Source organism: Oenanthe melanoleuca, chromosome 2, assembly GCF_029582105.1.
Source record: "Oenanthe melanoleuca isolate GR-GAL-2019-014 chromosome 2, OMel1.0, whole genome shotgun sequence".
Lineage (NCBI taxonomy): Eukaryota > Metazoa > Chordata > Aves > Passeriformes > Muscicapidae > Oenanthe > Oenanthe melanoleuca.
The window spans coordinates 118,538,369-118,610,457 of NC_079335.1; the positions used below are offsets into that span (position 1 = coordinate 118,538,369).

At 38.3% G+C, this 72,089-nt stretch overlaps 1 protein-coding gene across 1 annotated transcript; it reads right to left on the reverse strand.

The window, feature by feature from the left end:
* Nucleotides 1–10,942: 10,942 nt before the first annotated feature.
* ITGB8 (integrin subunit beta 8) lies at nt 10,943–57,494 on the reverse strand. The gene is made up of 14 exons (XM_056485063.1): nt 57,299–57,494; nt 42,257–42,342; nt 39,451–39,625; nt 36,686–36,932; nt 34,768–34,933; nt 31,880–32,038; nt 27,095–27,190; nt 26,904–26,993; nt 24,201–24,335; nt 20,936–21,341; nt 19,591–19,816; nt 17,966–18,069; nt 16,679–16,842; nt 10,943–16,585 (listed from the first exon to the last, which is right to left on the reverse strand). The coding sequence occupies exons 1-14, from the start codon at nt 57,426–57,428 to the stop codon at nt 16,463–16,465; spliced, it is 2,307 nt and encodes a 768-aa protein (XP_056341038.1). The 5' UTR covers nt 57,429–57,494; the 3' UTR covers nt 10,943–16,462.
* Nucleotides 57,495–72,089: the final 14,595 nt, after the last annotated feature.

A 72,089-nucleotide genomic window follows, 5' to 3' on the forward strand; every position in this document is an offset into this window, starting at 1 on the left:
CAAATCATGAGCTGGAGTGGGATTTGGCCCCAGGGCTCCTCCTGAGCTGGCCCCTGCTGGCTCCAGCCCCACAGCTCTGTTGTACTGCTCCCATCCTTCTCCTGGTTTATAAATCAGCTGCTAATAAAAGTGTTGAGGAAAGCATGACAGGTCACTGAGGTCCAGCTGTGGGGCTTTGGGCTGGGTGGGCCTGAGTGGCTTCTTTCAGGTGATACTTTTTGGGTCATTTGGATGATCTGGAGAACACAGCTTCAGAGCAAAATCTGACACGTAGAGATACAAACATGCCAGTACTCATGGACCTTATATAGATGCCATATTTGCATCCCACAAAGATACCACGTGTTCAGGCCTTCACATGACAGATTTACACACCATGAAAAATACTAACTGTCCCAAATATGTTGCCCAAAACTTCTGTTCTATAACATATTCAATTCTCAGTCCATAGTCACAATCTTTTCCTTAGGCAGCAGTAAGAGACCTGTGGGCACTTCTTTTCATGGACCCATGCCTGTGAAAATTACATTCAGCTGTTATTTTTTCAACACATAAATTACTTTTTCAGCAAATAACTCTGACAGTTAAAGAACAATAAACTATTAAAATATTAAAAAGACAGATTCATCTTAGCATCAGTCTAACGTTACTCTAAATGTCATTTATAAAACTGGAGTTCTTTCTTAATGAATCAGATCTCAAAGCTGTGTGCTGTAAAATGATGGTTGTAACCAAATATAAGTTTTATTTCACACAAAGGGATCTCTTGCTGTTTGTGGGTTGCAACATCAGTAAAATTCTACATGCTCTGTTCTCTTGATGATTGCTTTAATTTCTTTTATAAGAAATAAGCACTAAATGTACAGAATGAAAGATTTTTATCCACAAAACTTGTATTTCAGTGATAACAAAAAAATGCTGATTTTGCCTGAGGATTCAATAGGACCAAATAACTCCATGTATTAAGTCTGTTCAAGATTAAGGCAATATCATCCCACCTCCATGTGGGATTTTATCTTCTGGGATTTTAAACTTTCCCATATTCATTAAAAGAAGGAAGTGTCATGGACTGCAACCATGTGGTTTGTCATCACCATGACCTGCTAACAAAACATCTTTGTCACTGTCATTGGTCACCTCTTAGTATGGCCTTGCAGACTATGCCCAAGGAACCAAATATTGACCATTGCCAGGAGTATTTGCAAAGAGTTTTAGGTTGAGCTTGATGAATGCATTGTTTTTATCAGCCCTTGGAAACAGTCACATCTGGACAAGCTGACACCAGCTTTGCTGTCACAATACCACTGAAGATAGAAATGGTTGGACAGTAAGTTACTAAGAGTAAATTTTAAATTTGTAAATGCACTTCAGGATCTTCTGTGCCAAAAATGCTGAAGTTTGGAACAAGATGCTGTTCTGCTCCAGCCCAACTTCTGTGCTGCCAAGCAGATGCACTAGCCTGTTGGGCACAAGGGAATGCTGAGATGCCAGAGAGAGGGAATGCTGAGATGCCAGACAGTGGGATACAGCATCTCTCCCCACTCCCCATACTTGCCTTGTGAGGCACCACCTGAGTGTGCATGTGTAATCTCATGCCCTCTTCTCCTGGGTCTCTGCCCCTGCCCCTAAAGGCAAATCAGAGTTGATTTCACACCCACTGCAAACACTGTTGCAGAGGGACAAGCCCAGGACTAGTTCAAAACAGCTATAGGGTTCAATTTTCAAGTTTTTGTAATCAGATGTGAATAATTCTGTATAATCACTTATGCATTTCTAGAAAAAGGGCATAGATGGCAGCTTTGTGTATTATATAATATTTCATCTTGCTAGCTCTGTGGATGCAGTCTGTACCTGATCTTGGATGCTGCTGTCAGGACAGATGTTGTGGACATGTGAGGCTTTCCTTGAACTTTTGTGGACGTGGATGATGTTACCCTGGTGTAATGGACAAACTTCAGCTTAATGTGGGAAAGGGAAGACTGTGAGAAGGAGCATTTTCCATAGGAAATATGAGAATGGACTATATAAGGAACATTTGGCACTTCTCTGATATGTCATATATATTCCACAAGCTTTTCAAACCCAACTGATGAGTGGGAAGAGAGCATGAATTACAGGACAATTGCATAATATTTGGTCTAATATTGTTGCATGACACTTTTGGCCTGGAGCAGTCATGTGAATTTGTATTTCAGATTACCCATGGTCTTTCTCAAGAAATCTAATTAAACTTCAAAGATGTTCCCACTAAATTGAGCCCTATAACTTCAGCAACAGGAATGACATCAGAACCTTTGGAAAGGAAAAAGATGAATATTGTAAGGAAAAAAATGTAGGAAAAAGTGCTTTGAGAAAGCTATTGACCATGGGCCAAGCCATGCCCTCAGCTATGTGCATGCTATTCCCACTGAAGCTAAAGGGATTTGTATATGCCTTGGAGCAGAGTATGGTTCTTTGCTTCAGATGGCAAAAATCTTCCATGGCCAGATAAGGAATACACTTTCAAAGTCAATGTATGCTATAAATGTCACTGAATTGAGTTCCTTTATATAGCTATTTCTTCAATGAAGAGTGTCTGTCTGGTTTGTAGAGGAGTGTGATGATTGCAGCTTTTCCCTCCTAGCAGATCCTTAGCAAACTCTTGTGAGCTGTACCACTGAGCACCTGCATACAGCAAGCCTCTTGAAGAAAATGCAGGTAGCACAGAGGGGAACAATGATGTGTGCTGAGGAGTTAACCAGGCTCCACACATCTCACAGACCCACAGACCTACTCAGATTGGAGCAGACCTGGAGAGGTCTCTAGTCCAACCTCCTGCTCAAAGGAGAGCAATGCTGAATTGGAAAGTTTGCTCAAGACATTGTCCAGCTGGATTTGAGAAACGCTGAATAACAGAGACCCCACAGCTTCTCTGAGCAATCTCTTAGAAAGCTTAATTACCCTTAGAATGAACATTTTTCTGAATATTCAGTCTCAAACTCCTGTTTCAGCCTATGTCTACTATCTTACCATTAACCTTGGTGAAGAAGCTGATTCCATTTTCATGACCAACATTTCATCCCCCCAACAGGCAAATCCTGCTCTAGATTGGTGCAATGGGTTAGTCTGTCCCAGGTGCAGGACTTGCATTTGCCCTTCTGAGTGTCCCAAGGCTCCTGTCAAGATATCTGCCTTTATCTAAATACCCACTCCATGTGGAAAAGCAGTAGAGATTCATATTGTGGAAAATACCTTAACAGATTTCAGACATGATGACTCTTACTTTCAGATTTATCCCAGTGGTCTTTTCTTGTTTTTAATTTTCCACTTCTTGTGATTCAACAAATGTAGGAGTGCATTTGGGACTGTGCTGTGCCAAAAATTGGAGGAATCTCTGCCAAAATTTTGAAGCTCAAAACTTTAGTCTTTGAATAAAACCTAGAAATGAAATAGTGATTTACCATCCTCCCCAAGAGACTATTTTTAAGATGGTAATCACCACAGTAGAGGACATGATAATCTTTGTTGTAACTTTTCTCAGATGCACTCTTGTTTCTACCTCATTTTAACTGGTGTCTAAGAAGCCATAATTGTATCTAATGAAAAATTCAGCTTATAATTCATAGTTATATCTAATTAAAAATTCAGCTTATAATTCAGGGAGACTTGCTTACCAAATGATCTAGTTATTAGATGCTGTCATTTATAACAGGATTGTTTAGGGCCCATATATAACATTTTCATCTTCTATGTGTCTTGCACAGGACACCAAGAATCACATGATGAGCCTGACAGCATTTTTCAAGCTCTTATTTGACTCAGACAGGCATGGTGCTGTGACCACCTCCCTGGGGAGCTGTTCCAGTGCCCAAACACTCTCTGGATGAAGAACCTTTTCCTGATATCCAGCCTAAAGCTCCCTGACACAGCTTTGGGCCATTTCCTCGAGTCCTGTCACTGGTCACCACAGAGAGGAGACCAGTGCCTGCTCCTGCATTTCCCCTTGTGAAGCTGTAACTGCAAAGAGGTTTTCCCTCAGTCTCCTCCAGGCCAAAAAGACCAAATGACCTCAAGTGCTCCTCATATGGCTTTTCCTCCAGAACCTTCACCATCCTTGTGACCCTTTTTTGGCCATTCTCTGACAGCTTAATGAGTTTTTCATATTGTGGCACCCAGAGCTGCCCCCAGCACTGGAGGTGAGGCTGCCCCAGCTCAGGGCAGAGCAGGACCATCCCCTCCCCTCCCCTGCCCAGCTGTGATGCTGTGCCTGATGAACCCCAGGCTCTCCTGGCTGCCAGGGCACTATGGGAGGTAAAAGAAAAAGGAGTAGCTGGCAATGGAGACTTCTGCTGGAACTGATGTTGCAGCTGTCCAAAAAGACAAAAAGAAGGAAGAACACTAGAAGCACCTCTCCTGCAGGGAGAGAGGGAGACTCATGTAAGTATTGCCTCTGTGAAAAAGCCACCATATATGTGTCTATGGATATCAGAGGCAGACAGCTGGCCCAGAGGGAAGTGGGCTGATGGAGACATTCATTTAGGACACATTGCAGTTGCTGAATATTTTGTGTTTAAAAAAGCTGTTAATTCTGCTGAGACCTAGGCTGGCAGACGAGATAACCAGGAATACCACACTGGTAAGTGAAAGGAAACATGACTCCAGTAGTAAGTTTCTCTTAACTGGATTGTATGAGCCCTCTCTTAATGCAAATGCCCTTCTGGAATTAGGATGTTCAGCAGGAAGAGAGGAGGAGCAAAATGCTCTGATACAGCACAAGGTTCAGACATATAGACAAACATACAATTTACCTACTAAGTGCAAAGCTGGTTAACCTCACTGGCAGTGGGTTGCAGTGGGTAGTATTTAGGTAACCATCAATTACATATAGAAGTGACAAGGTAGGAAAGTCTGGAGGAAAAGATTTTCATGCTGGAAAAAAAAGTTTGAGACCAGGACTTTGCTGGGAACTTTCTGTGAAGCCTTTAGTATACCCTGTGAAGAACTGAAGAGAGAAGTAGAAAAGCAGAGCTGTAATACTGAAGAGGGGTATCTGGCAGAGATTTCTGCTTCACCAGGAGTGATATTATGTGCAGAAAAAGCAGAAACTGTAAAGGAGAGAGAAAAAGAGAGAGAGAGGGAGAGAGACAGAGATTCTTCTTGAGCTGAAAGGGAACTGAACTTCTAGGACTTGTGTACAAGAGAGCTGTGAGGAATCATCTTCGTTCAATGGTTTCAGAGCTAAGCAGGAAAGTATGCTAAAATTCAGTATAAGACCTCTGTTAAGGAGAAAGACATGGAAATTCTGTATCAAATGAAGAAATAAAAATGTTAGGAAGCAAATTCAATAAAATGAAAAGGAAGAAACATCAGTATGTCCCTAGTAAACAGGGGACTTGTGTACATTCTGAATTTTGAACTCATCCTTAAAGAAGGAAAGGAGAATGTCAGTGATATGAGAGGATCTGAAAAGTGCTGCAAATATGATCAAGGATAAGGATAGGCTTTGATATAAAGGATTCTGTATGCTTGGACTTCACAGTCTGGGAAAGGGGACATGTGACAAGTTTTTCAGAAAAGAGTGCCTGGGGTTCAGTGTCCACTCTTCCTTGGTTGCCCATAGCTGCTGCATTCCTAGTGCTGCATTCAAAACCAGAGGAAGCTCTTCTTCATGTAGCAGTTCCAGACTTGGTGGCTGACTTTTTTCTTTTTAATTTTTTTTTTTTGAAGCAAGCTCAATGGCATATACTTGAAAGTAAGGGTTACTGATTTACCAAAATAATTAGATATAGGAAATTCTCCAGGCTGAAAAATGACTTGAGGCTACTGGGGACCTCATGGAAGTAATATTCAGTTGGAGTGTGCTTATGCTTCCCATGCCATCTTGTCTCCACTGCTGGAGACAGATACACCATGCTAGATGGACTCCAGGTTTGAAAAAAACCTGGCTGCTCTCATGGGATACTGATATAAAAAGGACTCTTGTTGGAACATGGTTCTGGTGCTGTGAGGGCACTTGTCACTTCCATATCACTAAGGCAAGGAGGGCACAGCATCATTCTTCTTCCTTGTGAATACTGTAAATTAAATCCTATTTTAATGACCTCTAGGGAGGCCCCAGGGGGAAATAAAGTCTCTGAAAATATCATTCCAAGGGGGATCTCAAAAATACTTGAATAAAAAAAAGTTCTTCAAGAGAGTACCTCACATCATAACCCTTAGAATTAGTGAAAATTCAGCTATGTTTTACTGCTGACTTCAGGGCAGCTGTGTATAAATTGACTACACATTTTATATGCAATAAAACTTCAATAGTCCAGGTGTTGTAATCATATAAATACTTAAAATACTGTCCTTTTTGCCCAAGCTTGTTGAAGAATATAAATTCTGTTATTTCATTAGTTCAAAGGGCAATTGCAGACTTTGCTGGCAAGCACTTCCATTGACCTAAGCAAGAAGCAGGAACCAAGCACTGACCAAGTAAGGGAGTAAAATTTGGCAAGGTAAAAACACTTGAATTCCATAGGAATTAGGGCACCAAATGCATGAAATCACTTAAATAATAGCAAGTAGACTAGGTAATACACTTTTCTTTGGGACATTTCAAGTGATGCTGACAGACATTTATTAAATTTTCCTTCCTTGCATTAAAAAAAAAAAAAATAAAAAGGGAGTAAAAGTAACTGAGTACAATAACACACTTGACAAAAAGCCAGCTAATCAAACAAGCAAAGTTCTTGGTTAGTACAGGAAATTACAGTAAATTATGCATTGCATTTTTTTTTGGTGTTATAAAAGGGAGAAATATAAAATGTAAGAATACTTCACATTATTTTTTAGCAGAAATTCTTTGTGACCCAAGATAGAACATCAGCTAAGAAAATAAATGAAACTTCTTATGTTTTGGATTACCAAACAAGTTCAGTAGAAGGTTGTGTTTTTTTTAAAAGAAGGAATATAATGTATTACATTAACATTCCTGGGTTGCTACATATCTGATATCAAAAGAGATCTTATGGATTTGATATTTAAAGATGCTCAGTATGTTCACTTCTAACACAGTCTTCAGCTGAACCACAAGGGCCCAGCAATTTCAGAGAAGTGAACCTTGGAAAAAATTGTTGAAATCAGAGTTTGTTTGGTATTGGGTTTGGAAACTAATCTACTTGGTTTTCATTTTAGACAGCATGAAACACTTTCAGTCTGTCACACAATGATAAATCTTCCTCTCAGAATGACACTTTTTTGATTTGCAAAATGATCTGACACATTATCTTTTTTTTTTCTTTGGGCCAAATGATTCTTTCTTTTTAAGAAAATCAAAGGCATGAGGAAAAAAAAACTTCTGCTTTCAAAGACATGAGATAAAAACTGGCTAAGAAAACATTCATTTATTATTTTTGACATTGTGATTAGGACCTATTTGTGAACAAAAATCCCTGGGTAAGGTGCTGTTTCTGACTTCTGTGTTTTAGGTTTAATGTGCTAGGCAGCAGCCAAAAAGGATAAAAAGCACAAAGAATTAATAAGGACAATAGAGAACATTTCAAGTCACAGTTTCAACATGACAGCAGCCTAACTATTAACAGAGGCAGGAATTTTAAAAGGAAGATACTCCTATGCATAAGAAATTAGGGGAGGAGTCCCACTATAAGCATATACAAAAAAAGGTTTGTGAGACTATGACAGGCTGCCTAACAATCAGAGATGGACTTCTTGATGCTGAGAAGTAAATTTGGATGGAATATGCAGACACACATACATACACACACACAAAATTAAACAGAAAAAAATATTTACAAATGAAAACCAATTGTCATCGGGATGGGGAAATTGGAGGAGAAATATGTCTCTGAGGTTTGTATGTGTCATACACCTTGCAGAAGCTGTGATTTAAAGCTTACAGCAGGAGAATTCCTGTGGCTATCTGAGGGCTGGCTACTATACCAAGAAACAGCCCTGACTTCTTAACTCTGGAAAGGAGCAGGGGAATGGGACTGCACCTGACCAAATTCAGAGATGCTCTTTGCACTACAGACTTTAACTTGCTCTTTTCTGCCCAAAAGTATAAAACATTTCCTCATCAGCTGTTTCCTGATGAAGCCCTCTGATCCTGTGTCTGCAGTTTTCAAAGAAGACACGGATAGAGCTCAATTTAGATATAAAGTGATGAACAAGAAGAGGAGGAAAGAAGCTGAGAGAGACAGGAAGTGTTTATTTTAGCTGTTGTGTCTCTCTTTGTTTTCTCCACAGGATCCTGGGTGCAGCTTCTCAAGGAAAGAAGCCAACCATAAACACTCCTGAAGACAAGGACAATCTAGAGAACAGTGATTAAGTTATATAAATCTTTGAAATTCCTACTTTGTCTGGAGCAGAGTAAAGCAAAAGTGTGTCTAAAAATTTTGGGGAAAACCCATTCACTGTCATGTCCCCAGTCTCCTCAGCAGGTCACACCTCTTACAGCCTCAGTGATGCTTTCAGAATGCCCAAAATCTTGGAAGGGAGTCTGTGAGAAAGGCTTCTCCTGTGAGCAGTTTTGAAAGCAGAGGAACACCACTCAGAAACAGGTCCTGGGCTCTCCAGATTGCTCAGGCATAAACAAGAGGCTTAGGATGAGGCTTAGAGCCCCAAAAGGGGGACTTGGCAAGCTGCAGAGCTGAAGAAATATATCACATGTACTGATTTCAATAAGCATATGTGACATAACTTGGCATTATTATGCTTTTGTGGTTAATAATTTAGTTTTATCTGCTTGCATACACATCATCTTTATTAAACAGTAACTGTCCTTCATGAATAATGCAGTTCAAGGCCAAGAAAATAATCAGAGACCATGCTATGCTCTGTGCTGAGGAGAAAGAATGGTTTGCAAAAAATAAGGAGAATTCTACTTTCTGCCACCCACTACAGTTTCCCTGAAATGAGGAACCAGATGATAATGTTGGGGTCCCTTGGGTACTAATAAATCAGACTGGCAGCCTACATCTACTTTATATGAATTCTGTGCAGTCCAGCCCAACTTGGACAACTCCTAAACTCCCAAGCAGAAGTTGAGCAGCCAGAAGAACTGACATCACCTGTGTTCTAAACACAGCTTCAGATGATTTGAGTTTCTGTAAAAATAGTTTTTATTAAGTTTATACAATACATGAAAGTGATTGGTTTTAAACACAGAGTAGCAGATGAAAATCTTTTGGTTGTCATCAGGCATATCCAGATACTCAAACCAACTCTCCCTAATGCCATTCTCTCTGAATATTGGATCAAGTTCTGCAGCCATTACAAAAGGAATCATGCAGGCAGAGAAATTCTGTAATAGCATACACCTACATGACTGGTGTCAAAAAAGTGGCTGAAATTTCTCTTTCCCCCTCTGGCTTTAGAGGCTGTAATTTAGGTCTATTTTCCCTTTGGAGAGTCTGGGCAGCAAGCCTTTTCCTTGGCAATGGCATCTGCAACAAAATAGCAGTTGCATTACCTTTAGAGACACGTTTTGGTCCTATTTACCCTTGCTGACAACTGTGTATATATGGGTAAAAATTGGCTAAGCACAATGCCAGCATCAAAATCCCTGTCATTACCAGGATATTTAAAGATATATAGGCATGAATTAGTTACTGGATTACAGAACATAGGAATGAAGAGAGAAAGAAAGATTTTACACAGAGCACTTACCATTGTTTCACAACATACAGGATGTGCAACCCTGCTTGGTGCCAGGATCACTGGCTATGGGAGACTTGAGTGTTAAGAAAACCTCAGTTTCATGAGTACTGCCAAATGGCAAAGTGGAGCCCTTACTCTGGCTCGAGTTATGTGCTTGAATTCTATGTCTGAAACTCATATCTAGGCTTATGTTTACCCTAGTAATGATAACATTAATGTTTTTTCAATAAAGAGGTTTCAAGAAAAATGTGTATTTCTGTTTGTAGGACATGTTGCTTCTGCTTGCTCTGGTGTCAGTGGAGGTTGATTACAGCATCTGTGAAAGGAAATTATTCAGACATAGTCTCACCACACATATGTTAAGATGATGTTCCTTGCTTTGATAAAAAAAGCAAAAAATATTTACAGGTTTTCCCTGTGATATTTACTTGTTTTTCTTCATCCAGTTTTGACCTCTTCTTAGTGTTTCTCTTTTATTGTTAAGTCCTGGACACTAAGCAACATGATGATTAAGAACACATCAGTTGTCACTCGATTCCAGCTCTCACTCCTAAAGCAAAAACTGGATCACCTTAGCAGCACGGACAGGTAGTTTTATCAGTGATGTCTGGCAGGTATCTTAGTGCCACATATCTCTTACTGAGGCATCACAGAAAATTTTAAATGTCCTTTATAGGGCATATCTAAAGTCCTTTTTAAGAGCCATTTCGTGCCATTGTGCAAAGCAAATGCTATGACTGGTCCTGCACGAGGACAGAGTGTGTCACCCTCCCCACCAGTGACATGTTCTCAGTGAAGTGACCCAAATGTGCAGGGAGTGGCACAGATGAGGCATCTGCAGAGCTTCACCCATTCCCAGAAATCCAGCTCCTCTACCACCCAACAGAGCAAGGGGGAAGAGAGGCTATCACAACCCCTTATCCATCTAGAGACTGTATTTACAGAAGTATCTTGTCTTTTACAAAGTACTAGCACCTCCTGGTGCATTCAGGTTTCAGATGGGTTGGGCAAGGTAAACCAGCTGCACCTCCAAACTCATAAATGGGGTTTTGCTCCTTCCCATCTTCTCAAAGTTCATCCCAAATGTACATCTACCCATTTGCCTACATCTGATAAACAAGGTATTCTTTATATTTTATCTCTCTAGACACAGTACTGTACAATTTTAAAATAACCACAATCATATTCTTCCCTTTGCAGATATTGGTGCACCTCAATAAATGTGTTTTACTGAGGTGAACACCTCTTCCTTGTCATAGACATATTTAATATTAAAAATATGAAAAATCCATATGGATTAAATATTGATTTTATTTTTTAGAGAGCAAGTACAATGATGTTGCATTAAAATAATGCTATGTCATAGTTGTTACAGCTCTGATAGAAAAATAAACATCTCAATATGCTACAGTGTAACTCATTAATAAATATCACAATAGAAGTTAGTAGTCAACTGAAATTAAAATAGCTATAAAAGTATACTATTTTAAATAATAAAATATTCATTTTATTTCCAGAAGAACAAAAGTAGTGATTTAAAAAGTATCATTTAAAATGAAAAATGAGCAGTAAGAAGTTATCAAATTTAAAACCTCTCCCCTTACTAACATTCTCTATGCATAAAATCTAGAGACACATTATTTATTTCTCTATATTTCTTTTTTACAAAAGGTAGTATATGTTAAATAGAAAGTTTTAAACGGTAGTATTATTAATAGCTGTCACACAATTGCTAAGTAAGACACTTTAAAGTAGCATTATTTTTAAAGCAGTAGTAGGTAAGAGTGAAGATTCAGCATAGTGAATTCATCCAACACTAATGCCTCTGCAAAAGACTCTTTCATTTTTTCAACATCTCCCTTCAAAATATATAGCTGAAACAGCCCAAATGCAATATAGGTATCAGGATGAAATGTTAGAATTTGTACAGAAGTCATTATTTTAACAAATGCCAGATATTTAAATTTTTTTTTATAGGTACCTTTTTTTTTAAGCATGTTCAGAAAAGGAAACAAAGAGAACATGCAATTCAGAACAGCATTTCTAAAGCTTAACAATATAGAAATTTTAGGTTTTTTCTTTCCCCCCCCCGGCTCCCTCCCTAGACAGGCCAACCATTCTGAGCTGGCTTGCTCTCAGTGAAACCCCCCTGATTTGGCTTGCTATAAAGATGCTTTCCCTCTAGTTAACTTTAACCTTTTTCCCCCCTCTCCATGAATTTCAATTCTCTCTAAGAGCCAACAGATACCTGTGCATCAGATCAGCCTCTGTATCAGAATTAAAAATTAGTGTTTTTCTTAAGTATTGCTTCATTTCTGCTTTCCCCTCTGTTGCAAAATGGCAGCCAGGACATTGTCACCATGTGTCACTGGCAGTCAGGGCAGAGCAGGAGCCACCCAGCACTGACTCAGCACAAATGCCCCTGTGAGAAGTGCCCTTTACAGACAATGCTTGCACTCCTTAAGGCTGGCTGCTGGAGAGCCAGGGGCTGGTGGAAGTCAATGGGCAGGTGCCCAAACGCTCCCCAGGAGCTGAAATGGAGGTCTGCAGCATGCAGGTTTACAGGCTGCCCCTTGCTGGGTTGTGTGCAGGCATTTTTGATGAGTAAAGATGTGAAAAGCCCGCAGCAATAGGGGTGAGACTGCACACAAAGCAGTCCCAGTGTGGGGCCAAGTGCTGCAATGCAAACCTAGGACACCACTGCTGCCAAGCCAACCTACTCTGAAGAGCTTTCCTGCCCTGGTAAAAGGCAAAGCAAGATCTCAGAGCACCATTTCTGCAGGGATGCTGTGGGGAGCCCCAGCACTGTCCCTCTTGAAGTGTCCACACATGCAGCTGTGCCCTTGCATCCCTCTGCCCTGGGCATCACCAGACCCTATGTCTGTTTAGGATGGAGGGTTGCTTGAAGCTGTTTCAAATGTTTACTCCCATGATTTGCAAAACATTCACACTAAGCAGGAAATAAATATTATATATGATCAGACTGGGAAAATAATATTTTTCCATTGCAGTCTGAAGAATGCTTTACATAGCAGGTTTTCATGACATCATAGAGAGGAAAAAATAAATCCAGTTGTAAATAATAGCTAAAATGTAAACTATGCCCATACGAACATCCTTCCTTTTTAAGGTTCATTTTCAACGTCCTTGCAAATGTAAGGGAATTTCAGCTGGGCACAATGAAAATTCCTTGCATACCATGTGCACATTTTCGGGGTGAAACAGCTATTTTCCCACACACTTCTGCAGCAATCTTATTAGTGTAGTCATGATGCTTGAAAATAACTATTTCATAGCATTTCTTCATTTTATAGTACTCAAAAAAAATCTGAAGCAAAATACATACTTTTAAATTACCTAAACATGCAATTTCTGAACTGTCAGGCAAATAACAAGTCAAAGGTTAAAAAATGGGACTAGAATTTGAAAACTATACATATGGATTTTAACAGTAACAAATATGCTGTGAAAAGTCATGCAGAGGCTCCAATTGTGGGACCAAACCTAAAAACAATTCCCCAAACAATGATGAGCTGCAGCAGTATCTGCTCGTATATTTTTGGATATAAGCATAAGTAGAATGATCTAGCTTCTTTTTATATATATTTTTTAAAAAAGCCTAGTGTAAGAAGTGTTATTTGAGAACTTTGGAACATTCTATTCTGAGGTTAGTTATTTTTTCCTCTATTTTTATGAGCATCTTTGATGCACAATACATTGAAAACTAATATGAACTAATTTGTCTTTAATATCTCCCATATTAAGCACTATAGGAAGCACAGTCCTTCTGCAATCACTGAAGAAATTCCTTGTGAATTAAAGGCTGCTTTCTCATTTAAGGTCATGTGCTGAGGGAACACAGCTCCCTAAATAGTGAGGCTTTTGTTGAGCTATTCATCTCCTGCAGCAGCTCTTCTGAAAAACATGGTCAAAGGCAGAGGGAAACAAGTACCAAGCAAAGCCAGAGTTTCTCATGGATAGATTCCATCCCTAGAAACAAAGCCTCTTCCCAAGAATCCTGCTCTGTATAAGCTCCCCACGGGCCTTCTAAAAGCCTTGACCTGTCACATTAACAGCAGCTTATTCTCTTTCACTAGCCTCTTCCACAATACAGCAAAGCCATGAGGGAGATGCAAAAAAGCTTTTTTTTTTTTTTTTTCCTTTTTTCTTTTTTTTTTTTTTTAATTTTAAATTAAAAAAAAATTATATGTATTTTTTAATCTCAGGACAGCAAGCAGCTTACAGTGCAATTTGTCCTGTAAGCCTGCTCTATTTGACCAGAGCATTTTAAACATTCAGGCAGGTGTCTGATAAGGAAATACTGGCCGTGCCCCTTCACAGGCAGCACTCCAATGCCAAGTGCTACAGAAGAAAAGCAGTAGCAGCGTGATGTGATGTGTCTGGAAGATGGGTATTACAGCTCAAGTCTTTCTTCCACCAAGAATCCAGTTCCATTATCCCATACCCACAAAACTGAACTCCCTCTAACAGTGAAAAGTAATTTCTAATGAAAAAAATATAGTTATCAGTTCAATAAATGCTTTAGTACATGCTTTAGTACAGGCCATTATGGGGTGAAAATACATTCTGAGGAATCTTTTTTTTTAAAGGGTTTATCACACTGTTTAAAGAACATAATTAACCTCTTTTTTATATACTTATATATACTCTACTAAGCTTTTTTTTTTAGTTAAATAGACAACCAGAGATTGTTTCCCACTCACAAATAGCCATGACTTGTGACAAGGGTAACAGCAGGTCAACCTTTATCAATTTTTTATCTTTATCCCACCAAAACAAATTCTTTGGAATCTTTTATTTATAGGAGGAAAACAGTTCTATAGACTTTAAAAGAAAATGAGAGTTTAAGGTGTACTTGATAGACTACAGAATGAATTTATAACTAAGGTTCTACAATTATGCTATCATTAAAGTCAGGGTCAGTACTCTCCTTTTGTTAAATGAGACAATTTTACCTGTGTGGTAGAAAGCTCAGGACCTACTTTGGAGACTGCTTTAAAAATATTTAACAGTTCAATTTACATTTTATTTTTTTAAAACAATCCCTAAGCTTTTACGATTAATGAAAGGCCCATTGTCTGTATATTATTTTTCTCATTCCCACTTGATCCATTACTCAAAAAACTTAGCACTCATAAAACACTCATCATTTTTCTACATCCTGCCTTCCTTTCAACCCTCACAGTCCCAGGTTTCAGTGGGAATTTACAGAAGAAATACAGAATAGGAAATACTGGTCATTTCTAAAGACTGCACATAAGTCCTGCTTTGTTTCTGAAACTCTTATCTATGACAAATAGTGACAATATTTAGTATTAGTAATAAATGTTGTTAAAATGAGACACTGGGCTCTGAGATGATTTTTGTTTTTGTCATCAAGGTTTTAGTGCATTAGAGTTTGATCAGATTTTCATACGGTTTCAGCAGCATGGAGTTAGTAAATCAGACTGACACTCCCAACGAACATATAACAATAACATGTCTTCTACCACTCTAGCTGGTTTCAGGGATAAAAAAATAAGATGCTTCTGCTTGAATTTGTAGTTCACATTCTGCTTTCAAATAAGCTTATATTGGTCCCACCATGTTTGGAAGAATTCTGCACATTTCTGAAGGCAGAATCTGATCCATATTTATAAAGTCAATTAATGTGTTCTCTTGAGAAAAAGACTCCAATTTTACTCACTTGCTTCTAAATTGCAGGTTCTTTCTTCCATCACACACTGGACAGATTTCTCAATGCACAGTGACAAAAAATTGTAGTGGTTACAAAAAAACTTAGAAAACCTAATTTTATCAACTAATTTACATAGAGGAAAAGAGCACATGTAAAATCAGACTTATGTCTGACATCCTACAAAAAGATCCAAGTCCTTATTTGGCAAAACACTGACATGTAGCTAGAAAACCAAACACAGCTCTGGTGTAATTTATTTATTTGCAATGGAATTGATGCTGCTGACTCTAAAGATGTAGTCTGCTGGCAGTGATCATCATGTAGACTATGCTGTTGGATAGAGGAACTCTCTTTTCCTGTAGCCACTCAGTTTCCAAACACCTTAAATTTTGTATAAAATTGGGGGGGTTATATTTAAACGAGTAAAAAAGCTAAAAATATTCTTTATCAGATATAAATTATCCTTAAGTGACATCATCCTTACAAAAAACCCTATATATATATATGTATAAAATTTACCTGTGTGTGTGCAAGCAGATATGTGTGTATACACACACTACACCCATACCAGGAACTAAACACTCATTTAATCCCATCATTTTTATAAGGAAAAGATAACAGGCATAAGCAGACAAATCAGTGGATTCTGTCAACTGAGAGATCTGTAAAAGTACCATTTACTCTATTTAAGAGCATTTTAATAATTTCATCTATTGCTATAATATACAGCAATGTTAATACTTCAGTCACAGCTTTGTCCATTCCCACAGAGCACATCAGTACTAGCTACATGTAGAGTGAGATCAGTGCTTTGTCAGACCGGTTTGTATCTACATTCTAGACCATAACTAAATAAATTAGAATATGCTAAAGTGCTACATCAACACTAATGTTTCTGAACAGTAGTAATGCACATTTCTCTTTCAAAAAAAATTTAAAAAAATACAGCAGCTATAGTTTCAAACATAATCACGTAATGTGAACATGTTTACATGTCACTTTGTTACAGTATTCAACAAAATGCACAACACAAAACCATATGGCAACAGTCAAGACTCCCACAGAGTACAAAAGGTAATTTTTTTAGAAGTCGAGCATGATGGAAATAGACATTTGCAGTCTTCACAATTCACACTTGAAAGTTTCGTTTAATCGCAACTTGCTGATGTCGATATTTATTTCCTCTGGTTTGTCACGTCTGTATGTTACTGTTCTTGTACAAACTGTAGGCAAAAACATCTTATCCTTGAAGGAGAAGATACAATTTTTATCAGCAATTAGCTAACTTTTATATGCAAGAAAAAGATTACTGAAGATGATGGCTCTGAAATCAATTACCTTCTTTGTTGTAGATACTCTGTAATCAGATGAAGATTTAATTTTATTGCTACTCCCCTGCAGAATTATCTGCCTGATGATAAGGACAACAAGCAACCCGATCAGAAAGGTAACTATGAAGATTATGGAAAAGACTCTAAAGTAGTTTCGTCCAGGGAAACAATCTGCAATGAAAGGAAAACACAAGGGTAAATGTATTCCTAATGTATGGAACAGGCACATCCTTCTAACACAGGCATATCCACCACTGCTTAGCAATGCTGCATAAATATAACACAAACCTGATAAAAATTACGGGAAAATAAACTGAGGCAACGTTGTCACATGCAAGCTTTTAAAGCTGGGCATATCAAGAAAGGCAATTCAGATCAGATCCATTGTAGAAAAATAGTGAAACTATTATTCCTTTAATCTACAGAACTAAGAATCAGGCTTCATTGTATTGCCCACCATAAATTCTCTGTAGACAAGTGAGTTTATAGCTGAAGTAGAGAGGATGAAATATTAGAGATGTTTGGGGCAGAGAGAATTTAATCTTCACACGACGACATGAAGACCACTGGCAAAATTTAAAAGAAAATGTATCTTATTGAATCCTTGTCTCACCTCTCCTCACTGGACCAGTGAGTTCTCCTCACTGGTAGACTAACACAGCAATCTTCTCTTAATATTAAAGTTATGAAAAAAGTATTCGCAATTAGTTTCCTCATTTATGAACTGTAGTATAAAAAATATAAAAAGACTTATATAAATATTAAGTGACAAAAAGTAACCATTTACTTGTATTTTTATTGCTGCATGGAGTGATTAAACTTTATGAGATTTTATTAAAAACTATTTTATTCTTCCACAGCCCTCACAACTGCAGTTTTTTATTCTTGAAAGGAACATTTAAACACTACTGAACTCGAGGTAAGCATTCTATTTCTTTCTTTCTTGTTTCTGGTAATGTCAAATAATATAAGCATGTTCAAAGTAATATAACATACAGATGCCATAACAAATTTTTACAAATATTTCTTTAAGCATTGCTCAGGAAGGATTTATCATTATTAGACGTGACTTCTCGAGGAGCTGGGAAAACTGAGCTTAGTGATGTTTATTTCTTGTTATTTATCTTTTACTTTCCTTAAAGCTATGAATGATTTTTCTTGTTGTCCTGCTTTCTTTCTTTGTTGTTGTAATAATGCTATATACTTCTGAAAGACATCTAACATTGGAAAATCCAATTACTTATCTCAACAGATTTTAATCTCTTATTAAAATTACCTAGAAAATGCCACTTACCTGAAGTATTGTCAATATAATGCAGTAGGTAAGCACATGAGGTTGTGCACTGATCAAGTATTACTTGAGATGCATTGTTAGAATGATAGCACTGAACACAGTTCCTGTAAAATAAAAATAATAATTGAGAACCTATGTCTTTCTCTGCAGTCTCCTTTAAGAGATTGTATCAACAGGCTGACGTATTGCTTGCACATAATGCTTTCCTGTTGTTAGTAAAAACATTGCAACATTTATTTATCTTTTTCTGAAATGTGATGCCTCTCTTAGTATTTTATCCCTCTGATGCTTCTCAGAACCAACTAGTCAGAAGTTGCAAATTAAAACAGTTCTTTGGCTTTGAGCCACCTTCATCCAATCCCTGCTCTGCCTTTTGTGATACAAGCTTGTCATAGGGCGTAGCTAAGGTCCAGCTTTCTTCAGCTTTCAGCCTCCAGCTCTTTTCTAGTCTTTCCTTACCTATCAATCTCATTTGGATGCAGCTGGAACTGAAGGGTAGAGGTAGGTAGAGGAAACACAGCTTTGTAAACTTTTGGGTGCTATGTTAAGACAAAGTAAGTCTGCACTGCTGGGCAGTTTTAGAGAAAGAGCACTACAAGTGACAGACAATGTTCTCAGTCTTACCGTCTTCACTGTATAGCCCTGAAAGATAAATGTCACAAGAGATCCCCAAAAAAGCCCTGAATTTTTAATGAAGATATGCCATACTCTGAATTTATTAAAGGCACACATTTCACAGAGACTTTGAACAAGTGTAATCCAGAAAGGTTAACTGCATTTCATCCTAGTGAAATCTTAGCAGCAGCCTTTCCAGATGTGGCCAAGCTTGGCCCTCCATTTTCACCAGACGAGCTATAATTGAAATAAATACAAATAAACAATGAATCTGTTTTGAGCACAATGACCTTTCCAATGAAAGGCTGATCTTTCACCCTCTGCACCACAGTGAGATGCAGAACATCACACATGTGATGAGAGGGCACAGAAGAGCTGTGGCCAAGGAAAGAGCTTCATTTGCTGTCTATGCCAGGACCACACAGTGCACCACTGAGAGCCTGGTCTAGCTTCTCTCCTCCTGGGCTTGCTCATTTTTACCTCCACACTGTCCCTTCCTTTCCATGATTAAGGAAAAATGACATGCTTTAAGATTAGCATGGCAAAGACTAAGTGTTTTAAAACTGAGCCATGAAGAATGTTGTTCTCTGGTAATACCAGCTCTGCTCTGTTGATCAGTAACAGTGACAATGCACAAGTTCTGCTCTGGTTCCACACCTCTTTCTTTCAGCTGAGAAGCACAAGGAGTGTGCAGAAACAAGTGTAGAGAATAGTATTGGACTTGGTGGCATTCAAAAGTAGGATCTATTTTCCATTTTTAAAAATACAAATGTATGGTTTTATTTCCTACCCAGGAGATCTCATAAGAAGAATGGTTAAAATAGATGCTGACATGCAATTCTCTTAATTGCCAGTGTGATTCCAACTTCACAGAGATGTACCAAGTATGAATTGCACCAATTTCCTATAATCTAAATAGCTAAGAAATATAGCATCTAGCCAAGCACAAATATTTCTTCATGTTTCAACACTAGGGAGTGAAAAAGTCAAGTCTAGCACAAGAAACATACCAGTTTTCTTCACAGGCTTTGTTACAAGTAGGGCAATATTCACAGAAACGGCCAAAGCTTCTTGGATCTGTGCACTCACACTTTCCACATACACATTTTCCTCTTCCACTGCAAATTTGGCCCTTTGAATTCAGGCAGTGCTTTGCTGATTGTGATGAGCACTCGCAACGATCACCTTCCCAGCCAGCAAAGCATTTGCATTTACCACCTTCACATTCACCATTACCTACAACACAGAGAGTCTGGAGTCATATGCTTCCATGAAAACATAGAAAATAAATTTTAGATGGATACATTTGTATTGCTTGTGCTTTACCTTAAATAGAGAAAATTTAGACCTGGACACTCTAACTAGTTTTTAAGCTAGCAACTTAGACTGAAGTTATTGGCATGATCAATATTGAAGGCTGCTGCTCATTGTAAAGTTGAGCAAAAGTTGCTACTATGATATCACCCTAAAACCTTTTACTAAAATTTTTCTCTTTTGCTCTGGATCAAAACAATGGAGATTAGGAATTACACAATGACCAGGAAAACAGTCTTCAGGCAAAATAAACAAACTTCTCTTTAGCAAGAAAACATTCCATTCAAGTAAACAGCAAGATTCAGTGGAAGGAGAATAAAATCTATGTGCACAGGCCAGGTTCTTTCCTTAATTTTCCATTTCCATTTCCATTTCCATTTCCATTTCCATTTCCATTTCCATTTCCATTTCCATTTCCATTTTCTTTTTTCCCCTTTTCCTCTTTTTCTCCTCTCTTCCCTACCATAAAGTGGATTACAAAAAGAATATGAATTTCTAGCAACACTGTTTCACTTAGAGTCTCCTTTCTGAAGTAGGCATTCCCTGGAGTGTTCGTGTTCATATCAGTATTTGAAATCAAGTTCCACTGTATCTCTCACAGGACTGATTTAGAGTGGTAGAAAATCAGAACCTCACCTGGAAGCTATGATCCCTTCCTAATCTCTCAGTATCTCATATTCCCATTAGACTGAAATGTATAAACCAGCTTTCTAGAATAACGTTATTTTTTGTTTGAGAAATCAGTATCATTACTCATAAAGAATTTTGAGATTTAAATATTAAAATAGCTAAACTTAGGAAAAAAAAACATCAATGCATCCCCTAGAAAACGGTGGTAAAATTTAGAAGACTGTGTGTATGCTGTGGTGAAGAGAGCCCAGGAGTGTGAATTCTTAACAGGATGTTAACGACGTTTCCCACACTGATTCTGCACAAACAATTCTTGTTCTTGACAGCCTTATATCATTGTTTTCAGCTGCATCAGTAGCTTCAGAAAGCAAAACAAACCAGGAAAATACAAACATAAATGCTGCAACTTACCAGAACATAAATTTCCCTGGTGATATGGGCAGGAAAAATCATCCATTTCACAGTACTTGCCATACACCTTGCCTAGCTTGTTTTTGTAGCAGAAACATTTTCCATCTATGCAATTTCCTTGACCACTGCAGATGGGTTGGTCCTGGTGTTGCCTGCACTTCTCTGAGGGTAGTGTGTCTCTGTTAGAGCTACAGTTATTGTCACTGCACTGGGACTGTTTGCTGTCAGGAGAAGTTTCATCAGCCCACACTCTTTTGTGCCCTGTGCTGTCTCCATACTGGCAGGCACAGCTTTGCTGCACACTGACAATGGCAGTTTCATTGAAACCAATAGGCTTAAGTATGGCATATTTTCTTCCTCCAGTTGTGTGACATCCTTTCATTGTAACTGACACATTGAAAAGTACCTAAGAAGAAATAAGACAGATTTAAAATTATTATTTTCTTGCTTACATTTTCTTAAGATTTTCCATACATAAATAAAGCAGAATATTATATTGTATATGAATATGCAGTAGTTGATAATAGCAAAATACACAGTGGTCACTTGTCAAATATGATATATTTGATAGGCATCACAAATATAGTTAAAATCCTAACAACAGAGGATTGACAGAAGACTACTTTTCAAGTTAAGCAAGCATAATTGCAAAAGACAAGGTTAATACAAATTAAATGGAAACAGAAATATCATCACCATCTTCCTGCTATTATTTAATGTGCATATTCTGTTATATCACAGGAATACTCAGGTAAGAATGGGGACTAGATTGAGCAAGACAATATAAAAACAGAAAGATATATGCTTCATAAAAAGACTCTAAAATGAATGTCCTGCTGCAGAATTGGTCATGCACATAGAAACTACACAGGTTTTTGGATGGCCCTGGCTACTCCTACTAAAACACAGAAATAGCTCACATGTTAGCAGTTACTTTTCCCAATTCCATGGGCCCAGTGTCTAGCTCCAGGCCATGTCATGGCCATCACCAACATCCTCCAGGTCCTCATCCCAGCATTGCCCACTACAGCAGCAGCTCCCACAGCTTTGGCAGTCCTGGCACAGGGCTAAGGATCATTTTGGTGGTTAGGTGATTGCCATAAAATTTCTATCAATTGCCCCTAAATCTTTTTGACAGCTGTGACATGTGTGACACACTAGATATCAATCTTGCATTTCACAATTATTTTTTGGCTTTTTTTTTTTGACTAGTGCACTTCTGACAGAGTATTCTCTCAAAGGTTTTGAATTTTTTCAGCTTCCTGACATAAAACAACTCTTTCTCATCTCCTCACAAAGCAAACGTAACCAGGAGGAAAAAGTGAGAAAGGAACGCCAGAGAAGCAAGAACCTTTATTCTTTACTACCAAGAAATAAAGATTTCAAAATGAAAAAGGAGAAACCCCGAGAAACTGATTACATATGAGGTTGAAACTACCCACAAATACTAGGGCCATTCATCTCTCATCACTGTCTCTCCCTCCCGCTGCGCCCCCACACGAGAACAGCCCAGCCCCTGGGGACAATGGTGGCTTTGTGGCCAGTGGGGCTGCGGCTGCCTACATGGACAACAGGAGAAGAATGCTGTGCAGAAACATGCACTTAATGTCATATTCAGGGGGCACACAGGCTTTGTCTCACCCTTTGCTTTTCTTCTTCTCATTTCTCAAATGTGCCACTACACACATAACCCCTCACTCTCCATGCATTGAGATTTCTTCCCTTGGGTTGCAGGGCAAAAGTGTGGCTATAGGGGAATTGATTCATACAGCAGGTGCTTATTGTGGGGAGGAGCACAGGCTGCAGCTAGGGAATCTGCTCTTTATTCAACACAGAGCCCTGCCAGAAAACATCATCATCGTGTACAAAACAGTACTGGAAGAATGGCAGGGAAATGGGAGAGAAGGGAAAATCATGTCGTGCATATGAGTTGTGAAATTTGATTCTGAACACAGCAGCAAATAGATTAAACTTGGGGTGACTAAATAATTACAACACCATGACACTTGCTAATAGCCAAAGTTAGTTTTGCACCCTGAAGAGGCCACAGGATTCTTCCAGAATTTAATCCACTTTGTGTTTTGGTAAGAAAAGGAAGGAAAAAGGATTAGACAATGAAAGGAATGTGAGAATTAAGGAAAAGCATTTTGTCTGTAAACAAATACTGAAAGAAGGATTTACGGTTAAAATAAATTAATCTCTTAAGGATGGCTCATTTTCAACAGCCGTAGAGGTTTAGGACCACATGCAATCTTTTACAATCAACTGGCTTGGCTTTTTATTAAAAAGAACCAGATATAAATATTTTTCTTTTCATTAAACAGAACAAATTCCAGTCCTGTTTCTTATGACATGCCCAGGGAGCAACAGTGGAGAAAAGATGCATCAAGAATAAAAACAGAAAATCTCCCATAAACTAGAAGCTACAATCAGCAGCATGCAGACAAAATTCAGAAGAGCATAAGATCCATTCAAATTTACATTACAATTCACACATTTAATTTGTTTTGCCATTTCTACACACAGACACAAGCTATTTCTCACACTAGCTGAGGCATATATACATGTCAAGCAGGAAAGAACTCCCTGACCCTGCTCTCTAGAAACACAGACCTCTTCCTGGCAAGCAAAAATAATTACTCCAGTAGTCCAAGCAATTAAATAAATATATCAAGGCACAGAGAAGTTTTTCTGGGAAGAAAACTATGTTCTTTACATCAGCCAGACATCTTCCCCTTAATTTTCATAGTGCATGATGCTCGTTTCATTCAGTAGATGGAACCAATTCAAATGGGAATAAATTATTTTGTTAATTTGATTTATAAAATAAATTAATTATGCAGAACCCTGTTTGTGCAGGAAGACTACTAAAGCAGGAAGAGAGAAAGGTGACATCTAGTACAGACCCAAGGAACACAAATTCCAGTGATTTTTTTCCACTGAGTGATTATCTTTCAACCTCTTTACGTACAGATTTCATCACAATGGATGTGGTGGTTGTGCCCAGTGGAGGACAAAGAAGGAAAGTTTTAATGGACGTTAGCTTTCAGGAAAAGCTTTGAGCCTTAGTTCCATGGGATTAGTGAGAATTAAAATAAGATTCAGGAAAAATAAACCCAGAGAATAATAGAGAGCCTGTGATCATTAATCACATAAATCCATTTTCAGTTTAAGTAAATCCGTAGAAGATTTCACACCATTGAAACCCAACCAAACAGAAAACTAAGTATTCCAGCTCCTTGAAGAATGAGAACTATCAACATACTTCTTTATTATATCCCACATTTTTACATCCTTCCATGCCAGTTTTTTTACTTCCATCAGGACAGATTGCAGTGATATTGAAATGAAGACCTTGGATCTGGTTATCCACTTGAATTTTCACTTCAGAGATTAGTTTCTGTAACCAGAAAACAAGTTTTAATTGCATTGCATCTCAAAATATAATGTACATTAGTGACTAACACCAAGTATGGCTCCTATGTCTGACTAAAAGCGAAGAAAGCTTGTCTGTGTGAATAAAGGAATGAATTAAAGCATTGTTTCCCATGTAGAGACCCAATTACATTCCAAATATACACAACCAGTGAACTGGTAATTCTGATAAAGAGGATTAGTTTTTCCAGATAAAAATGTTTTCAGCTTTGCTAACATGGTTTCGAGACTGCATTTTTCACAATTTGAAAATCTCTTCCAACAAGCATGAGCAACAAAAACTGCTCATTGTTTGAGTCTACGCTGCCTTTTAGCCACACACCTAAAATAAAACAGTAAACATACATACAACCACTGTTATCCAGCAGAAAAGCTTCCTAATTGACTTGATACTTTAAAAACTTCTGATATTTTGCATCTGTCTTAGAAAAGTTTTCTCTGAACAAACCCTAGGGTGACCTAAAGGCTATTGGGATTATTCTTACTAATTTTTCTGGGTCAGCTAATATATATAAGCCAACAATTGGCTGATCTCATTAGGGCATTTTGCAATAAAAAATAATGAAAAAGCAACTGCTTTCTAACTTGTATTTACTGCATGATCTAAAATCCTTCAAGGAAGAAACACTGCTCCTTGACCATTAAAAAATTTGTTAAAGCTCTGTACAAACTTATGAGCTGAAAATTGTACAGAGGGATTTTTAAAATTTCTGTCATATTACTATTAAAGATGAGTTTAGTGAGATATTCTTACTGCTACAAATGGAAATACGATTCTATGAATCTTAACACATGTTTATCTTAGGAACTTTTTGAAAATTAGTGACTCATCTTTGGCTTTCTAGCCAGGGATTTTCAGCCAGGATTTTCCATAGCTAAGCCTAAGGTTTCCCTGCCTGGAACAAGAGTGCAAGAGGCCCACTGTCATTGAATATCAACACTAAATTTATTTTCTTATCTAAGTCCTTCTTTTTCCTAGAATGCAACCCATTCAAGACATGTTCACCACGTGTTTATATATTAAAAAGCCCCTAAAACTATGATAAAAATCTCAAATGGTGAAATCCAATGAAGGTTAGGCTGGGAAGAAAGACAGTGTCTGAAAAATTAATTAAAAGCAAACTGGGGGTGGCTAGACCAGGAAAGTCCCACTGAATCTTGAATTGAACTAAACAATTGTTAAAATTTCATTTCCTCCCCTTGAATGTTTGCCCTGCACTGGGTAAGAACTGTGCTTCAATTTAGCTTTACAGTGTAAAGCTGTCACACAAAAGGACTGTAATTTTCATAATTTTATGCCAGCAACTTCCTGCAAACCTCCATATTCGAAATGAGATCTCATGATTTTATAAGAGACAGTAAAATACCAGTGAGAACTTCTCTACAATTTGACTACTCCTAAACACCACTGCTTTTCAATGTGTTTGACTTTTTCCCAGTGTCTCCAACATGAGAACAATGTGTTCAAAAGCACTCTATGGACTAGGAGCAGACATGGGGCTGGCTCTTCATTATGGCAAATTTGCTATAAGCAAATTGCTTGATTCTGTGGTTAAGCAAGTAAAATGCATAATTTCAGCCTCCCAAATCCAACTAATAAAAAAAAAAAAGAAGTTATATTTTGCATATACTTTTGTAGCTGAGCTTTCAGCTTCCTGAAATTGAATGTTTGTGTATAACTGCACAACTTAACAGCATTCAACTATGCAACCCATCACATTCATTTTGATTCTGCTCCATGGGCTCCCTGTGCTCTAGTACCTCAAACATCCATTTCTTGGCTTCATTTTCAAAGCTGATTATACCCTCTTTCCTTCACTAAAAACATGCCTGTTTCACTTTCAAACTTCCATTCTGTGTCAATCATGTGTGGAAAATGACTTTATGCTATTTCCCATACTATTACTTTCTCTTTCCCAAAGTATTACGTTCAATTGATGACTCCAAGCAAGAGTTCACAAAGTCATTTCCATTGTTCTCTCCCAAATCCCTATCAAAACTCTTTTTCACTTCCATGCCTCAAACCCCCAAGTCATTACACTGCTTTTTGCAGTACAGATACTGCTTTTCACGATATCCACTGTTCTCAAACTACCTCCTTGTAAATTCCCATCTCGTTTGTTTGCTAAAAATTATGCTGCAAAACTCTCCAGATACTGCATTGGGTTTTAACTCTGAATTTATATGGTGCCTAGACAGTGGTGTCTAGCCTGTAACTAAGGATCTGAGGTTCCAAAATTCAAATAAATAAACCATCTTTTGAAGTGACATAGCAACAGGTGTAGAGAATCAAAGAGAATATTTAGAAACATCCATAGAAATTAAAAACAGTAGCTCTTGGCTTTGAGACCTGGCAGCCTGGGACTTTGAGAGCTATCATAAGATAGTACCATCTATTCACCTGGACATTAGGAAAAGTAGGGAATGCATCCCTGTGGACTTTGGATGGAAGACAAGGTTCTGGAAATTCCAACTTTAGGCTATGAAATATGAAAAGTGTACAAATATTACAACAGTGTCACTCTCATCATACCTGATAGGCTTCTACCACCAAATCATTGAGATTTGCTGCTTGGGATTCTATTTGTCTTGCAACAGTACCAGGCAAGAGAGGTAACAGATCCTATGAAAAAAGACAATAATTTATGCTCAGTTTTAATTTTAAATATAAATTTAAATATTGTGCCTTCAAAATTAAAAAAATAAATCAGGTTTCTAACCTACTTTATACCAATGAAACTGGCTTCCTTGAACAGCAAAAATAACATTGATGTTATTGTCAATCAATTTTTCAGAGAGCTGCCCAAGAGATGGATGCTCCTGCAAAATAGAACAGGAAAGAAAAGATTGCAGATTAGTAGGGAAAAATCTTATATTACACATATGACACAGTATCGATTTCCAAAACCAATTCAATCCTAATATCTAAATGTACAGAGAATTCTAGACTGACATCAAAATCATGATGGGGCCATCTGAATAAACAATAAAAAAAATCATCAGGGCATGAGCTAGGCTTATGTGTTATCAGCTATGCAGATCAGCTGCACAGTGGGAGGACCAACTCTGCAGTACTGTTTTGTTGGTTTGAGTCTGATGCTTAAGAAATATGGATATGATGTGGTCCATGGTCTACCTGATAGAACAGGGTTCTTGTGCAAAAGTCAGGGAGAAAGTACAACATGAAGCACTGACATGAGGTGTCTTGTGGGAACAGCAAGGAGGGTAATTAAAAATGTTTGATTCTCAGTGTTTTGGCATCAAATGCAGCCACTGGATCAGGTTCTGGCAATGTCAGTGTTCTATGCTTATCTCACTTATGACTGACTGACAGCTTTCTCCTCTGCATGTTCAAGACCTATCTAAGGACTGATGACTCCAGTCCCCACCACGACCCACTACATTTTCTTAACCATACTCATGCTTGAAGAAGATAGCATGAGTTTCACAGCTCTCCTCAGTAATGCATTGTTCTATTTGGTGGAGTACCTATGACAGCACGTCCTGTGCCAATGACCTGCTCTGCTACACTTCTCATTGAGAGATCTGGCATGCATTTGAGAACAAGAGCTGTGTTTCTGTCTCTTCATCCAAGATCTGGAAAAGTTCAAGGGCGTCTGTGTGGACCCAATGGGCTTTATACAACTGGGTTATGTGAGATCCCTTCAGCTCCAGTACTGTAAACCAAACTATATCTGAAAATCACCACTTATTAACCAGCCTTAAGTGAATAGTTCTCAAGAAGTAAATTTAATACTTAAAATTCATTACTAAAAAGAAAGATGTGACTGGGGCCTTGGCCTGTGATTCCACCTACACAGATTTCATCTGGACACCTCCACTTATGTCAGATACTTCCACCTTTATCCCCTACATGTTTTTGCTGTCTTTCTTTTCCTGGTATTTTTCACCAACTATCCCATGTTATCTCTCTTACACAAACATAGTCTGTTACCCTGAACAATTCCTTTCTCCTCACGTTGTCCCTTGTTACTTAAGGCACCTGTAAGTCAAGAGCTCTGCTAGCAAAAATCTGAATAGCAACACAACTGAGACAAAGTTATGCAAGGAAGCAAAATCCATTTTCCATCATATTGCACCACTACAAAGAGCCTTGTACAGAGAGAACAAGAGTTTCTTGTACAGTTTGATATCAGCCAGGGTACATGCCTCTTTTCAACGCTTTGGAAAAAGATTCTATTCCTTAAGATAACTGATGAAAGGTAGATATCAGTATTAAACAGGCCTTCTTACAGCTCCAGCTGGAGAGAGTAGCCTCCAACACAGTGCTAAGCCCTCCTTCCTTCCATGGCTCAGAGCACAGTGGTGGGCTCCCCACTGTGCTGCACAGCCCTACAGGCCATGTGCAACTGGCTGGCAGATCACAGGCACACCAAGGGGTCCCAGGACACAAGTGAAGCCAGATGTTCTGCAAACACCTCCTGCACTATAAATGTGGGAATGACAGGGGCAGTATCAAGGGATCATGAGATGGTGGCAAAATAAGTCAGTCTTCCTGCTTAGCACATGGTACTAGACCTGTCTGAATTCCAGCACAGTGGCCCCTCAACAACTCTGCAACTACTAGCTGAACTCTAGAACCAGGAGTATTTAAAATGGCTTTCCAAACAGAAATTTATTCAGATGGAGTTTACTGAAGTCAAGAGATAATGCCCACAGACAGGCAAGGGCTACAGAGACAGGAAACCCAGATTACCTCTGCTCACAAGGAAGGCTGAACCTTCATGTACTTGACATCAATAACTCTCTGGAGTGTCCATCTTCTTGTTTCTTTTTATTAGAATTGAGCTAAAAAAAACCCAAACCCCAAACACCAAAGTCCAAAGCATCAACAGACACACATCAGCTTTTTAATTTTAAGCACGTAAAGAGAAGACATAAGGCACCAGTGATGACTCATGGAGCCTAACTTTGCTTGCTCTGAAAACCTTGCTGTACTTGATGTGTTTTTATCTTATCTCTTCCCACTGTTCCTCAGGTAATTTAATTTTAGATCATCTTTCTTGTTTCAATTACATAATTCATTTTATTATTTTAACCCACTCTGTTAAGCTGAGAAGATAATTAGTACAAATGTTAAATATTTCAGAAAGGGAGTTAACCAAGCACAGATCTAAATTAAAGAGATTGGATTTCCTTCCTGTCATGCTTTTTTTTTTTTTTTCTGACCTTTCTGTGACAGCTTAGCAAAAGTTAGAAAGAAACATGCAGAAAAATGTCTAAGTGGAAATATTTCTGACGTAAAGGCTAAACTTATTCAAATAAAGTCAAGACCTCATAACTGGCACAAGTAAGAAATAAAAATATGCCAAAATACAATCTTCTTGTGACTACCCAAAGCTCAGAATCAAAGCAGGAAAACAATTTGATTGCAGAAGTCTCTTTAGCACAGCCAAACAAAATTGTATTGATACGAAAAAAGCCCCAAAAATATGTTTCATATGATGTTTTCTAAAAGACTGACAGACTTTCATGATATTTCATTTAAATATCAAATAGTTATCCCAGCCCCCTGATTTCCCTCATTCATTTGAAGTTTCATTATGGATATCTGTGAATAAAGTAATCACATGTACCATGGGTGAGAAGAAAAAAGCAAGAAACCAGCCCATTTTCCCTTACAGACACTATTGTGTTCTCATCAAATCTGCTCCAGAAAATGCAGTTCCTAGTACTAAGTGCATGCCTATTGTCAGCATGCAAAAATTAGCCCATATTAAAAAAAAAAAAAAAAAGGGCTAGCAGACAGAAAACACATGGATCTAAATGTGCCACCACAGGTCTAAGGATCTGTCAAGGTCATTTCATTTGGGTGGCTGAAAAAACTCATTTTATAAAACATATCAATAGTAGCCAATATGGAGATTTCTTTCTCCATACAGGACAGTAAAATTATGATCTTTCAAACCAGAATGCAGAATATCAGTTAAAACAGCTTTTCTTTTTTTTTTTTTTTTTTTTCAGTCTGCCATCAATCTATCATAGCTGCTTAGAAAGATATTCATTAATTTTGTCTATATTTTCCATTGGTGAGTTTCTTCAGTTATGACAGAAATTAATTTTCAAAGTTGGACAGAAAATAAATACAGCTTGTTGTTTTTTTGGTTTTTTTTTCTGAAACAGACAGTATCTTTATTATCAAAGGAATCTTGAACACCAGAAGAAGATTTGTACCTTTAGCAATTATTTAATAAGGAGAGCAAACATCCTCTGATTTTCAGTACTGCAACTAATAAAAAGAAAGAAAAACAGAGAATGTTCTGCTTTGAGAAAGAAAAGTTTCAGGATTATTTGCTCTAAGTAAAATAAACTGAATAGACTGATTAGAATGGGAAAAAAATAATTCTGACATCTGTGAGGAAATATCCAGGAGGTGACAGAGGGAGTATACGAAAGCAAGAACGCCAGATAATCGGAAATCTAAATAATGTTCCTGTTAGCACACGCTCATCTCCCTCCTCCGCTCAGCGCTTCCCAGAAACTCCCGCAGCTCACGGCCACACAACAGCCAGCAGCCTCCTCCTGCTGCCCCACCATCCTTGGAAATACCAGTTGCCAGGATGACATTCAGGTCTAACCTCACTTACACAAGCCCTCACTGACTTCTCTTGCACTTTGCTGGCCCTGGCTGAACACAGGCTGTACACTTTAATTAAGTGCAGCCAGCACAGAGAACAAAACTTCAACGTGCTCTAACTGTACCACAGTTCATACTTCTGCTTTTCTGATTACATCACAATTAAGCAGTGAATCATGTTTCCTATATAAACAATTGATATTTGTTTAAGAAAATACCCAAAGCAGTTGAAAACTACAATTCTTAGACAAAAATTCCTTTAACTACTTCATCTATTATTGAAGAAAACATTTTGAAAGCTAAAAATATCTGTGGAAGGTGTCTTAATTTGCTACATCAGATTTGATGTAACTTTTTGCAGAGGAGTGTAACACCACACATTTGCTTTCTACTGTGAAATCTGAATGCATTTAATGCTAGTCCATCCATTTGAGGCAGCTCATTTCTGCTGTATGCCCTCTGGTTTACTCTTACTAAGCCTTTTCAACCAATGCTGCTGTGCATGCTCTGGCCATAAACCATAGCCACTATCTTTCTTGTGAGCATAAATTGTACAACTCTTACATACTACCAGCTTCTACTTGTGCAAAATATTGCACCACACACTTCTTACTTATATTTTATACAAAATGTGTGTGATTTTTGTGAAAGGCTAATAAAAACCCACACCAAAACCATAACATATCCTCCTTTTCTGTGTACTGTTTTTTTCAGACTCCAGAATACTTTATCCACACAAAAAGAATGCCAATGAGCCAGGTGACCAATTCTTCATTTCACAACTTGCCAACCTGGAAAAATACTATTCTAATAACTGAAATAAAAGCAATGCTTTGAGAGCAGTCTTAAAACCTCCTTTAAACAGTTTTGCACTGCCTCTCTGAAGGCAAAATCTATGACATATACCTTACCATACTCGTAGCTTTGATGTACACATTATCTTTCAAGTGACAGTTTCCATCATGGGGAATTACAATTCCTGCTAATTTACTGTCAAGGGCCAGATGGGAAGTTTGATCTGTCATCACTAGGAGCAGTCTCTTTGCTTCTTTACGCCATCCAATATGGCTCTACAAAGAAAACAAAATTAGGCATAAGAAAGCAGCAGCTACCTATTTTCTAAAATAATCAACAACAAAATGAAAAATTAACATGAAAGACCAGTTTCAGATTTTACACTGCCTGGCAGCACTGGATTTAAACCAGGCTATTTAAAGTACTTTGTGTGGAAAAAGACATAATGTACTACATCTGAAAACTACCAACTTCTTTGTTTTTTTCCATTTACCATTTTCTTTGCTTTTTAAAGAAAGATGTCCCACTATACATGCCAGTTATGCTTTATATAGTGGGCTTGATAACAGCTGCCACATTATGTGAGTCACTATTATGTACAAATACAAAGCACATAGTTTGTAAAATTCTCTAGGGTCCCAGGAAGCCTTACAACCAGTAAATATGCATTCATCCATATTGATACTTGGCACTCTGTTCTATTTTTACTTGGATTTAATTACTTTATATTCTCATCACTCTATAATTTCCTTCTCCTACATAATTTCCTGGAAAGTATATTAGTATGCAAGCACAAATCAATAAACTAAAGTTTGAAGGTCTTCATGCAATTACAAATTGAGAAAATCCTTAGTATAGAGCAAAATGCTACATTTATCCATCATCTTAAGGGATTGATAGCAAAGTGGCAGTCTCAAGGGTGAATTGAATGTCTTTTAGGAATTTGGTGAAGGATTCAGCAGGGTAAACTTATATTTAAATTGATTTAGATGACAATTTGTATTTTCAAAACATTTATCTCCCTTTGATTATAATCAAATTTCTGAGGCACAAAGGAAACACATCATATGCTTTTTCATTATTCCCTCTCTTGCTTAGTCCATCTTTTTTTTCACTGCTTCCATTTTGTCTCCTTCCTATGACACAGAATATCTACACTTCTCATGTGAAACATATACCTGCAATACATCCCAGGTACTCAGCCACGTGTTTCTGACTTACTCTCTGCTTTCCTTTCCTCAGGAAGAGGGATTTAGTTCCCTTCTCAGGCTCAGTCTCTTACTATCTCTGAATAGGGATTAAATACCTCAAACCAGCAAGAATAACAAATACAGAGGGGTGTCATGTCTTTTTCAACTTATACTTCAGGCATCAGTCTCCCTTGGACACTCCTAGACAGCATTCCTCTAAAGAAGAATTACAAGTTTTATTTGTAAACAGATTTTGTCTTAAATAATTCCAGCTTATCCTCCAGCACTGTAAAAGCCTCTTCTTCCAAGACTCCATCATTTGACTTTTTCACCTTGAGACTTTTTAAATTTTGGGTAATCCTGTAAGGAGCAGGGAGTTGGACTCAATGATCTTTATGGGTCCCTTCTGACTTGAAATGTTCTGTGATTCTGTAATTCTTACTTTCATATGTCACAGCAAGAAAATTTTACAGTAACTCCATGTCCTAACCTGCTACCTCTTGTAGCTATGATGTTTTGGTTAAAGCAAGATGGAGCAAGTTATAAAGGTCTATTGCAGGCAAAATGAGTGCACATTAATATAACTTATACTTCATGATGATCATTATGAATTGCACATTTTCCCCATCCATTCCAGTTCACAATTCATTTAACAGGAAAGCCTCCACATTTTTAGGAATGTTTCCATTCTATTGTTCTTGGAACACAGAATATATTATTCTAGAACTCACATGTCATAAGTGTGGAATGTGTCCAGTGAGAAACACTGAATTTTTAGGAATTTTTCTGAAGTTCCAGAATAATTTTTGCAACAGCTTCAGTCACAGTGTCTATGAAGAGTGGTTTTTACTTACCTGTTCATCAAAATTTGAAAATAAAATTGGACCATACTATCAATTTTTAGCATAGGTTGAGTTACTTTTTGCCTTGAGGTATTGTACTGCTCAGAAAAACAGTGTGAAGATGGACAAGATTGTCCTGAGATGAGAAACATGCCAAGCCTGTGATCTGAATGGGAGTTGAATATTTTATAGAGCATTACCAAACCCACGAATCAGCCAAATTTCAAAATTTGTACAGCATTAATATGCATAAGAAGAAAAACAACAACCAAAATAGCTCTCTACAGCAAAACAAATTCTCTTTATCTAACATGCTTATAGCTTGAGATTTACTGATGCAGATTTTTTCCATACTTTTCTGCATGGGAGAGACTGTGAGGAAATTTTATCAATATATAAAAGCTAATTTTTAGTTGATTTGTGCTGTTTTAAAATTTGAAATCTTTAAAAGCAGAGAACATAGAAGATCTTCTGTTTTCCTTATCTACAAAAGAAGATATGTAAAACTTCTCATTCAATTTTCAACTTCGTAAGGAGAAGAAATGTCAAATGGTATGTCTTCATTGATGAACACAAACAGTACTTTAATGATTTTTGAAACTAATTATGTAATTGACTGAAATTAATACATGCATCTGTTCAAACAAAAAGCAGTTGCTTTCATCATCCATCCTATGTTGGTTAGGCTGGTTAAAGCCAAAAATTGAAGATCCATAACCAATACTAAAACATGTTTCCTCATGCTCTCCCTTTTTCCTTTTTCAATTTCTATTGAAAATGTACAGTTAAGGGTGAAATAATGGAAAAGGAGGAAAAAAATCTTAGTATTTTCAGGCATAGCACTGGCATTTTGAATTCACGAACACTGACCACCACTGTACCTATATATATATATATATATGTATGTATAAAATATGCCTGAATTCTGAATTATTATTTCTTTACTCTTTTGTAAATAAGCTCCTTCCTTACCTGGCACACAGCTGCTTGGAGCATTGCATCGAAACCCCCTTCAGGTGTATCAATATTCCCAGAGATTTTTTGTTTATTTACTGCATTTCTGAATTCTGCTATATTGTCAGTCAGGGATAGCACATGAATGTAACCATGAGGAGGCATACAATCTAAATTGTAATCACTGTACAAAAACAAAACAAATCAAAAGGCTTATTTTTCCTTTGAAGGAGATGAAAATATTGCATCCCCATTAACCCATAAAAATCTTCATATTAATGAAGATGAGGTAGCACAGAATAAGAAACTTACAGAAAAAAGAGCAATTCCATATGAAATTAAGTTCAGTGGGAAGCAGTTATAATTAACTACAAAAAATTAATATTATCTTGTATTTTATGGAATTATGTATATAATAACTTAATATGTTAACAGTATATATACATGTAGTGTTTCATACAGAACACAAATACAACAAGAAGAATGGTATGATCTCAGGGAGTATGTAAACCCTATTGGAATCTCTACAGCACGGTACAGCTCTGCTTTTCATTATCCTGAGAAAGGATATCACACTGCAAGGTCTTTTAATAGATTGCTACAGAAGCTGCTGGATCTAACTGTAATCTAAGTTCCTATATCCACTAGTGTTACATAAATAAATTAATATTTATATTAATAATAATTAACTCATCAAAGAGATGAGAAAATCCATTTTCAGTAACATCATAGCAAATGATACTTTCTCAAATTATGCATAAGGGAAAAAGTCTGATTTTTGTGGTAGATAAGCTAGTGAAATAACACTTATACAGGTCATTGATCTGGGACCCATTCACAGCTGTGATTTATGGCACAAGTTGAAGTGCTCATCCTTTTCAGAGATGCTAAGCAGGTTTCAACTCTCTTAATTTCTACTGCATCCAGACTGTAACTTGCCCTCCTCCAAATCAAGGTCCAGTCAAAGAAGAGAAACTGGCATTGAAAGGGTTAATACCTCTGCAGATGTCTCCTCCCAGGCAAAATGCATTGTGACCTAGAGATGCTAATCAATATCCACTCACTATGAATTATATAGATGATCTGGATGACTGCTTTATCCATAGATAGTCACATCTCTAGAATGAATTCCACTACTGGGAACCAATTCAAAACCCACTGAAATCACAAAAGGTACTTAGGGACTTCACTGAACTTTGGATCATGTCTTTCCAGAAAAGGCAAGAAAGAAAGTATGAATAATTAATATCCACTTTTCCAACTATGGTTATTTATACAGCTCTGAATTTGTTGTAAATAATCTTGCTCTCCAGGGGCTTTTGGAAGTGATCCCTTACTTTATATAAGTGTTGAACCCAAGGTATATAAGGCATGGCATGAAAAAATAAATGCAGTCCAGGACATCTTTTCTATTTAAAAGAGGAGTTCCTTCACATTAGAACTGTCGAAGAACATCAGAGGATCACTTAAATGAGCTGAAAGAAACTACATCAATGTTGACAAAAGTAGAATTTTCAGGAAAGAGATAATGAATACATGACCACACAGTAGAAAGTACATAGGTCAGAAGGAAAAACTTTATGATGAATCTAGGTAACATATCCAAAATAACCAAAATCACAACAGTTGACTTTAAGATTAAATACAAAACATAACTAAATATTCCAAAGCAGCATGGGTTTTGGCCTTGTTCTGCTAAAGAAAATACAGCACATTTTTTCTGATACAGAAACAGTTTTTCTGAAATCACTCACCAGGTATTTCAGAAGTAATCATTGCTAAACAATTTTCAGCATTTGCTTAGGAACTTTGTCAGAACCATGGTAAAAGGAAACAAAGATAAATTCTGAAGAATTTAAGAAAAAAATGTATAATGCATATTTCTGTCATTAAACACAAGTCTCAGTGCTATGGTAAATGTAAAAAGACTACATACCTGCACTGGTTATGGATTCTACCTGGATGAATACTAATATAGGGTGACACAGTTTTATCCACATAGGATCCAAATCCAAGTCGAAAATCAAGAGAAATATTCTCCATCTTTTTAGATAAAGCAAATCCAACCGAATTTAACTTTTCTATATTGTTGTGCATAGAGGCTGAGACATCAACTAAATAGTAAAGATCCACAGGGTATTTCTCTAAAGGTCGAACTTTTAACATAAAGTTTGCTTCACTTCCTGATTAAAAAAAGAAACAAATACGTTTATTTACTATTTTTGAATAGACATGCTTAAAAATGCATTTATTTTTGTAGCAATCTCAGCACAAAGTTGTTTGTGTCAGCAAATAGAAAAACAAACAAACAAGAAAATGTCCTAAGAGTAAATGAAACCTTGAAGAAGCACTCAAAAATAAGCCACAAAGGGGTGTTTTGTAGAACATCTCAGGGCTTTTTTCTTGCAGGAGCACTGCGTAATTTATCGTAAAAAACTGACTTCTCCCCATTTTGTTTTAAATTCATGGTTATGCAATCCCTTTGGCATTATAACAAAAAGCAGTTGTGGCTCACAAAGGACACAGATCTGCATACAAATTGGGGTCAGTCCCTTCAAGGTTGTCACTTCAAAGTATGTAAATGCATCCTGCAAATAGCTTGTCATATGACAGAATTTAAAACCATATATACACCACAAGGACAGCACAGCCTGAAAATCTCAGGCTGTACCATTTGTACCAATGATGGTACAAGTTTATCCCAAACAGTTTCCAAAGATTTGATGAGAAAACTCCATAGGATCAAAACATATATTTCTTAAAAAAGGTTTTAATATTAAAAAAAATTCCATCTTTTGGCATATACAAAACAGAACTCTAATTTAAGGATGATAGATGTCTGGGTCCCCTGCAGAACCACAACATATTTTCATATGTAATAAAAAAAAAATAATTCTTTGGAAGCTGCTAAAACTAGCCCTCACATTTTTTCTTGTCTAATATTCTGAAATGTCAGCAAAACGAGTGATTTGTATGGGCAGAGTGAGTGCAGAATTGGCTTCAAATTAGCCATCATTTTATGTCTCCCAAAGTGTGAGCTCACAGCAGAAATGAGTTTAGGATCTTCATGTGGTGAATGTAGAATCTAGTCCAGTATTGTGCAATGAATATACAGCCAAGGAAAGGAGGAAGGAAGATGTTACAGAAGAACTACACAGGTTTTCAGTAAAAACTATCAAAAGGTACACCCAGTACAGAGATCTGACTCAGAAAAATTGAATATGTAAGGTACTTTCTTCCAAAGGTCTTTGAACATAATCCATCTGAAAATGTCAGCATTTGTCTGTATTAGGTCTTTCATGAGGAAAACAATTTCAGTGTGCTGTAATTTATGTTTCCTCTTTGCCAATGTAAATTGAATTACTTTTTGTAAACGACCCTTGCAGGTCTCCAGCTTGCATATAGTGAGATACTGAGCACAGCTTTTATTTTTTCCCACATAAATCCTAAATGGTGAGTATGTGTAAACAGTGACAAAACCCCCCAGTATCAAAACAAAAGCATGTTTGCTTGCATGATTATATTCTATCAAATGACTGTTTTGAGGAAAAACTATAGCGGCATATCTGAGTGTTTCCCTGAGGTGGAAAATCTATATATGACAAGTTTTTCTTCTGCAGTCCCTGGAATTTTGTTCTTCTGCCTCCCTGATGCAAAAACTTCAGCAAAGCATAAGGAACTCCAAACTTAATTTCATTATTTACTGGAAAAAAGATTAACGAAATTAAATTTTAAAAAGCTAACTTTTTTCCTATGAATCCAGTATGCCTTTGGAAATAAATGTGATTACAGACAGAGCTTAGAGGTAGCTCAGTTCCTGAAACCATTTCTCAGTACAAAGCAGAGTATCAGTCACTTCTTTGGAAAGAGAGTGAGGAAAGGAAAGTGCTGATGTTACCTTGACTGTTTTATTATTATAAAGAGTGAAAAACAGAGCTCCTTTGTGCTTTACACTCATGCAGATGATTCCTTTTTCCCTTGTAATTGACAGAAAATTAAAGCTTTCCTGACAAAGATTGATCCCTCTCACATATTTCTTTATCCAATTATTTGCAAAAGAAAGAAATAAATTAAATTTTATTGAGCAAAAGATAAACCTGAATCTCTTTATATAACTTTCACTTCTGCTGTTGGCTACAGTGTTTTTAGAGAAAGAGAATAAACACTGATTTAACTAGACTTGAACTGAGGGCAAATGGAGATATACTAGTTATAAAAAATGCAGGCAGTGAACACCTAAGTCTTCTTTAAGAATTTAGTATTTTCTTATATAATGGTTTTGGTATTTTTCTAGTTTTCTAAGCAATGCGCTTAAAAGTAAAGACTAAGAAGTTTATCAAATTATGAATTTAGGAATGACAATTCTATAAGGAATAGTTTATTCACATGTAAGGAAAGACTGTTAGTGTAAGTGGCTAAAGAATCAAGAAACCACATAAGAAAACACAAAAGACTACCTATAATTCCCTTTCCACACGTTACTTGCATTATTCTGACTTCAGCTGTGTTTGACAGAAACAATTCTTGGTGCAGGTGATACTTGAATATGGGAGCAACATCATCACAGGTCCACAATACAATGCTATAGCATCATTCTTCCAAATAATTATTCCAGATGCCTTTTCACAAAATATCTGTACTTAGAAGTATTGTTTTTATTTTAAATTTATTATAATATCAATGCATTAGAGATGACCCAACCTGGACGCAGTTGGACTGAAACTTTTCCTGGCGTCACTTGTGTATTTGTTTCATGGTCACTAGGTATTGTGACATGAACCGTGGGATTTTCAACCAAATCTGATTGGCAGCCTCTTTTCATTAAGTTGAAAACAGTGTCACAGCGTCCCTTCTGTGTTGTGCCAGCCATGAAATCCTGTTCAATAAGAAACAAAAAGTTCAAAACAATCTGAGCTGAAAAACACCCTGTACCACCTTCAAAGGATGAAGAAAACCAAAATAATAGTCTTTGAAACAATAAAATATGCTACTATAATTGCATAAATTATAGAACAAGTTCATGAAGCCATATGTTTTCAATAATGGCCATGATGCAATATTTAAATTAGAAGTTAAACCAAACTGCCACATTGACCCTTTTCTACACAGAATATTTTTTTTTAATGAGAAATAGGATCTTGAACACTCAGAACAAGCTGACTTGGGAGAAAAAGGAAATTATTAAAGGAAATATAAAGGAAATTATTATGCCACAAAAAAAAAAATCACTGCCATGCTATGAGCTTGTTTTAGCAAGAAAGCACCATTTCTTCAACATCAAAACAAGTTAGTTTTCAGAAGGATCCACTAGTAATATTACTCAGGATGATATTTAGTAGAAGCACCAGAGGTCAGCTCTAGAGTAAGCCAACCTGAATTTGTCTATCCCACTACTCAAACTCCAAAGACCTGCTGAACTACACAATTTCAATTCCCAGAAAGAGGAAACCATGCATTATTAGAAGAATAGACAGTTTAAAATGTCACCAACATAAAAAAGCCCTTGTAGCAACAGAAAAGTGGTTAGTAGAAGGATGATGTCAGAAGCAGCCCATCCTTTTCTGCATTGATGGAAATTTGTCAAAAATTGTGCCAAAATGATCCAACGCAAAATTCCTTCCTGACCACTAATCTGATTACTAATATGATTCTGAACATGCAGAGAAAAAGAAAAAAAAAAAAAAAAGACAAAAAAAAAGACAAAAAAAAGGACAAGATCTTTTGTAGTCTTTCAAAGAATTGGTCTATCGAGTCAAAGCTGGAGACCAACCAACCAAAGGAGAATTCCTGATCTTTCACATGCAAATGAGGAAAATAAGCAATCTAAAAGACAGTCAACTGCATATTAGATAATAAATAGTCATCCAGACCCTGTGAAGACTAGAGAAATCCCCTGAAGAATGAAATGTGACAGTCCTGTATCTTGTTGTTTAATTCCAGCTTATTTTTGTTGTCTACCTCTGAGATATTTTTTCTATAACCCTCTTTTTAAAAACAACAGACTACTTCTTAAGTTGCTGCTATTTATATAGTCTTATTAGTGTATATTTTTCAAAAGGCTAGGTTTTTAAATGCATAAAGAATTTAGCTACTCTCATTATCAGTAATGACTAGTAGATTTGTAGTGTTTTTTGAGGCCCACTGTGTGTGGGTACAAACTCAAAACATCTCAAGAGCTCCTCAGGCCTGATTATCTTATTAAAAATGTTGTTCTTATGAAGCAGGCAGGCTAAACTGCACTGCAATATTTCCATCTGCAGTAATATGGGTTTTGCCTCTCCATAACCATGGATGGTGTGCAGGTGAACCAGCTATTTAAGAGGGCTTGACCAACCCCTGGTGTCCATGAACAGCTCTCAGGACTGACTTGAGAAGTGAAGCAAGACAAGCAGAGCAGAAATGAAACTGGCCAAGTCCATGTGCCTACTTAGAAGTGGACCTACTGCAGCTCCATAGCACTGCAAAGTCAGCAAATGCTGTTCTGTGATAAATGCAGAGGGAGGAGGATGAAGCTTTGCCCTTTGTAAGGCAGGACATGAATAATGAACCCCTCCACACTGTAATAATCCATTGTGCCATCTCCACATGCTAGGCTTCCTCTGGGAAAACAAGCCCTGCGTGCCCCTACCTATCCCTGCATTACTTAGCCTTCTACCTTTGGCAGACTAAGTTAATGATTCCAAGACATAATATCTCAGATATTGCCGTGCCTTACACTCCTTATCTCTGCCAGACACACCCCAGGTGCTTATCTACCTTCTCTGCTAACCTGAAAGCTACTACCAGCAATTTCCACATGAGTTTAAAGAGCATATGAGTTTGTGACTGTCAGTGATATTCTTTAAAAGCTTGCTGCTCTGAAGTGATTACTCAAAATCATGCTACCAATATTTATTTTTTCTGTCAAACAAAACTAGAAATTCCCATATTCTTACAGTTTGCAAAGTAACAATAATTTCAGAATAATTCTTGATAACATCTATCTTCTGGGCTAAGTCTCAGAACTGATAGTTTTAAGTGTCAAAATGAGAAAAGCATCATTTTTTCCATTTGTGATAGGATCATAATATATGGTGAAGTCAAAATCAACTCCACTGTTAGTACAATCTTTTGCTAAATGCAGTATACATATATGTATAGACTTGTTTTCATATATGATGAGGACTTAATATAAAGTACTGATAAGTAATTTTGCTTTTGAAGCCAAAAGCTGTTAAACTCTCAAAGCTACTGTAAGTCTGCCAAAGCTGTCTACATAGCAGATGGAATGCATTAAAAAGGTCTCACTTTATTTAAAATTACTGCAATTTTCCAAATAAAAGATTGCATTTTCTCCTCTGGAAACAAAATATATTTCACATGATTTCTCAGGTTCTGTCTCTAGAGATCATTTAAAGATTTCTTGCTATTTCTAACTATAATTTTCTCAGTTTAAAAGTCTTTATCTTTATAAAGATCAGAAGCAGGTAAAATATAAAGTCAAATGTAATTAAATAAAATGCCATACCTCTTGAGCACACCATCCACACTCTGGACCCAAAGCAAGACACTTTGTGCATGTTACTGCATTTGAAGTGGCACATCTGTTTTCCGCTGCAATGAAATACAAACCCAAACATTCATGATTTATGACAATATGTGAAATTGTAAAGTACCTAATTTTAAACCAAGATTTCAAAAATTACTTCTCCAGATTAAGAGTGATGACAATTCATTAAAACAGAAGTAAAACAGAACAAAAGCACTGTGGTGAGGGAATACAATTTTCTTTCATAATTTTCTTTTATACACAGTCAAGAACTATATGCACAGATTGAATAAACTCCATTCACAATTCACAAGTCCAAATTTTTAAGATCCTGATTTAGAATAATTTTGAAGTGCAAGTTTATCTTTGGCATGCATCTTGCTGATTTATTGCCTAACAGAAAAAAAATTTACTAGGTAGCTTATCTTTTCACAGACATTTTCCCTTTAAGTCATTTACACTTGACTGAATTATTCATTATTCACTCCTCATGAAACCCAAAGTATTTTCTCACCTTCTATAAATATTCCCCCTCTGCATATTCATTTCTGCAATGAATAGTTTCCCAGAAGAGGAAGATTTTCTTTTCCAGAAGCAAATAGAAATGCATCCAACACTACATGTGTCACAGATTGAAGACACATCATTCTGTACCAACAATTGCACAAATTGTGCCTACTTACAGGTCTACCAGCAAAGTCCTTTATATCCTTTTCACATCTTTGTTTTATAAATCATTGCTTAAGTTACTACTCTTCCCTATGAAACTTTGGCAGCTGGTATTGAGAAATCTTTTCAAGGGACTTGGTCAGCTCAGCTTGAATGCCAGCATTAGTGTGTCCTCTCAACATGTTGACCACAAGTCTCTTGCAGACCAGTGCACCTCTAAACAAGACAGAATTCACCTGCTAAGAGTGATATGGAGGGCACAAAATACACAGCTTGGTAGTAGTGCTGTTTAACAATGTTTTGTGGCATGTTCAGCATGCCATATTAGAAAATATACAGGGAACAAAATAAATTTAATTTCTGCAAACAACAAAAGACTACATATGTTAATTGGTCCACTGTGATAGTGGGCATTATCATATTAAAACAGTTTGATGAAAGGTTTGGTTTCCATCCAAAGTTTTGGCTACGTGCACTGTCTCAGATTATTTCTTTCCAGCCTGCAATAATAATGAAAACCATCTCTCTTTTTAGGTAATGAGACAAACTTCTCAGTGAACAGCTGTATTAGGAAAATATGTACTAAAATATCCTTTGTTTAGATTTATTTTGCTGATTTCAGCTATGGATCCTAAGATGAGATCCTGTATCATATAAACAGCTAGTACCCAACAGGTCACTTAGAATAACGTCTGATGCAAGGAACTAATCACATTTTGCTTGTTATTAGTATCAAGAACACATATACTGTAATCAGCATTAACAAGCCTAGTGCAGCACAATTGCAGCATTATACTGATAATGTGTATGTTAGTGACAATTTAAATAATTTCAAAGGTCACACCTGTATTTCTACTTCATATCAATTGCTGCTGACAATTTTTGCCATGAAGGTAATGTGAGAAAACAAAAAGCACAAATGAGAAGGATACCTACAGGTATGATATAAACAGTAAGTTGAAAAGCAGCCCAGGAAGGTGCTGGAACACAAGGAAAACTGATTAAAGGGTGGGAGAGGTTAGCAGGGATAAATAGAGGAGAAGCTGCTAAGGAGAGAGGAAAGAACAAGACAAAATCTGAAAGGTTTAAAGGTTTTTGTTTGGTCTTTTTTTGTTATAAAAACAAACATAGCAAGTTTAACTTGGATGTGAAATAAGAGTAAGCTCATTCAGCACTAACACAATAAAACTTTTTTATGCATTTATAAGATAGCAACTGCACTTTATGGTCTGAAGTCTGAAAGAGCATAGAAAATGTTACCACATGCTGCAGGAGAGGGAAAAAAGTATGAAAGTTTTGGGAAGGTACTGACACGCCCAGGGCTGTAGACCTTGACACTGATCCCTTTCTAGGCAGTATTCATAATGAAATATTCAGAATGGAAAGTTGTTGAAGGAGTAAAAATAAAAGTAATGTAATTGTTCTTGGCACACAAAGATCCCTCCCATCTTCAACTGGATATCAAAGATAGCAGAAATGAAAGTTGTTACAAGAAAAAGAGAGTGATAGATTCAGTAAAAGTGTCCATGGACAAGGAAAAATATAAACTGCTGATCTGTTGAATAATAGTGGTTTTAAGACCATTATGGAGCAAAACAGGGAGAAAACTACATGAACTTTGAAGTCAGTCATTCAAGTTAATATCCATTGTAAGAGAGAGAGCTGTTCTGATAAAAATAAATAGCTGACATGAAAAAATGAGAAACCTGTATTTCTAGCTGTTCAGATAAGAAATTGTCATTGCAATCAGTAAACCAAGTAAGCCAAATAATAAGTATGGCCTAAGTGATTTCCTGCAATAATATCTGAGACTCCTTTCTTAAGACATATAATCTTATCTGCAAAACACATACTTTAATTTAAATGCCATTGACCATATAACAAAATGTTAACATCTGTTTTTTTTAATATGCACTTGCTAAAAAAATAACAGTATGTGTCTGTGCCATTTTCCAAATGCATTGGAAAACTGAATGAAAAATAACTGTCCCAATTTTTTTTCTGTATGGTTAGTTTATGTAATCTATTGAAACTTGATTTAGGTTATTAATACAGCCTGTCTAGTAAAATATAGGGGGGTCTGTGTGCCTTTGCAGACCACTAAAACAGAAAAAAAAATCTTAAAATCCAGTTTCAGTGTTATCACAGAAGATAAAACACTTTAACAAATGAGATATATGGTACTGCTGGATGCAAATCTCTTTGCTGATAACTCTCCAGTCTCAAGAGCTCTATTTTCACCACAAGAAGTCACAGATTGGCAATAGACAAGCTTGGTACCATTGGAGCAAAAGGTCGAATTTATTTATATTTTTTAAATGAAGAGAAACTTGAAAAAGTTGAATTAATTTCTTTATTTATTATTCTATCTACATCACTACTCTGGTTCCCAACTACATAGTCCATTATAACAGTAACATTTATGGACGTGCTTTCATTCATCAAATATTTATTATTTAGTTGTAAGCCTACTCTAAAACCATAACTGTTTAAGTATAAACTTTTCAGTCACTTAAGAAGAATCATGGCAAAGCAAGAAATATTTTTTTATGAGTTGACTTAAAAAAGAACTGAGATTTTTCCTGCCACTTCACCAAAAACAGAGTCCAGACAAGACTGAGTTACTGTTCAGCCAAAGCTAAGGGCTAGTTTCTACTGGCTTAGTTTGAACTGATGTATGCCAAAAGGTATTTTCAACAAGGGCCAAATTCTGTGCTGGGAACTGCACAGGCATATGCATATAATAAAAAGTGCATCAGGTTAAACTACACTTTTCCAGCCTACTCCACAAAATTACAACCATGCCCCAACAACTGCAGCTATTTACAGTGATCACAGGTGTGGCAAGCCTAAACTCTCTGCAACAAGAGGGATCAAGGCAAGACAAACATCATATATGTTATAATTATATCCTGCCTCCTTGTTATGAAAGTAACCTTATCACAGTCAGGGTATTTATCTCAGAGATGAAATAGCAATAAAGCACTTTGGCATCTCAGAGGGGATGTTAAACAGGTTTTCAAACAGACAGCACTTTGTTCAAGTACAGCCAAGAATTTGGATTTGTATCAGCTTCACAGTTGGTACACGCTTGTGCTGGTTTTGGAGGGTGTACCACTTGCTTTCTTAAAAGAGTAAGCCAAAATGTAGTTTGCAGCTTATACTCCCTGATCATGGCCTTCAGACTGGTGAACACTCATTAAGGCAAGAAGACAGGAAATTATCCAGCTTCCACAGAGCTGCTTTTCCTTCAATTGTGCATCTAATCTTGTTCTAGGGCAGCAATCAGACAGGCTATCCCTCTGCACAGATAATGAATGAGGCCTTCAGTAACTCATGTATAGCCCAATTAATGAGGAAAGCTGCAGCTTTTATGTAATAAACTGCAGTTACCTTCACCTTTCTGTCTTCAGAACAGAGCAACATGATCCTACAGAGGAGACAGACAGTGGCTGTCCCACCTAATACATGGATTCCTAATTCCCTTTGGCTGAGTGTGCAGGTACAATGAAAAGCATTATAAAAATGCCACAGAGGAGGGATTATTTTTCCATGATTATTGTGTTGGACAATTACTTGCTCAGATTACAGGAAAAAAACTAGTGTCTGTACTTTAACTGCCAATCCTAAAACCCAGTCCTGGAATTAGGGATTTTTCCCCTCTTTTTTTTTCCAGACCAGAAATAATTCTCTCTGCCTTTTGTGCCATGCTTTAAAAGCACACTATGCCATCACCAAATTTTCCAATAAGATTACAAGATATGCCTCAAAATCAGCTTTAAGAGGTACTCAACCTTGCCCAGGAAAGGAGATTTCAACTTGAATACTGTACATTTTTTATGTTTTGTAATAAAATCCTAAGATTACTTAAGAAGAATACCAAGCAACTTTTCTTTCTTCTCCCTTTTTTTTTTCTATTACATATGGGATTTGTTGATTTGTTTCACTTCTCCATTAATGGTTGGGCACTTTAGTTTCATTATTCAGACAGAAAGAAAATTAGCCGCACACTGATTTTAAAATGTTTTTTGCCAGCAACAGAAGAAGCAGTAAACTAAAACTTTGCATGGTAGACTCATGATTTTGCTAAGAAAATAAAGATGTGTAAAAGAAAGGTGCAAAACACTGTTAAATTCTGAGCTCTCAAAAAATACTTCTGTAAACCTGGCAAGTGAATAAAAACATCTTTCCAAACAAACAAATAAAATAACAAGCTAAAAAAAGTCCCAAAACCAAACTAAGCAACTGTTACAGTGTTCCTGAAAAGAAAAATGGAACTGGAAGAGATAAACCATAGTGAGGTTACAGAGATGGTAAGAGATGGAGGTGAGAATTGAATAAGAAGTCTTTACACATCTAAATAAATGCAGTGAAAAGAATGACTAGTGAACAAGTCCTGATAATTGATAGGGACTTTCCATTCCTAACTCTGCAATATACTGAGAGTTTTGGGGGTCCCAAATTAATCTATATTACCGTACAAACACAGAACCTTTTGAACAGCAGGGTCATTAGTGAGAGCAACACAAGTGGTTTTAAAAGCCATTAAAATGCAAAGCAATGCAGCAGTCTGCCCTGTGTGGGTTTGTGCATTTGCAAAACATGCAGGAAAAAACTCCAAGATCTTCCTTTTTTGCACATTGTGCAAGATCTGAGTGATGTCACTGGAGAGAGTTGACGCTGGATTTCAGCTGAACAGCGCAGACAAAAGGGGAGGACACCTCTGTCAACACAGCATTAGGAAAGCCCTGGCAGAAAACAACAGTCAGAGCTCATGCTGGAGGATAGAAAATGCATAGTAAGTCTGCTCTGTAATGGCACGTAGACATGGAGCTCCCAAGAAGTGTATGGACACCTCTGTAATTAGAGAAGATATTCATACTAGGCTTTGAGCAACTATGTAAGGCTCAATAAGGGGAAGTGTTGGGTTCAGCATTTCAGTCAGAGCAGCCCCCAGGCTGGGGGAAAAGGGGCTGGAAAGCTGCTAGTGGAAAAGACATTGAGGTGGGAGCATGTCCAGAGAAGGACAATGGAGCTGGAGAAGGGTCTGGCACAAGCCTTATGAGGAGCAGCTGAGAGAGCTGGGGTTGTTTAGTCTAGAGAAAAGAAAGCTTGGGGGAACCTTATCATGCTCTACAATTACCTGAAAGGACATTGCAGCAAGGCAGGGGTTGGCCTCTTCTCCCAGCTAACAAAAAACAAGACAAAAGGAAATGGCCTCAAGTTGTGCTAGGGAAGTTTAGATTGAATACCAGGAAAAATATCTTCACTGAAAGGGCTGTTAAGCCTTGGCCCCCAGTGAAGTGGTGGAGTCACCATTCCCTGGAGAGATATAAAAGACATGAATGTGATATTTAGGAACATGTTTTAGGGATGGGCTTGTGCTGGGTTAACAGTTGGACAAGAGAATGAGAATCTTCAGGGTCTTTTCCAGCCTAAATGATGCTATGATTCGAAGAGATGCTCCTGACATTCTCAGAGTCTACATCTCTTATCCTCATCTCTCTGAAAAGTTCCAGTACTTACATTCAAGGTGAAGACTTGGGGAGCATAAGCCTCAGACAGATGAGTAGCAACCTAAGTTTCTAATGTGTATATATATAAATTATGAAGATTTTTTCCAGAAATATATATATTCAACATTTCTGAAAGCTACTCATAGTAGCTACTGGCATCACAGTTAGGACTCAAAAACACAACATTCAAACCCCAGCCTCAGACATGACCTTGACTGTGAGAGACAGAGCTATTGACTACTCCAGTCTGACTTTGTTCCCAAGCCACAATACAGACTGAAAACAAGCAATGCAACCTTGAAATTTTTCACAACACAATTTTTGTTTCTTGGCCAACTTTAGTTGTAGCCTCTCAATTTCTATGAAACTTCCTGCTTTTCTGGAGATGGTTACATTTTGTTGATGATGCAATTTGTGCCTGCAAACAATGAGTCAAAGACTACTTGGCTTCAGAAACTAACCTATCCTGTCTCCTGCAAATGAAAACATACAGGAAAATTTACTAGGATTGTATAATTAGAAGAGACTCATTTCCCACAGTCATAAAAGCTAATGCTTCTATGGACAGGTTTGATGGTCCTGTTCCCTCAGCTTTGCACCAATAAAAATGCAAAGCATATGGAACCAGAGAACTTAAAACGTTTTTTTTTTCTTGAAATTAAATCCCTTGATTTCAAGGAAACTTCAAGATGTGTGAAGTTGTGTTAATTCTGTTTCCTAGGATGGAACATGGGCATAGGAATCATTGTAGTCCAGTCATCTACAGCTGCTAGAAGCTCCCTCTGAGTTGACCAGCTTGAATACAGCCATGCTGCTTAAGCAAAGCCTGGAATGGCTAGTGGCATATATCACTGCTAATTTAATTTCTTGTGCATTAGTATGCAGTGCTAGCAAGTAGTCCATCAACAGCCCTGAATGGTTGGTATGTTCCTGTGTATTCTATAAAGTCTTACCTAATTAGGAGGTCATGATGGTTATAAAGTTAGATAGATAAAAATGACTATTTTCTGCCTGCTTAAGAAGTTCAGCCTTGAATAAAAGACAGGCCCAAGCTTTATCTCCCAACATCTTCTATAGCTCTACCTCCTCAAACCATGCCTTCAACCCCCAGTTGTTTCTCTAAGGCACCTTTTAATTGCACATCTAATCATCACGGAATTGTTGCTTTCTGCCCAGAGGAGCATGACCTCATCCTGGCACTGTGTCTTCATTCACATACCCAGCAGCAGTGCAGAGGATCTGCAATTGCTAAGAATAGCTCAGAGTTATTTCTTCCCACACAGTGTCACCAAAGACCACCTGATAGGATCTTAGTCCATAGCAATGCAAACAGCTTACTTCACTCTCTTTTATCTGTATACATGGTGGTTTGGAAGAAACTTACTTTGCATTTTAGACCAAAATTCCCAAAGCTGACAACCTAGGAGAACAAGTCCCTTAGTTCTGAACATAAAATTATAAACTGAATTGTCCTTATACAGAAGATTTTCCTGAAACAAACCAAAAGCACCAAACCAAAAGCTGTGCACATGTGGAATATGGAGACAGGTCAGAGTTAAAAAACATTGAAGGCATAATACATAGTTCACACTCACAATGAGAGAACCTCAAGAATATTAAATAAAAGCTATGACTAGTATCAGAGAAGATAAATACTACTCCCTAAGGACTTGTATGTAGCCCACAAGATAGGGAGGAGCATTTATGCAAGAGGGATATTTAAAAAATGTTACTGTTTTCTAGAATCCCAATCTTTGGTATTTGTGATTTCAGTAATTTGCTTTTCAACACTATTTTCAATCTCCAAAGATGGTTATTGTCCCTGAGACAAATTGGTAAAAAACTCTCTGGGATTTTTTCCTAATTAAAAACCTCAAAACCAAACCCACTTGTCTAGGAACAGACACTGGCCAAACCTCTGTTTTAGGTTTAGCCTGATAAATTTTTATAATCTGGGGGCAAAGATTACACAAAACATGACTGCAGGCTATAAAATATGCAGACTCACGTACTAACTATAACTAAACTACAGGTGCACACAGACTGTTTGAATGCAAGCTTCTGCTTCTGCTCCTTCAAGGAAGCATTCACATATGTGAATGGTCTGCAGGTGCAGCTTAAATGCTCTCTAAGGGACAAACTTCAAACATGCAGATTCTAGGTTTTAAACAGGTAGTGGTTTATTTCATGTTCTGAAGTAATGCCACAACATTTTTAACAGCAAAATGCACTCCAAAATTTTGCTTAGATTGGAAGAGCCTGCTTGCTGATGTCATTAGTTTTATTTAGTTATTTTGTGCCATTTGTGCCAGCATGTAAGTTGTTATGAGTTTTCTTATTTCCTGGTAGTCTTGTTTGAACAAAAAGATGGGAACTTGGTTGTTTCCAGGAAGAAGTTCCCATCTGAGAGAAGCAAGTTGTCCTCAGCATAACACTAACCCTTTCCACCCTGCAGAGATAAGATGGAAATAAATTGTACTCTCAAGTATAGAAAAAAAAGAATTCACTCAGCCTAATTCCCTTGAATATAGAGAAGGAACAGAATTTATTTTGGAAAGGGCAGCTACTGGTTTAATCATACTTGGACTACTTTTGTGATGCCACCATACATCATGCAGCTGTGTTAATAACACTGCTACAATTGCAAAACACCAAAAAATACTAAAGTCTTCAATATCTGAACCCAGTGAACTACTGCTGCTAACAACCTAATTCCTAAATCAGTGGGCAGAGAAGAGGCCTAAAGTAAAATAAAAATCAAACATCCAGGAACATCATTCTACTCGCCTGAAGCTACAGAAATTTCCTCCTCCAATAACCACAGTTAAAAAATCTGTCTCAGTATCTTTTGATGACCATAAATACTTCAGACACATTATTATTGTCACCATGGGTAAATACCAAGAAGTCACCACAGGCATATGACAATGAAGTCATGGGAAGCAGAGAAACATATAAAGAAAAAAGTCAATTATGAGCTTTGCAAAGTTTTCAATTTAGGCCAATTTAGCCTCAGCTAGAAGTTGCTTTCTTGGCAGCTTTTTAATGCTGTAAATTCCAATCATCCTGAAACACTTACATTTTGCTCAAGGGGTTATTCTTGTTCTGCCACCAGAACAAGGGGGAATCCTGAATGGCTGGCAAGAAGCTTACTTTTCTTCTTGGAGAAAGGTTCCATTACAGTGTACAGTGAACTAATTCATTAGAGCCCACTTCCTTCGCAAAAGTTAAACTAAATAGCCCGAGTCCACTTATGTAAACTACCAAAAGAAAAAAAATTATCAAAGTTCAAGTACCTAGAAAGGAATAACAGACTGTGTTCTATTTTGTCCATCAAAAATTGTGTCTGCTTAAGTGGATGAGAAAGAATTATTACATCTTTCCACTGGTTAGACAGAAGTCAGCAATTAGTAGTGGATATACACGACTTTGAAAACGGGATTTTGCTGTAAAGGAGAATGCAAGTAGAATGAGAAGCACCGAAGCCTTAAGAATTCTATTAAAAAAAAAAAACAAAAAACAAACAACAAAAAAACAAAACAGAAAACAAAACAAACAAAAAACCCCAAACAAAAACCCAACAAAACCAAACCAGAAAGTTTATTAACAAAATGGAAACAATATTCTTCTCCAGTTTTCTTTTTCAGTAAATTCATCATGAGAGGTACAATTTCTACTAAGATGTCTGGATTACCAGTCACAGTAAAAGAACTAAATAGTTCACATATGTAAGCTTCAAAAATGTAACATATGAATTTAGTGCCATTAATATATTTTATGAACACTAAGCAAACTTCAAAGGTCAGAATGCCAAGTTATTCCACTTGTCCTTCTTACCCTGAGAGAACTCATTAAATCCCAGTCACTGTCTAAGATACACCTATCCTGATCTAAAAAAGGACAGTTTTTCTACGTGAAGATTTTAAAATCTACATTGTTGAAAAAAAAAAAATCACGTAGGTAATGTAGATTTAATTTGTACATTAAGGTTAATGTTTCTTACATCAGATCTATTCACAGAATCATAGGATAGAATCAGTAATTTAGGTTGGAAAGGACCGCTAAGATCACATAGACCAGCGCTTAACCCAATACTGCCAAGTCTACCACTAATCCTCTATATTGATATATATTTACATGAAAAACTTGAGTTTATATGCACCTGTCTGAGGCTTCTGTTCTTCAAGTTTTAGTCTTGAATGATTCTATCTTCATATAAGTGGTGGGACTTCAGAGATGAGGATAAGAAAGGCACACGTCAGCTCAGGAATACCTCACTGAATCATAGAATCATTTAGGCTGGAAAGGACCCTTTAAACCCTCAAGTCCAACTGTTAACCCAGCACAAGTCCACCACTAAAACATGTTCTACGCATCACATCTATGTGTCTTTCAAATCTCTCTAGGGATGGTGACTTGTCCACTTCCCCAGGCAGCATGTTCCAAGGCTTGACAGCCCTTTCAGTAAAGAAATTTTTATTGATAGCCAATCTAAATCTTCCCTGGAACAACTTGAGGCTATTTCTTCTCATCCTACAACCTGTTACTTGGCAGAAGGCACCCAGAAATGTGAGGTGCCTAGTTTCTAAGTAAGAACTTACAAAAATAATAATGACTCTGACTTTCTGAAAAAGTCTTGATAAATATCACCCCATGCACCTTACACAATTTGTAAACAAAATATCTTCAATTTTTCTTCTACAGTAATTAGTAATTAATTCTAATTGTCCCAAACTCAAGACACAAAATGGACAAGTCATCACAAATTCTCCATAGGGATTTAAAAATTATTACCAGCATTTATGTGCTCTATAAAGTACAAAGGAGGTTATAATCTGACATTTTAATGTCCACTTGTAGAATGGGGGTCATTTAATGAAGATTTTCTTTAGCTTCAATGAAGTTCACACTCTTACATCTTTCTGATGGTCTGGGGAAATAAATTAAACTTAGATTGCACTTTAATGGAAAATCAAATTTATTCATTCAGGCCTCTTGACTAATGGGGTGTAGTTTTGTTTTCTCCATCATTGCAGTTCCAGTCCTCGAAAGTTTAAGGGCCCAAAAAGAAACAACTGCCTCTTCAAATTGTAGAGTATTTCTGCTGCATGCAATCTTCAGGCTGCCTTGACAACTTTCCTCAGCAGTTCATAAACTGCCCCTCTCCTCTCTTTTCCCAGTCTCATCTCAAACACCTGCGGCATGAAAACATTGTAAATACTAACACGCAACTACGAGTTTCATTCAACTTGTAAAACCCATAAAATAAAAAAAGAACCTTACCACACAAGCCCCCCAAAGAGACAAAGCTAATGTATGCATGTTATTGGCAAAATACCCTCCTTGAGCAATGTACACATAAACCAACCTCCCCCTCACTACTCAGAGCTGCAACTTACAGCCCTCTTAAACACCCAGGTTGTTTTTCCCAACGGCTGGTTCCCAAAGGTTGCCAAAAGACTGGCTTTCCCAAAGATGGTCCATTAGCCCCAGGGAGCACAACACCCACGCAGACTCAGGAAATGAAAAATAAGTTTTCTCTTCTTGGATTGTTCTAAGCCTCAGGTAAAGCCGAACTGGCTCAATGTTGGGTATTCCATACAACTCAGTTTCTTCCATGGAGTCCCAAAAGGAAACAGGCCGCATGAGTACACAAGAGAATTAACAGACAAACACCAATTAAAGCTAGCATGATGTATCTTTTATTTCAGACTTTTTGTGTGCTTGTGTGTGTGTCATGGGACATTTCCTGATCACATCCTTTCAAAAACTTCCATGGGTGGTTTGAATAACTTTTCTTATTCCTTTGAGAAGGAACATGGTAATGGTTTATAAAACTTTCTTACTGGAGGGAACACATGGAAATCGGATGTGACAAGACTGGCAAAGCACCAAAGACCTTGATGGGAGAAAATTAATCAATCAAAAGTCATGTTATTGGCATAAATCAATTAACAACTGACCCCTTAATGATCACAGATCCCTCACTTTCTCCTGTGGTCTTTCCAAATTACACTCTCAAGAAGACTGAAAATACAAACTGTTAAAGTTGGTATTTAAAGAGACTGTCAATCACAGTTATCTAAGAGAATTGCTGTGTGACTGTTCTCCAACTTTTAAACCAGAGATAAAGATTTATCATTCCATCCCATCCCTGTTTGCACATCACAAGTACACTCTGTTTACTTGAGCTTCATAGAGGTACTCCCTAGGTATCCTGGAAAGCACCAAATACCTTAGTTTTCAAATTTTAATATTAATTATAAGTGGTTTCGGCATACTGCTGAGAGTTGAACCTATGTCCTCAGTAAACCCTGACCAATCAGTCATTCTTCAGTACTTAAGCCCCACATAGCCCATTTACTTATACAACATGTAAAAAAAAAGAGTTTCAGCAGTTGGTTTCTGAAAAAGGTGAGGGAACTGTCTTCATTGAAGTGAGCACTTACTCAACTGGTTAGCAGAATGCATATACATGCTTTTAGTGTAGAATCCAGCTTTTATTCAGTTCACTGGTTTACATCTTTAGGAGTTTGTCAGGTTTTAATGTTCAAACATAAATGTAGGGATCTGTAGAAATCCCTACAGAATTAGCTTGATTCTTATGTCAGGTATTTGTTATAGTTGGCTTACTAAGCTGAAAATTTCCTTTTGGTGAGACTTATTGAACAAGGGACTCTTTGTAGAAGGCAGCTATACTACACTTTTTATCTGAGCTTACAGAACCTGTAATCTGGGAATTGAAAATTTACAGCATTGTGAGATTTCCTTTAGCACTCCTTGTAACTTCAAACCCTGCACAAAATTCTACATTTACTTATCCCCAAGCAATGACTTACATCTCAAACTGCAGTTTGCAGAACAAATACCTCAGGTAGTATCAAGCTCACCATTTTTCAATTAGAAGAGCCACAAATGCTCCAAAAAGAATGAAATAAATTTGAGTTCCATGTACACTTCATATTATTTCCAGTCTCTTTTAGAACTGGAGATTCAGTACAACAGATATGCAGGTTCTGCCAAATCTGCACATAAATAAACTGGACTTGCTGATGGCACAGGAACAGCATGATGCTTTTCTCCATGCCCAGCACTGTCGATGGAGAAGCAAAGAGGAGTGGCTGCTTGAACAAAGCCATGCTGCCAAATATCTGTACATGGAGCTGCTGCCCAGTCTCTCTCAAAGCAGCCTGCAGACATTCAAAGAATCCAGGTGGTGCTGCACTGCAACCAATGTAAATATCACAACCAAAAGTAAAAATCACAAACAGCATTAATAATAACAAAAAATTTCACGAGTTCATTCACAGAAAAACAAAACAGAAAACTTTTCTTGCTTCAACTGCGGCTGTAGCCTGTAAAGTGATTATGTATGAAGGAAAGAATTCAGTGTGCCTTTCAGCTTTCATGAATTAGCAGAGGTTTCAAATGAAAAGGAAAAAAAACAAGGTCTATGTGAGTTACAGTCTGCCCAATCTGAGAGCTGTTGTCACAATAAACACATAACCCATGACGCATTGCCCATATATATTTTCACTATGAAGCACAACAAAGACAGCAAGCATCCTTTGGCACAAAAGCCCCATGCACAACCTCCCCCCTGTGGCATTCTGCTCTGATGCATTATTTGCACTAGCATGTACCCAGGAACTACACTCATGAGCAAGCACAACACTGCATTCAGGCACAGAACCATCCTCTTCATAAAGTTTCAATTAGCCTTTCAACTCAATTGCACTGCATAAAAAAAGAGTCTGGGATACTACATAGAAGATGTCATGTTTCACAAGAAATTTAATAATATATTTGACTTTTCCTATTGACATTTAGTTTGGTTCTGAATTCAAAATACAAAGCCAAAAAAGCAAAATAAATTATCCTATGAAAGTTAACAAATTATTCCATTGTTTTTAATAGCACTGGGCAAATCCTGCTGAAACAGGCATGAATTTGTCACATATGCAATAAAGAACTTAAGAGTAATACATTGTTCCCATTGTAAATCTTAGTTTCAGAGGTTACATGTTAACATTTTAAATCAGCTCCAGGCTTAAAGTGGGAAATGTCAATTATTCCACAAGTAGAAAAAAATACAGAAAGATGATTGACAGCCAGATCTGCTTTTATGACCACAGCTAGCTAAATAAGATCCTTTATGAAACACTCGACTAACCTGCTTGCTCTGTCAACTGCTGCACTAAAGTACATTTGCACAAACTGCTCTCAGCCTGCACACATTAAAACTGATGCCCGGGGCTTCGGGAAGCAATTCCACCACGCGAGGGGTTACCCACATTCACCGGAGCCTTTTTCTCCCGGGGAACTGTCAACACGCGCACTCTCCCAAGGTAAACACAAGACAATCTTCTCGTAGCTCTATCCCTGTTTAACCCTGCCACTGCATGCCATATACACTACGTAAAACAGTGTTACCAACCCCAAGAGCTGTCCATCCCTCGCTCGGGCGCCCCCGGCGGGTCCGGGTGCCGCTCCACGGAGCGCCGCGGAGGGTGCGCTTCAGGACCCGCAGCACCCCGGAGGGCGATCCTCCCGCCGGCCCCGCGGGAGCCTAAAGGCTCCCTAAAGGCGAGGACAGCGAAATCCCGGGCTGGCCCGGGCAGTGAGGCTGGGCAGCCGCTCCAGCCCGGCTCTCCCTGCAGGTACCGGCGAGTGCCGGCGGCGCCGGGCGGTCCCAGCTGTCAGCGCTGTGCCCCGGGGCGGCCGCTGGGCCCCGGCGAGCCCCCCGCCCATGCACGACCCCGCGCCAGAACCGAGCCCGGCCACAGCCCCGACCAGCCGGGGCACGGCGAGCAGCCCCAGGCGCTCGGACACTTACAGCGCTGGCAGAGTCCCGGCACGGCCGCCAGCAGCCAGGCCGCCCCCAGGAAGGCTCCGGGGCCGCGCTGGCACCTGGGCACGGAGACGATCCCCGCGGTGAGGCACGCCAGCAGCGGCACCCACATCATGCGCCGCGGCCGGCAGCGCTCCCTCGCCCTCTTCTCGGGGCCGCGTCTCGGCGCCGCGGCGCGCTCAGTCCCGGCCCCCGCGGGGGCGGCGGCGGCGGGGCCGGGGGAGGGGCGGCGGCGGGCCCGGCACAGGTAGGGCGCTCGGCGGGGCGGGCGGGGGCCGCCGCATCCCGGGGGCAGCGCCAGCCGCGCCCCCGCGCCCCGCCAGGGCCGGCCCCCCCTCGGCGGCAGCGGGGCCCCGGCCGAGCGCGGAGCTTGGCTCCCTCCATCCGCCTCCAGCCCGGCGCGCCGGCGGCGCCTCGCCGCCCGCCCTGCCCGGGGGGCGCGGGGAGGCCGCTGGCACCGCGCGGGGAGCGGCGCCGCCGGCTCCGCACCTCCCTCGGGCGAAGAGGGCGGCTGCCGGGGGGGGCGGGGACGGCCGCCCCCTGCCCGCCCCCGCCGGGGCCAGGTGGGCGCTGCCCGCCGCCGTCCCGAGCCGCCGCCGGGGGACCGGGGTGTGCCGGGCGCGGCGAGGGGGGCGCAGGAGACCGCGGCCGGCTGCGCTGCGCGGCGCTGTCCGGCCCCGGCGCGGACGGTGCCGGCCGGGCCCGCGGTCCCCGCGGGTTGCCAGGAGACGGCAGCGGGCAGGCGGGAGCGCGGGGCCGGGCCCGGCCCTGAAGTCGCTGTGCCCGCCCGCGCCTTTGTTCGGCCGCGGCTCCCGAGCTCGGCACGGCCGCTGCCCCGGGCGGGGAGGCGGGCGAAGGCCGCGGGCAGAGCGCTGCGCCGCCGGCCCCCGCCGCACCTCGCCCGCCGCCCCGGCCCCGTGGCAGCCGCTGCGCCCCGCCCCGCCGGCAGTGCCGGCCCTCGCTCCGTGTGACCCGCGCCCCGTCAGCACCTCCGCACCCCGCGGCGCTGCCCCCGGCCCCCGGAACGCCGCCGCTCCCCCGGGCCGAGCCGCTGGCAGCAGCCCTGGTGCGGGCCGGCAAAACACCCCCTGTCACTTCATGTCGCCTAAAAACACCTCCCCTCCTTTACCGCCCTCCCCGAATGATTTCTGCGCGGAGTTTCCAACCCTGCGGGCGCAGTGGGAGTAACGCAAAGGTTAACCGTGCCCGGAAAGCACCGCGGCGTGCGGGCCAGGAAAGCCCCGCCGGGCCAAGGTGCGACCTGCGGCCGGCCCCGCTCCGCTCCCCGCGGAGGATGGGGCTGCCGGCGCTTTCCCGGCAGGTAAAACCCACCTGGGCACCTTGCCCTGACACACGGGCCCCCGCCCGGCTGCGCTACGGGGTTGGTGTGCCGATCTCCGGTCTCCGATGGCCAGCCCCGTGGCATCCTCCATTCCTGAAACCGGCACCAGATGACAGGGCGCGCAGGATCCTGAAAAGGATCTCTATGCAGCATCCAAGTCTGCCTGTGCAGACTACAACGTTAATAAATCCTGCAAATGCAGCCAGTGTTGTTGTGCTCTTTCACTGTCTTTACGAAATAAATGCTGTGGAAGCCTTTTCAGGTCTTGTGCTAAGTCTCGAGGAGCTGTGGGTGGTTTAGCATCTGAATGTCAGAGGTCAGAAAGTGAACACGGTGGGTTTGTTCAAGAGTGCTGAGGAGGAGTTGGGAATGAAGCAGTCCTGTGGTCCCACTCTTGGGAGTTTTTAAATGATTCTTTGCTTCATCTTTAAAATTCCCCCATTTCAGACATCTGACTATGATTCCTTGAGAGTCACAGCCCAAATGGGGATATGGGATGTGAGAAAACTTTATGCAATAATACGCTGGAAGAAGCGTAGCATCTACAGGACTTCAAATATTGCAGCATTCTTAACCTAAAAGCTCTATAATTTCAGAGGTCACAATCTCAAACACTGTAGGTGGAGATCTACACGTCCCTTGAGAACTCAGTTGGGTGGTGTTTGAAGTAAAATACACTGGTGATGAGTGAAATAAACTCAATTTACTCCCGCTGTGTACTGTAACATCTAATTTGTAGATCATGATGTTCCAAATTTATGGTGATTCAAATGTAGCTGGAAAAAAAAGGATTCAGATGATACATGAAGAAATTCAAGGAAATATCTTTAAACAGCAAAAGCAAAAGTGACTGAAACCGGGATCTCCCTATTTTGGATTTTTCACTTGCCTAGTCTAAGTGGTGGTGATGGGAGGAAGGATACAGTTAATATCCCATACAGATATATTATGTATGAAACTATTTATTAGACAGAGTGTAAATTATAAGTAGCATAAAGAAAATGGCTATGTCCTCAGCAGCATGAATTATCTTCTGAGAAAAGGCTTTCTAAGCAAAGGCTGTTCATCATTAAAATAGGAATCAAAGCATGCAATACTCCTGATGAGAACATCATGCAAGGATTTGGTATTCTGAGCAGAAAGACAATGCCTACAGGTTAATGTGGAAGAAAAAAATTGATTATTTTTATAGAAAATCTAATAATAAGGTAACCAAAATGAAACCACTCTGGGCATTGAGTTAAACCCTTAAAACATAATGAAAATTATGCTAATATTGGGTGAGAACTATGCACCCTGAATAAAGCCAGTAAAAAAGCCAAGAGCTGAAGATGCCACTAGTTTAGTGTGTAGAGGCTGCTGTAAGAGTTTAAGGTATAGTCTGCTGGTTTATGTAAAGTGCCCTATTTGTTTAGCTTCATTCTTCCCATGGTGGAATCCAAGGGCTTAAAAACTTTTACTTTGCAGTGATAACATCTTTGAATATGTTGTTATTTAGACAGTGTTTAAAATGCAATAATATAATTAGGCAGGAGTTTTGAATAATCTAGGCTTGAAAGTGGAGAAACTGAATCATCCAAGGTCATATAAGAGAGTATATAACTCTTAAACTCCTGTGACAAGGAATTTAACACCACTGGAAATGGATTGAAAGTCTCAATCCGTTGTCCTACTCACAGGGCTATGAATCCTTGCAGCAATATGTTTGTGGAATCTCTATCCTTGGAGAGAGTTGAAACTCAGCTGAACATGTTCTCCAGCAGGCTGAACTAATTGGACCTGAGCAGAGGAATGGTTGGGCCTCAGGAGGCTTTTTCCAATCTAAGTTATTATATGAATTTTTGAGGTGGAAAGTGTGTTGTTATATTATGTTATATATGTATCCCAAGTTTCTTGAAGTGTTATTTCTGTGGCTTCTTTCCAGTATTTACATTTGCTTTATTGAAAGAATCACCTTATTGGTGAATAGTCTCTCTTTTCAGGAGACAACCTTGAAAATAATGCATCTGCAATGAATGTTAACTAGAGCTGGTCAAAAACCCCACAACTTTTCTTACACAAGCCATGTTCCTTTTTTGGTTGAATGTTTCCAACCATCTTTAATGTACAATTTCATAGGGGAGAGTCCAAACTTGGACTGCAAAGGGAAGACTGATGGTGTTTTACAACTTCTAATATCAAAACTTTTTTAAAATAAAAAGTGTTCATGATCTGATCTTGTGATTTCTTACATTATCATGGAATCTTAGACACAATTAAAATCCCCATAAAAAGCATTTTGGTATTGTTAAATTAATTCAACTTCCCTGTTTTAGTAGTACAGAATCCTGCAATAGTACAGTAATTGTTTTGGATTTGTTGGCTTCACTTGATCCCTGACATGCAAATTTGATTTTTTTTGCAGTGTAACTAACTAAAAGAATCATATGCTTGTCTGTCAGATGCAATTGCATTTGTTATCACTTGGGTTCATTTCTTTATACACCATTTGAATCTAGTATTGCATGTGTTTTTTATAAAAAGGTCAGTGTATTGTGAAAATCCTTTATAATTCAACAATTAAAAATGATGGAACAATTAAAAATCAATGACTATTCCCAAAAAAAACAATTGTCATGAAGTCATAGACCTCTTCCTCAGAAGTACAGACTATGAACAATCCACCTATGCAGTTTATGATATACAGAAAAAATCTATATATAATTCCAGCTATCTGATGCAGTACACAATTTTTTTAAACAAAATGTGCTTTTATTTTGTAATTCTGAATAAGCTGTGATGCATTTCTTTATAAGATATTAAAATTGTGCATAATAAAATTGTGATTTTCATTTCTAGGCTCAGTTCTTATTATGAGAACTGGTAATGCCAGTTTCCAAACTAGAAAAATCTTTACTCCCCAAAATAGCATTTTTCATTATTTTTTTTTTCATTAATACCTACCTTTGTTACCAGTCCACGCTACTGAACTTCTTGATGTGCGTGGCAAAGAGAAAATGGTCCATTTTAAGGTACAACAGTAATCCAAATTGTCCAGTACTCACTCTATTTAATTTTTTGTGAAGGCTCACATTGGACATTTTATCTGAGTTTACAAATCTTACTTAGATTTGCAACTTCAATAGGCCTGCATGAAACCATGTGGCAACATCTGAACCACTACCTTTTTGCATTTATCCTCAGAGTTAACAGTTTGGTCAATGTCAGGCAGAGACAGGTGGAATACCACTATTTATTTTCCATATAATCAGCCTGGTGACTTATGTATATTGCATCTAAATATTGTTGTTACTCATAATATTTTTGGAAAGCTTTAAAATCACTTTAACTTTTAAATCACTTTAAGTGATTTTCCTTCCTGGTCTATGTGGCAGAAGTTTCTCCATTCTGCTTTTCTGAGAAAACTACTTGCAATACCTTGCTCGTACATTTTCTTTCTTGTTTATATAATCAACTGAATTTTAAAATTTTTATATTAAAAATAGATTATGTAATCCTCCTGATTACATACCCAGAGTCTGATCTTGTGTACTTTAGTGCTTCTGACAAGTCCACTGAAGAAGACTTATAATAAGACAATAAACCTGAGATATTTCAGACTATTTCCAGGAAAAAAAAAGCCAGTGCAGACAGGTTGTCACGAGAAATGGTCAGCAAGCAGTAGAACAGGCACAGCAGTCGCTTCACAGGTGAGAAAGTATCACTCTGTTTAGGGTTTACTAGGTTAAACTCAATGCTTTAAGTTCTATACAGACATTCATTTCCTAAGAGATTTGTAGTGCAGACAGCTGATCCATAAATTAGCATTGAGGGGGGGGGTCCTCAATGAAGGTGTCACTGTCCTCTGTTTAAGAAAGAATAGGATGACTTTTCCAGAGACAAGGGAGCATAAGAAATTATCTATGTAATCCCCCTAGGATGCTCAAAACCATAAAAATATGTATTGTAACAAGTGGTCAAATCTGAAGTTGTTTATTGAAATGGTCTAAAAATCTCTTTCTGGAAGTAATTACTGAAAAACCCCAGTAGTATATTTAGTTGAACAGATGTATTCTGAAAGAAGAACATTTCAGTTGTCACATGAAGAATTTTAAAGAACAGTGTTACACTAAGATTTTTTGGTATTTCCACTATGTGTTTTTATGTGATGGAACTGGTATTTTTGACAGAAGTGTTTTCTTTTGACAAATACATTGTGCTGTGTTTTGAGAGTCTTTCTGACTTCAGAGAGATGAGCTCCCCTGTGGTCTTTCTTAGAAGTATGAAATTTACCTGGGATTCTTCTATATGCTGTCATTAATACTTTGCAGATATTACTTCATGGACTTACAGGCACTGTGGCTTGATTTCTGAAAGGAATAGACAGAAGAACAGTAGGCCAGGTGAGTTATTTCATTAACCTTATTCCAGTGGGGCTTTGGCTGAAGGGCCAAAGACCTGACCCTGTGTTACTAATCTGTGTGCCACCTGTTCCCCTTCAGTGACTAACAGAGAAAGAAGAGGATATAATTTTAATTAGTTTTATATTCACAAAGGACTGCAGCCCACCCCAAAATAGTCATAGCATCTTGTTTTCCAGCTCCATGGATGATGGGTGAAGACCAGGTTTTATTTTGGTAGATGGAGGTATAGAACCATAGGTACTGAGTCAACTGAACCCTGAAAACACATATTTCACAGAATACTTTGTGACATGCACAAATAGCATTTTTCTTTCTACAGAGGAACAACAGCCACTGTGAAGATTAGCAAGTCACAGACTTTTTATTTATTGATTTATTTATTTTTGTTATTATTGCAAGCTCAAACTGTCCACAGAGCACTGGCACTCCATGTGTTTTTCTTTCTGTTATCTCCACCCATTTCCTTATGTTCTTGTTGCCTGTCTCCTACCTTTCTCTCTGGTACTTGACAAAAGTATGTAATCTCCACTTGGTGCTGAGAGCCAATATGGGTGCCCATGAAGTGGCTGTATTACACCTCAGGTGTTTTCATTTTCTTCTTCCTCAACATCTTTTTTTGTATTTTTTTCCCAGTGAAGACTACTACCCCCATTCTGCCTTCTTCATTCTGCCCAGTCACTTAGAATGGATCCTCAGATACTTACTTGCTTTCCTCACCTACTCCTTCTCAGCGTCTCTCACTTCCCTAACGGAGTCCCAAGGTCATGATTGCTGCTGCTGCAGCTGTCTCAAGCAGCATTGACTCTTCTTCCACATCCTCCTTCCACACCACTCTTTTCTGTCCCCTGGATTTAAGACCTTGGCTTAACAAATGTCCAGATGAAATACTCTGCAATAGTACAGCAGGCCTGACATTTTTGGAAGTTTTCAGAGAAAATTCCCACATTTGCCCTGACAACCATTAGCTCACTTGTTATTTCCCAGAGGTTTCCTATGTTATGTTTTACAAGGAAGTGGTAGAGAGTAGGTAGTAAGTAGGAAATATTTCTTGGGACTTGTGAAAGATTAAAGTTCCTCCTGAGAATCTTGTGAGGGAATCAGGTGTCAGAGATTGAAAGGGAAAGTTAAGATGCAGTTTAAAACAGCACTGGTGCTGTTGAACTGAAATTAAAATTAATTTCTAGCTCAGTATAACCTGTATAGATCAAGCTCAAAAGTGTCCTACAGTTCAAAAGCAGAAGTTTGGGTGGTTGATGAGTGCAAATTGTTTCTCCTGCCCGTAGCTAAGCTGCTGCATTGAGCAGCGACCAATGAGTGGAAAAATCCCACAGGCAACCTCTGAGTGTGTGTGGCAGAGGGGGGAAGTGGGAGGGATGGGGAGCACGGACAGGAAGTGGGTGATTTTTCAGAATTATCAAAGGTTCTGAACATCTCTGGTAGAATTTCATCTTGAAACACAGTATGCAAATTACAGCCTGGTTGCTCTCTGTGTTGTATTTACCTGCATGTCCTCCCACCTCTCTTACCAGATTGCTGCTCAACACTCACTGCTAAAATGACAATTAAAATAAATCAAGAAATATTTAAATGCAAAATCAGGAAAGAATGGAGGCTGATGGGAACATTTAGAAATGGTAAAAAAATTGCTTATTGGTTTTTGTAATTGTTTCAAATATGTGTCAGTGTATATATCTTCTCACCTCTTACATCTTGCTTATCCTCAGACTGTTTTAATTTTGGCATAAGAGCATGTATGTTGGCCAGCACCTCACACAAATTCATCCCTTCTTCTGAAAGATATCTCTACTTCTGATTTTTTTTTTTTTTTCATATCAGTAAGTCTTCTCCTGTCTAACTCCAGGATCCAGTGGAACTGCAGTTATCGGTTTTATCATTCATGCTTTAAGCTATAATAAAGCTAAGATTCTTTTTAAAATAACATATAATTAACTCTTGGGATTCGTTGGCTGTAGATAAGAAATTTGTAGGATTTAAAAATAGATGATATATTTATATGAATTGTATGTGCCTTTAAGTTAGCCAGGATAAAAGTGTGACTAAACTGTGACTAAAGTCAGGGTAAGGCATGAGAGGGACTATGGGATTAATGTATTGCTAAGGAACACAGACTTTTTTGGGGATAGACAGTTCTAGCCTGAGTTGAGGCAGTCAGGAATAATTGAATTGTTCAACAATATATAAAGTCAGTATGAGCTGAGGACCAAAATTAAGGCCACATGGTTAGTTTGTACTTGAATAGAGTACACAGCTACCTTAGGATTTGCCAGACGATATCTTTTTATCTCAAATGGAAAATATTTCACAAAATTAAATTATGGCCAGGCTAATAATTTGTTCCATTAACATTTAGTTAATATGATATGATATGATATGATATTGTACCAGCAAATAGTCCTTGTGTGACATGACACACTAATGAATACTGGAAGATGAGGGGAAATAGAGACTGCAGAATCGTTTCATGATCCTAACTATGTTTAAAGAAAAATGTTTCTGATAAAACTTCTTTGGCATCATTTTCCATCACGGGTGGTCTTGAATTCAAGACTTAATGGTTGTATGAGAGACAGACTATAGGTGAAACAGAAATATTCATGTTAAATTTCTGGGTGAAGTTGTACAGCCTGTACAGCACAGGAGGTCAGAAAAGATTACCATTTACAATTCTTTCTTGATTTAAATTCTATCAGTCTTCTAAGTGTCCACACTTCTAAAGGTGATCAACAAAACTATATGACTTTGCCTTGGAAGAGAAAACAGAACACACGAAGTCAATCTGCAGATGTGTCCTGGCTGACTCTGAAACCATAAAGATTACATCAAATTAAACTAAAACTTCACCTTGCTGAGTATAAAAATACAGGTGCCAAACCAAAATAAAGGACAGAAGAGCCAGCACCATAGACAGTGTGAGAAGATACCATTGACATGCTGCTTACCTACACAGAAACTATGCTAATAATTACCATGAGAGGTGATGATCACAAGAGATGTGATGCAGGTAATAACCTCAAATATAACTGTGTGCATCACAGATGACATAGACACATGGACCACTCAAAAGGACAGAAGAGAATGACTAGATCTTCAGCCCTTAGCCATTAGCTGCCCCCAGGGAATACTGCAAATACAGAATGATCACAGCTTGAAAATGTACAGTTATGAGTTTACTGATTATTGTGGGTTTTAATTTTTACTATGGAGGCCAAGATGACGCTGTCACTAAGCTTCTTCACATGTGTGGGTGGAAACCACTAGTTCTCTGTAGATTCTTGGTTTATTTTTCAGAACATCATTGACTATTTGTCCATCCACATCCCTGTAAGAACACAAGAGGTGTCATTCCTGTAAGAGGAATGGATGAACCAAAAATTAAACAGATCAGATCCTGTGGAGAGTCATAGTGGAGTTGGATGTGTAAATAAGGATTAAACTTCAAAGTTCAAACCATAGGAAATAACAGATTTTTGTTGTCCAGAATTTCTTTGAGCCTATGATAGTAGAGGGTATTTTTGTATCTTGAAATGCCTCCTACTTAATATATTCTTTTGTTTGCTATTTGTACTCCAGGATGTAAGAAATATACGATGGACATTATAAAATCATAAAAAGTTCATTAGTAATACAGAAAGTTCATTTCAAACTGTGGGCTGGCTCTGTGCTATTTCTACATTTTTTCTTGGTGGCCACATCACTCATTTTCATTCAGATTCACACCCAATAATCTAAAGTCTAACCAGAAAAAAAAAAAAAAAAAAAAAAAAAAGGTTCCCTTATACAAGGAGCTAAGTGCAACATTTGCCATGCAATGTTACAAATTCTACGTACATTAAAAAAGGTTTCCCAACAAGTGATTTCGCTGTGTAAAACTGATAGCTTATTGAAAATGAAAATGCTATAAAAGTTTTTAAAAACCTCTGAAAGAAGTCAGTACTGCCCAGCTAGTACAGAGATTGTGAGTTAAGGAACAGTGATTTTGAATTAATTGATAGTTGTACCTATCTGAAGAATTCTGCCTGTTGGTGCTAAAAGGAGCCCTGGCCAGGATTTTCTTTTTCATCTCAGCTCCTCCTATTTTCCAGGTGTTTCAATTTTCAGAGTGTCTGTAGAGATCAATCTCTCCTCAGTGGAGAGCATAAGACCTACACAAACTGCCTGCTGCCCCCATTGTGTTGCCCAAATGGTGGCTGGGCACATCAACCTTTTTTTTGTTCTTGAGCCATTCATTGCTCAGCAGTTTGTACTCTTCCTTTGTTCTGGTTTTCTTCTTTTATCAAAACCAAGTAGCGTGGTTTTTTTTTTTTTTTTTTTTTTTTTTTTAATTGTTTTTTTAAATTTTAGGTTGTCTTTCAAATTGGAAATGCATTCTTTCCATAGTACTGTTGAACTACCATGGTTTTTTTTCCTTCTATTGTTTTGTTTTGGTGGTGCTTTTTGTTTTTGTTTACTTTTTTTTTTTTACAACAATTTTTTTTTCCCCTAAATCTCTTTTAGTAATAGTGACCATGGAGGTTGCCTGTAATGGTAGTAGACAAGCATTTTTCCATTCCAAACACGGGACTGAAGTCTGGTGTTGTCCCTCTAAAGGAGTATAGCAAACCTTTAGGTGGCAGCCAAGGGCTGCAGTTTCAATCCCTAGATTTATTAGTAGTGTGTTTTATGGTCTCTGCTTCAGTTAGTAAGACAGTATGATGAAGAATGAATTTCTAATCCATCCAAAAGTAAAACAAATAAAAATGCAGGTGAAACAATCTTTAAAAAGTTGGATATATACAAGACTCTCTGGAGTCTGTTGCTTTCCAGCAAACCCTGTTCATTTCAAAGAACTTTTAACAGCACACCCTAAACCCCAATGTCTTACTCCTACTGATAAATTTATCATAAAAATGCCATTCAATCTGGTGCCTTCATGTTGTGCTCAGAACATGAATGGTAATTTGTGTGCAGATCTGGTGGAGGTTGGAAACCCTTGGTGGTGCCTTAGCACATACATCCTCTGCCCCATGGCCGTCACAGCAGGGCAGTGGGGACTGATGGTCCCCTTCCTCTCCCACAAAGTAATGCCTCCTGAGCACCTCCAAAGGTGATCATTCAAATAGTATCTTCAGGAATTATTGTTCCTACTTATTATTCCCTTTCCTCTCTAAATCAGTTTTGTGGAAATTGTGGGTGGTTTCATAAAATGAACTATCCAGAGCTTACACTGCTGCACTGAGGCAGTAGATGTGTTGAAATATATTCCAACAATGTGTTCTTAAGTTGTTTAGAGATATCAAAATGTTTTTTACTGAAAATAAAACTCTCTGGAAGAAACTGTAGGCTCAAGGGTCTCCCTTAGGGAAAGAAATGCATCTTTGTTTTTCTAAATAACTACACAATGATATCTTTTGATGTTGCCATTTTCCTACAGGAAAATATGACTGCATTTGTATTATGTAGTTTGGAAGTTAAAACTAAAGAATGAGAAATTTACAAATTACCTCATTTGTTTATTGTAATGTTCCCAAAGTTTTTCTTTGCATAATTAACAATCATGTGCAGTTACAAATCCTGTTGTTTACCTCTGCACTGTAATGCAGGACACATTGCCTCACCACCCCACAGAGAGGTTCAGATGTTCAAAACTGCAGTGCCAAAAAACTACATATGTGCAGAACAAATACCCAAATACAGCATTGAGACAAGGAGTTGTACCCTGACTGTGAACCAGATGTTAAAAATCAAGTAGTTTAACTTAAATGACTAGTGATTCAGCAACTAACAAGATTTACATTAGAATATATTACTTTTTTTTAAGGAGTTTCTGAAGTTAGAATATATTACTTTCTTTTAAGGAGTTTCTGAAGGTATAAGGTCTGCCTGAGTGTGAGTATTTATTAGAGACAGAGTTACTAAATGATCCACTTACTTTTTAGTTAAATACTTTATTATTTCATCAACATTTTCTTCAAGTAAAAAATGTCCATTCACTCCTATTCAAACATGCAATCTCTCTTAGGGGAAAATTTATTTGGAGGCTCTGTCTCATAATCAGGTTCTCTAAGGGACAGTGACCAGAAGAGCATTTATGTGCTCTCGTTCTGAGCTACACAAAGATATTTTGTGGTGCATTTCCCTGCTGGGGATATTTGGGATATGGGGGTGGTTTGAAATGTTTGTTTGGATGAGATGAGGAATGATCTCAGAAATTACCAGAAAGAAGGGGTTTATTGAAATGGGAGGTAAGAGAGGACGTGTCCAGTATAGTGAAGAAGGAATTACACATTAGCTAATATAAATAATAATAGCAGGTGTGGGTAATTGCACTTTAGCAATACTGTGTTTGAAAGCAGTTAAGTTGTAGTTTCTTAGCAACTGCTGCTGACGGCTACGTTTTAAGTGGCCAAAGCTTTCAAATTAGACAACACTCTCAGCCTGCTATACAGCAGTATTAAATGGAGGGAAACAGTAAAGCACAAGTGTTCCTGCTCTGTAAACAAAACACAGCAGAGAGCCAGAGCTGCAGAGGAGGTGATGAAATAGAAAAAGCAGAAATTGCATCTACATTTCTAGGTAAGCCTTTTCAGGAACAACTGCTGAGGAAGACTATTTATGGAGAAAGGCATGATCCATGACATACTAAATCAAATGGGTAGGCCTTAGGGATCATTGACAGGGAGATAATTTGTAAATAATTAACTTTGTTATTACGTTGGCACATTTTGGTCTGTCTTCTTATATATTTGTCATCTAAAATCTGCCTGTCTGTGTATAAGGGTGCACATAAAGGATTTTATTTTATGTTAATGAGTGTATCTGTGTTTAGCGTGAAATGTCAATGTTATAACTAAAGATCATCACTTTGAACCAGGCTGTCAACTTAATATTGAATAAGAATATTTCCTGGAAGAAGTCTGTGATAAAGCTAACCAAGAAGAGTTAAAAAAGTGCTAAGGAGTCTAAAGGGTTCCTCCTTTTGGCTAATTCACTCAAATTTACATTTGGCTGATTGATATTCTAGCATCTCGGTTGTTTTCAATTCCTTATGGATGCTTCATTGAAAGATTTTTCTTATTGTTAATATTACTCCCACTTAGGTAGGGCCTATCCTAGCGCTCAGTAACATGCTCTTAATTCCATAGAACCATCTGTAATTTTTTCCTCTTTTAAAACCAGACTATTTGGAGTCCACTAGGGCTGTAGCACTCCATCCCTGGAGGGGCAAGAGCAGGCAAAGAGAAATATCCCACAGTTACGGTGAGAAGTGCCTCCCTCCCACAGGCCTTTGCAGGCACATGTTAATCTCTTGAGTTTTCTTGGTTTATACAGTTGTTCCACCCCTGTTCTGCCCCTGTATTTGTATGCTTCCTAGAATGTTCCACACTCTCCTGATCCCTATTTGTCCTGGTTTGTCACAGTGCTCCATCCCTGTTACCCCATTGATTGATCCTCCTTTGCACCACTTTACCTGTTCCTATTGCACCTTGACCCTCAGACACCTCTTTTGTTCCATATTTAACTCTGTACCCTCAACCCAATAAACCTTCCCTTGGATTTCCACACAAAGATCTGTCCTGTTTTGCCAGCCAGTTTTTATTTTAACAAGTGTGCTCTGGCCCCAAAAATGCAGGTCACTCTCAGAGAAACCCATTGAAATGCACCACTTCAAGAATATTTTCTGGTAATACATAAGCTTGGATAGTTCATTCTGGATAAACATTCTCCAACCCAAGGTGGAAAAGCTAATGTAGTAATTAAGGCAAATCCTGGATTAACAATTTTCAGATTCTGGAACATTGCCCTAACTCCTGGCTTATGATTTTGGTAAGTGGGAATGTCAACCTGTCTCTTACATAAATCATACAGTATGTTGTGCCCTTATTCTGGCTCCATAAAATTCTTTTTACTCTTTTAAGGTAAAAATTATATATGGGAAACATAGGTGGAATTGGCTTCTACAGGTTTTAAAACACTTTAGTTAATTTCCCGTTATCTTCCAAGTGCAAAGCACATTTCTCTAGCCTGTCTTTATCAGATATATAGGAAGCTGTTTCTGGAAACATGACATTCCACTGTGTCCTTCATGAGGACAGTGTAATGTTTATTTAGAGTGAGATGAGACTATACAGAATATAAGCACTCCCAAAGGCTGATAAATAGTAATCTGGTTTATTTTGCTCAATTCATCAGCTGCTTAACTCTTATCCTGTGTAACCTCATACAACCTCAAGAATGACACAGATACCAGAATAACCACACTTGAAAGTCACATTTTATTTATGTGATCAAAAGCACATACAGTATTCCCAGGGGCTTCCTATGATAGCTCCACACATTTAGAGACAGTTAATGGGTTTGGAGAGAAGAACTTATTTATCCACGACTGTTTGCTGTTACATGGGGAGTCTCCAAATATTCCTTTGTTGGGAAAAGGCCTTTGGCCTTTTAATAACATCTCATTGAAGTACCTATCCTCAGCTTTTACTGTAACTTACTGAAATGAATCTGATTTTTTTTCTCACATTTCAATATTTTATTCTTGGCTTGCTTCTTAATTCTCCTATCTTCATGTGACATAAAAACATCTTTCAGTACTTCGCTTTCTTGTTTTTAAATTTATATTCCACTGAGTGGATGAGTGCCCATGGCTTTCACTGTGGCATGGTCCACAGATGTTCCACCACAAGATATATTTATCAGCTTGGATTTATGACAGAAAACACTATCATTGCCCAAACCTGATTAATAATTTGATTTTTAGTACCTTCAATTCTGGTGAATATGCTCCTCTTTTTTTTCTGCAGGTGTTCCTATAGTTTCCCAACAGAAGTACTGAATTACAAATATGAGTGGACTGTGATATACTGAGCCCAGATTTTCAAAAATGGCCTGGATTCAAAGTACCTTGGAACTGACCAACATAATTTTGGATATCCAGCTTACACAGGAGCTGATTTTCCTTCTAGTTCCCACTGAAACCAAGTGGATTGTGATCTGAAATCTGAAGATGGTTTCACACAACCATTTTTCT

Bases quoted from the DNA above. Each gene is read 5' to 3' on its own strand.
- ITGB8 (XM_056485063.1), bottom strand. From the start codon at position 57,428: ATGATGTGGGTGCCGCTGCTGGCGTGCCTCACCGCGGGGATCGTCTCC. The intron at 32,039-34,767 runs GTAAGGAAGGAG...TTTTCTTTGTAG, and splicing joins TCCAAGCAGCTGTGTGCCAG to AGCCATATTGGATGGCGTAA. The intron at 24,336-26,903 runs GTATGATGAGAG...TTCTGGTTACAG, and splicing joins TGGTGGTAGAAGCCTATCAG to AAACTAATCTCTGAAGTGAA.